The 72089-nt window shown below is 25.1% G+C and overlaps 2 protein-coding genes across 3 annotated transcripts; both read right to left on the reverse strand.

The window, feature by feature from the left end:
* Positions 1 to 6215: 6215 nt before the first annotated feature.
* LOC145840561 (uncharacterized) lies at positions 6216 to 22348 on the reverse strand. Its single transcript, XM_082947861.1, has 11 exons — positions 22230 to 22348; positions 21186 to 21289; positions 20056 to 20253; positions 18814 to 18925; positions 17938 to 18152; positions 16689 to 16825; positions 15374 to 15445; positions 14626 to 14772; positions 14308 to 14409; positions 12138 to 12357; positions 6216 to 7897 (listed from the first exon to the last, which is right to left on the reverse strand). The coding sequence occupies exons 1-11, from the start codon at positions 22285 to 22287 to the stop codon at positions 7817 to 7819; spliced, it is 1446 nt and encodes a 481-aa protein (XP_082803987.1). The 5' UTR covers positions 22288 to 22348; the 3' UTR covers positions 6216 to 7816.
* A 23463-nt stretch (positions 22349 to 45811) lies between these two features.
* Positions 45812 to 60415, reverse strand: LOC145840486 (E3 ubiquitin-protein ligase TRIM62-like). 2 transcript variants are annotated; one of them, XM_082947761.1, is made up of 12 exons: positions 60069 to 60415; positions 58410 to 58538; positions 56910 to 57008; positions 56166 to 56323; positions 53817 to 53947; positions 53170 to 53329; positions 51498 to 51619; positions 48878 to 48982; positions 48504 to 48579; positions 47995 to 48130; positions 47375 to 47477; positions 45812 to 46906 (listed from the first exon to the last, which is right to left on the reverse strand). In XM_082947761.1, exons 1-12 carry the CDS (start codon positions 60381 to 60383, stop codon positions 46743 to 46745), a joined length of 1698 nt encoding a protein of 565 aa, XP_082803887.1. In that variant the 5' UTR covers positions 60384 to 60415; the 3' UTR covers positions 45812 to 46742. The 2 variants fall into 2 exon arrangements, with proteins under 2 accessions (XP_082803887.1, XP_082803886.1); XM_082947760.1 differs by having other exon boundaries at positions 48504 to 48582.
* Positions 60416 to 72089: the final 11674 nt, after the last annotated feature.

Genomic DNA, 72089 nt, shown 5'->3' on the forward strand with positions numbered 1-72089 from the left:
AAAGTTATTTAGCTTTGGATGAAGCTCAGACATTTTGTAAAAACAATCACAACCAAGGCAGTCTTATAACTGAAGGAATAAATAATTTATCTCAAAGAAGGTAAAAATACTAAGCTAGTTGATTTAAATAAATAAAATACAAAACTTTATTAATCGTTTCTAATAATATATTTTATTGTTATATTAATAATCTAATTTAATATAAGCGTGTATTAGAAAAACTTAAACTTTACCATATAAAATTAGTTGTTGAAACATTTGAATTAAAGTATGTTTTAAAATGAAACCTCATTTAAAGTAACTTATAAAATTCTATTTATTAATCTCTAAATTTTACTTTCATTTTTTACTCTTTAAATATTTAATAGATGGCTCTAGAACAAGTGTTACTTAACTAACGTTTTTAACTTCAAGCCATATAAAAATGAGTAAATGCATAAAAATATTATTTCAAAGCCAGATAGTCGAATGTTTTTTTAATAAACTTTCAGAGAGATGTGTAAAAACTTGAACTCATTGAATGGGACGCATATTGGTTACAAAAAAGAAAATTCAGTGTGGAAAAAATATGACGGTTCAGAAGTTTCAGACCAATTTGACTTTGATTGGATCAATTTAGCTTTTAATGGAGTTCCTTATGGATCAGTGGGAGATCGCATGTCTTTGGAATGTTTCAGAGATGTACCTACATATTTCGGACAAATATTTGATTCTTCTCTCAATTCGACTTTTATTTGTCAATATGTTTAGTTACAAGCTTCAAAAGCGTATGATATTTATTGTTTTTACTTTGTCGTTATACCGTATTTTGATAAAGTTTTAATAGAAACTGCTATGTTTACTTAAGTTTTAAACTTTATTCTTTATATAGTTTTTTTTTTATAATTATAAACACATCAAAAAGACCTTTAATTTCCTTAAAAAACAATTTAATCAAAAGAAAAAGTTTTTTTTTCTCTATATTTACAACCTTATCCAGAGTTCAAAATAAACTAGCGACAAAAGTTAAAGTGAAGTTCTTGACTTATTAATTTGAACAACTTTAGTTGTCAATTGTTTTTGTTGGTAAAAGATTATTGGTAAAACAAAAAACATTTCCCTTTTTATAATTACTTAAATACAAAGAGAAATTATCAAATAATTTAAGCCGCTTTTAGTATATACAATTTCAATTTGTTTTTAAAAATTATTTGTAGATGAATTAAATATAGAAAAGTTGTAGTTAATTGTAACCTTAAATGTTTAAATTAAAACAAATTTTGTGTTTTTTTGCTAATACTGTATAAAAAGGTAACTGTCTCTTCTTGTTTTTAATAAGTTTAAGTATATCTTAATGCGAAAAAACTTTTTGTTTATAAACTGCAACTAGTATTGATAGTATACTAAATTTAGTAAATAAAAAAAACGGTAAATAACTTTCTCAATAAACCTTTTTTCGATAAACTGTCGAAACAATTTATGAAAGGAAATTGATATATTTTGTACTGTAGCAACTTTTATTAAAATAAATTACAAAATTCATATAAAATGTATTTAGTTACTTTATACTATAAAATGAAGGTAATTTTAGTTTGGAGGTAGTCTGTCTTATTCAAGTTTGGACAATTTTGAAAACTGTAGTTTACAGGTAATGAAACTTGTCTCAATTCTTTTACAAAAACGAAAAACAACAGATACAAAGATTTTTCGTTTATTATCTAAACACTCTCAATGCTTGTTCAACTAGAATGCTTATTCAGATAAAATTAGGATATGGACCAACTTAAACATACATTTTACATTTTTATTTTAATAATTCAAACTCACATTACCAGCCCTCTGATACATACACTATAGTTTTAGATATTGGAACATAAGTGACCAGGAATTATACAGTAAGTTACACAAGACACACAACTTCAAAAATACTAAATATATTTCGAGCAATTCTCTTCAGTAGAGTACAATGCTAACAAATAATAAGATTTTACACATTTGAATAGTAACCAAGTAATCAAGTAATCATAAAGTGATCAAAAGGTCAATAAAAGACAAAAGCAATTAGTAACAGTTAAAATAGAATAAGTCCATTTACGTTATAACTGATCTACAGTAAAACTAAACATAAATAAAATGAAAACAATCTATATAAAATTTTACGAAAATAAAGAAACAGTATAGTCAAAATCTTTTTGCTTACATAAAACAGGTTTCCTTAACAAAATACAAATGGCTACTAATTTAATCAAATCGAAAAAATTACTACAAATTTTAACAATTTTAAATATATCTATATTATAAATGTTTGCACAAGTTGGATTATTAGTTAAATGTTCTGCAATAGATGTAGGTTTACATGCGTTTAAAACCTTGACCGGTATATCATCTTTTTTATCTGAAAGGCAAAAAATCCCTACACATTTTGGTATGTGTTCTTTTATTCTCTTCCTTAGATGTCTTGTTGTTAATCCAATATAACTTGCTGTACAACAGCAACTGTACTGGTAGATTACCATACTTTTATTTAATTTTGATACTGGATCCTTGCCAACTGATGTTAATAGTGGTTTAGAGGGAAAACAATTGTAGGGTTCGCTGCATAATAAGTATTTCTTATTTATTGTTTAATTTTCTTTTCCAACATCTCTGAGCTTTTATTAATGAATGGAATTTTTAAAGTAACTACACATTTTTCCGGTCCTATTGTCTTTATCTTATCCAAATTTTTTACATGTAAATGAATTGTTTTGTTAACTAACTCTTGTGGGTAACCGTTTTTGTTTAATAGTATTTTGATTTGTTTGATTTCACTTAGTAGCAACTCTGGCGAACAACTTTTGTGTGCCCGATGACACAAAGTTCTTTTTAAATTTACTTTTCTCTTTAAACTGCAGTTTGATTGAAAATTTAAATAACATCTTGTAAAAGTTTTCTTTCTGTACACTGAAGTTAAAAATCTATTATCTTTTTGTTAAAATTTTACGTCTAAAAATGCAAGTTCATCATTGTTTTCTTTTTCTGTTGTGAAGTTTATGGAATCATGAGCATTATTGAAAATACTAAATAAATTATTCATAATTTTCTCGCTTCTAAGTAGAAAAAACAATCATCCACATACCTCAGATGCAATAAATAACTTTTGAAAGCAGGAAGAATTTTTAATTCAATATGACCCATAAATATTTTTGCTAATGTTGGTCCCAAGGGGTATCCCAAGGCTATCCTGTCTTGTTGTGAATAAATTAAGAAATTAAAACTAAACTTGACGCCAGAACTTGCAAGTTTCAAAAGTTTTTAAAAATTCATTCTGCTAACTGTACATTCTGCCAATTATTACTTGTTAGCTTTGTACTGACGAGAATTGTTCGAAATATATTTAGAGTTTTTGAATTTGTGTGTCTTGTATAACTTATTTTATAACTATAGTTTTAATAGCTCAAAATAAATAATAAAACAATCACCAATAACCATTCAGCAATCACTTATAAACTTTCAAACAACAAACGATACTTTAATAATGTAAAACAAATGTACTAAAGGCTTTAAATTCAGCTTACCATAAGTATGACTTAGCTTAAAATGAGACTCTTTCTACTTAAAATTTTAAATGTTTTATAACAAAAAACTATAAGTAGCAAAAAAACGTATATCTGGTAAATAATACTTATTTTGACTATAGACACTAGTATAAGAAAGTTTTTAAATGCAACTCAATAAAAACTTTACTCTGCTAAACTAGCAATAGTAAAAGTAGAACAATAGCACATAACAACAAAAATAACATTATTATATATAATCTTAAGTGCTTCAAAGAACCCTAATTAGTATATAGTCAATGTTGAAAAAAGTTGGAAACTATTTTTCACTGAAAGATCAGATCAATAAACTCTACAGAAACTGCATTGTTTATAAGTTTCAATGTCCAGGTGACCTGGATACCCAATATATTGGAGAAACGGAGCGACAACTTTTCGTCAGAATTAAAGAACATATAAAGCCTACAAATAGTGCAGTATTTCCACATATAGAACAATGTAAAATATGTCAAAATCATGATTATATTTTTAATTGTTTTGAGGTAATTAAATAATGTAAAAACAGAAGTATTTTACTTGCAGTAGAGGCTATTACGATTAAAAAAATTAAACTTAGACTTAATCATCAACTAGGTCCTTATAAAAGATCTAGAATAAGACTTGACCTTTTTAAATAGTCCATTTTAGTTCTAATTATCTATTTTAGTTTTTATGATTAAATTTATTAGTTTTATATTGATTTTTTCTTTAGTTTACTCGTATTTTGTTTGATTAAATAACATTTGTTAGTATTTATTTTGTTTTGAAAAGAAAGTTAGTCAAATTTTGAAAGCACTGCTCAATGAACTGTTTAAATGAAAAAAAAAAATGTTGTTGGCAAAGAATTGGTACATATAATCAATATCTTCTTGCATATTCCATCGACGTAGCTACTATTGAGTCTCAAATTGAAATCATAGTTTATATCAGATCTGCATTGGATCTACCGGAAAAAATTCAAAGCATCAGAATCATTTCGTTCGTAATTTAAAGTAGGATGTAATTCACTGAAATTTTGATGTAAAAGATAAAATGTTTATAATGTGCAACTTACCATACAAGAGCAAAGTTTGTAACAAGAACTTTGGAAAAGTGCAATTTGGAAAAAAAAAAAAATATAAAGCTGTAAGTATGAAAACCGAAATGTGAAGATTTTTAAAGATCATAAATACAAAATGTTTAATTTCAAGTTAACTCAGGAACTAGTTAACATTTATTCTTAATAATTTTGATGTTATTATATTAATTCGTTTTATTTGTAATATTAAACTTTTCATAGAAAAGCTTACAAAAAAAAATTTACACATTAGTTGTCCCTTTTTTAAAACTAACAACAATTTTTTTTTATATTTTGTGAACAATAACATACTTTATTAAAGACTGTATGTTTGTGCACTATTTTTCAAAATGTTTGTTTTTATTGCGTCATATGCTTTTTTACGTTATAATCATTTTGACCAATTGTTTTTGGACTTTAAACAAAGTGTTCACTAATTGCTAAACATTTTAAAAAGTTCTTTGATTTTTTAAAAATAAACGAAAGCTCGATCTAAACGTGATTAATGCAAATATAACACTATTATTTCTTAGAAAAAGATACTTTTAACTAAACCAGAACAGCTTATATATTTGTCAAGAAAACTCTAAGTTTGCTATAACTCGGTAAGAACAGGGGTGAAAACTTATCTTTAAATAGTAAGGTACGCATTTTAGGTAAGGTACGCATTTTAGGTAAGGTACGCATTTTATGTAAGGTACGCATTTTATGTAAGGTACGCATTTTAGGTAAGGTACGCATTTTATGTAAGGTACGCATTTTATGTAAGGTACGCATTCTATGTTAGGTACGGATTCTATGTTAGGTACGCATTTTATGTTAGGTACGCATTCTATGTTAGGTACGCATTCTATGTTAGGTACGGATTCTATGTTAGGTACGCATTTTACGTTAGGTTACTTTTGCTTGGTTTCAAGTGTACAATCGATGTCTCTACTTTTAATTGTAAAAAAAAGAGTTTGTCTAAAAATATATTTTTTTACTGTGTACCTTTAAAAATGTTTCAAGTGATAGATATCAGTATTATGCTACAGTTACTTCTAATAACTCTTAAGATTTAACATATCTAAAAAAAAAGTAATATATTAAGAAGATAAAAATATCTTAGCTTTTTGTTTAATAAACGTAAATAAATTAAATTTAATGAATTTTTTAAGTAAAATTTTACTTTATTTTTGAATTTTATAGGTTTGATTCATAAAATAACACTTATATCTTTATCAATTATTTCTACAAACCTTGAAAATAACAATTTGCTTTAAATTTTAGTAAACATTGGTTTGTTCAAAAAATTACTAAACACTTTTTATTTAAATTCTATTTAAAGCAAGTTTGTTTGTAAAAATTCAACAAAATAAAAATTACAAACTAAATAAAAGAAACAAACAGTAGAAACTAAAAAGCTGTAGCACTATGGATATAACAAAACAAAAGATTTTTTTTAATAATTATAATATAGTTATTGGTCAGGAAATAAAATGTGCAACTAAAATGATTATTTACATCAGAAAACAACTTAAAACTGTTTTAACAATAATATTTAAATAAATCGTACCGTAATGTTTAAATTAATAACTTGATTTACAATGCTACTACATGTTTTAACTATAAAATACACATTCTAAACTAATTAATACCATGTATTAATATCAGGCAACAAAAAAATTAAATTTTTCATCATATGATTATTTACAGAATGAAAGGTCATTTATAAAGCAAGAATATTTCTTAAAACTTTTAAGAATGATAAAATTCAAATCTAAATCAAACACACTAAAATTAATAATCATGATTATTTACAAAAAGAAGACAGCACCAGATATATATATATATTAAAAAAATTAAATTCAAACATTATAAACTGTCAAAGATGATTATTTACAAAAATAAAAAGATATTAGCACAAAAAAATATATGAAACATTTTATTTTATAACGCATTTTGCAATAACTGTTTTTTTACTTAAAATGCTGAAATATTTGGTATATTTTTTGCAATAAAACTCAAGAGTATATTTCTTAATTAACAAATATTTTGTTTAAATACAGGGTTGCCAAACGAATTTGAGAATTTTCTTCCAGACTTTATGAATTTCTTAAAGTTTTTCAAAACTACAAATATTGGGTCTATTTTTAGTATAAAATTAGCTTTAAGGTAAAAACTGTCTTAAGTAGTAAAACAGCATTGAAAAAATATTGTAAAGCTACTCTAAATGTGTTTTTAAATAAAAAAATTTAATAACAACATTAGAATAACTTCTATATGACAGATTTTTGTGGCAAATTTAAATTTCAATTCTTTACATTTAAAAATTGTTTAAATTTTCACGGTTTAGTGTTTTTTGTTTAAAATTCCAGATTTTTTTCAAATTTTCTCAAAATCCAGGTTTTTTTTTGCCTAAATTGTCAAATTCTAGGTTTTTCCAAGAAACCAGGTATTTTGGTAGCCCTGTAAATACTATTGTAATAGGATCTTAATGGTAAAAGGCTATTGTTTGTCCTAAAAAGGGATTGAAATCGAAAAGAACTATAATATCAGATTATCAACGGAGTCAATTTTTTAAAACTTATTAGTAAATATACAAACGACTAAAATTAGTAAATTTTAATTCAAAACGTAATGTAAAGTATAAATTTCAAACAATTGTTTTTGATGGTATTTAATAATTTTAACTTGCTGATTTAATTTCATTTTAATTTAAAAATACAAGCATTTTTGAAGAAAGCAAACTTATGTTTACTTTTAATAAGCAGCGCTAAATTATTTAGAGAATTTAATTAGGCACAAAACTTACAATCAAAACAATAACTTAATGTACTTGAAATTTTAGTTAGAAAATAACATATTCCAAATAATCAATTATAATTCTTTTTGTTAAAATTAAAGCTAATAAAGTCAAAAGCTTTTAGTACATAATCAACAAATAATTTATATTGTTAATTATTTTAGCAATTTGTGCTAACTAATTTTACATTTAGTCAATTTAGTTAACTTGATAAAAGTTTAGTAGAAGTGACCCGACGAAACCTTTGAAATATTTAATATTCTAAAATTAATTTTGTCTGAAACTTATAAAATACTTCAGATTAATTTTCTGACTATTCCCGAATATTCTGCAGTAACTTTCACTTGAAATAAGCATTAAATATTCGTGATCACTCAAGCATGACGATGAACTGGCACACCCTTGGCAACCGTGACGTCATCAAACCACGAAGGACGCCATGTGGTTGCTGGGTGGTTGGTTGCCAGGTGATTCGGGTTTGGGTTCTTCTTTTTCAGGTATCTGTGAAATATTAAGCTGTAGTGATGCCAAGTTGGTAAAGTAATAATAAAGCTACACCATATATAATATATAATTAACTCTGACAAATGATTGTAGCAAGTAAATGGTTTTACTTTGTATAGATTGACTTCTTATTCAGTAGTTAATTGTATTGGGTAAACTATATTTGACTTTGACATTTGAACAGGTTATATAGATATTGGAAATTTTCGAATATTTAAAAATTCTACAGAAAAAAATTTAGCACAGTTGAAGATGCAAAACTACAAAACAACATACATCTTAAATTAAAAAAAAAAAAAACATTTTAAATGTCATTTTCACAATTGCTCACAAAAAAAAAAACTCACAGTCATTGAAAAATTTTTAAAATACAAACTATTTTTTACTCAACCAAATATAGTTTTTACTGTTTCTAATTTTATTTTTAACTACATAATGAGCTTTTTAAATTTCTACTTTAATCTAGCAGTTTTTAAAACTTACTTTACTATTAAAGTAAATAAAAATTTCATAATAAACACGCTTAGATTTTTTAGAGTCTCTGCTCTGAGAAAAAAAAATGTTATACTTATATTTATTGGGCATTATATAAACTGACTTTTTTTATGTCTGAAAAATTACTTTTTATAACTACGTGTAAAGATTATGTGCTTTTTGTAAAAATAATAGAAAAATCAACTGGTTTTGATTTTTTTTAACAAACAGTTAATTTGTTATTTACAGTTATTTATGTAATATGAAAAAGCACTCTGAACTTTTTAATAGAAGAAGTAATCAAATTGTCATGAACAATATAACAGTTGTATTTAATATAACAGTTGTATTTCTGTACACTAATATAATGATCTAAATGCAAAACATACACAGGAAAAAATAAAACAAACTTTAACAGACGTTCATCGAAGTAAGTCAATAAATTTCTATTGTGTTTCATTAAAGCATTAAAACTTCACTATTTATTATATTTTGAAAGCATAAATATTCGAATAAAAAATTTAGCTTAAATCAAATACACATTTGATTTGTAAAAACTACAATGAAAGAAAAATATTCCAAATATAAAATTTTTCTCTCAAAGTTTTTGTTGACTTAGCAGTAAAAACATTAAAAATTCATTAAAACATGAAAAGTTTTACGTATATGAGTTGCATAAGTTGTAAATAAGTATGTATGTGTCTTGTTTAAATAAAATTATTACTTTCAACTGTGTTTAGTATATTTTTACGTAAAAAAAAACTTTTTAAAGTGAATTTTAAAATCTTATTCTTTATTAACGTTTAGACTGTAAATTTTTAATGTGTAATACTTAAGGTCCTTTAGTTTAAAATAATTAGTATAAAATAAAAACAGTTATTAGTTTTATTTTAGCATAAATATTTTAGGTTTGTTTCTCAATATTTATATGTTAACAAGTTTTTGATAATAATAACTAGATCACAAAAAAAACTTTTAAAAATGTACAAAGCAAAAGTTAGCAAACAAATAATAAAAGTTTAAAAGTTTTTCTTTCTATTATATATTGACTAAGGCTGAAAAAAACAAAGATCATAAGATTTTCTGAATGTATTTCAATACACCAATAAAATTTTAAGAGATAATAAAACTAGAATTCTTCATCAAACTTGAATTCCAAAGCTAATAAAAGTATTCTATTTCAAGTTCAAAACCGATTTAATAAAGTTTTCCAAATTAAAAAATCTAAGACAAATTTAAAGTTGTTGTTAAATAATTTAATATTTGAAGTTACAATTGTAAACACGTTTTTATAGTTTTTTCTTCCAATTAAGTCCAAACCAAACATTTTTTATCTATAAACTGAAGAAATATTTTTTAATAAATAAATAGTTAAATAAAAACAAATTATAAAGTGATCTTCCTTTATTGTACCTGATTATTTTGTTTTTATTTTATATCCCAGTGAACTTGTTTCACTAGGATCTTTTGTTAAAAAACACTAAAATTTATATTTAGAATAGTTGATTTTAATTGAAGTATTTAATTTTTTGATACAGCATGCTAAGTTTTTAAATGAAGTATTACTTTCGATCAATTTTACATTTTATAACATTACTGAATTAAATTTATTTAGTATATAGTCTTCTAACTTCAAAATTTACAAATTACTATAAAAAAAATTAAAACATAGTATTTTGTTTACTAGATATTATTCTTGCATTAAAAAAATATACATCGGTTTTTTTTAATTTTACCTTCAACTAGTTTTGTTAAATAGCAAAAACTAATCTGTTCTGTTTTCCATTTTAAAAAACGTTGCAAAATCTACAATCAAGAGAGTTATATACAAAAAAAATTTCAGCAACTTATTATAAAACCTGCTAAGTTATAAGGTATTTATTATTAAACTACTACGTGTTGAGGCATATAAGTTTACTGCAATTGCAGAACCATATGTATCAAAATTTTTAATAAAAATCAAATATAAAACTATACATGCTTTGAAAATAATATAAAATATACAATAGTTATACTTGATAATAATTACAATAAACTTTCAAACTTTCAACATAGGTAAATACAACAATGGTTGAAGTTACAAATGAAAACAATGAACTGATACGGTTGAATGATTATCAACAATCGCCAAGATAAATCCAACTTATCTCTGTAAGTACTTCCATATGATCTATTTACAGAAGTTTTTTAATGTTTTTTTAATGTATATTTCAAGAGAGGTGTGCAAATTAATTATTTTATTTACAACCCGGTTTCGTTGACGGAAAAATTGCGACTTTTTCAAGTAAAATAAAATAGTAAACTGCATATAACAATGTTAGTTATCTATAGTGTTATTTAAAAACTTATTTATGCGTGAAAATCTAAACAGAAACTAAAGTTTTACACATTCGAAAACTCAAGCTTGTCAGAGTATAATTAGGTAAAAAATTGCACACCTCTATTTAAATAAGCTCTTTACATTCCAGTAAATTGAGCAATTTTTTTTAAGGCAAATAACTATATAATGTTTATTTCAAAAATAAACTTCTAGATAAACTACAATTACAAACAAGTTTACAGTTGCAAAACTAGTTGAATAGATTTTTTTAATCATTTACAATTAAATATTTAGCATTGATTTACGTAATTCATAATTTTATAAAAAACTTAATTCTAGTTGATATTACTGAAAGTAAAATCAAAACTTCTTTTAAAAAATTCTGATGCTGTTTGACATTTCAAAAAGCTTTAGTAAAAATTTAAAACATTTGCATAATGATCAAGATACCAAACAAACTAATTTAAAGATAATTAAGTGAAAAGTATTTAAAATATTGCTTTGCTTGTACAGCATATGAATTTTGTAAAACTAGCTTGAATTAATTATTCATTACATCCACTTACTTAACAAAAGGTATAACATGATTTGAAACTTTTAAATTTTTATATAAACTTCCAGTAATTTTTAAACTAGTCCATTAATGCTTTATAACTTCCATGCTTTATATTCTCTGAAGACTAAAAGTAATTGAACTTAATTTAAATAGTTGAACTGAATGATTAGAATTTTAAAAAATTCAATTAAAGTTTTGAAAAACATTAAAAATTAGCTAAATTCTGTTTGTTTCCAACTAAATAATAATGTGCACCAGATGTTTTATGAATGTTTGGTGCTTTAAAACAAACGCATATATTGTCTGTAGTAGCAACTAGAAAACCAGTCAGCTGGTCTTTTTAAATGCTTAAACAATATACTTTTAAATACAATTCATTTCTATAATATCGCAAAAAATACCAATTATTAAATAAATTTATACTGCCCTAATCAAAAGCTCTATGCCCCCAGCAAATATTCCCCGTTCTCAAAAGGAATAACGATATGTAAGGTAAAAACTATTTTAGTTTGTCTCAAACTTCCGTAACACAAACGAATCATTTCTAAGTAATCATTGAAATACACTCTAACATCAGCTGTTAGACGATTGTGGCAAGTTTAGATATTAAGGGGCCAAACATACAAATGGACAAGTAACTAGGGGCGATTTTGAAAATGAGTTTGGGAGCCTCTAGTTTACATGATCTCTATACAAACGCATTTATCAAAAGTTGATACTAGATTAAATTATTTCCTTCATCAACAGGGCTTTATGGCGTCACAACGAAACTTGTTCAATTCTTCCAAATTTTCACTGCTCTTTTTAAAAATTATCTAATACTACGATTTTGAAAATAAATACTTTAAATAATTGCCCTCGCTAAAAACTTTTATGACGTCACAAACCTTTTCCTCCCTCTTCTTCCGGCTTCTCCTGCTCGAGTCCTCCTCGCTTCGTTTCCTCCTCCTCCTGTTTGATTCTTCTGAACTCCTCCCGCCGTCGGAGGAACCCCTGTTGCTACGGTGGTCCCTGTTGCTACGGGAACCCGTGTTGCTACGCACATCCCTGCTCAACTCCTTGTCCCTCGAAGATTTGTTGTTGGAACTCCTGGAAGATTTTTCAGACCTGAAAATGAACATATTCTTTAATTTTAACTATTTTTGGTAAACTGAAAATAATTAATATTAAAGAATAAATATTACAATAAATCTACTTAAAACTTATGATATCGTTTTAGTTTTTGTAAATAAAAGTTAAATAGTTTTTTTACGTCTTTTCAACTTCAACAATGTGGATAAAAATTTATTTTATTTTTTTGTTGATTAATTTGGTAAATTATAAGTGATAATTAAAATTACAAAGTTTTTATATCATCTTTAAATCTTCCTAAATATAACAAAACTAGTAAATTTAACGACTAAAAAATTTAAAAAAAGTGTTTTTTTTTTCTTGCAAACATAAGTTTTACCCTTTTGATCAAAAGTTAATTGTAAACTAAAAGTATTTTAATTTAAATTTTGTAGAGCTTTATGGTATTTAAAATTATCACGACGTTTAAAACTTTTAAATTTAAATACAAGTTTAACATTAAAGTTTACACAACTTTACCGAATTAAAACTTGAACACATAATAATGATATATAAAAAAAATGAATATTTTTACAGGTTTAAACTTTAAGCAAGCAATTTAAGTAAATATTAAATTCAACTTCAAAAAATTACAATCAAAATGTAGTATGGTGAATTTTTAGCACTGAAAAACTATATTTGATATTTAAATGTTCATCACAAAAGTACATTATTTAAAAAATAGCATAATGCCAAAATAAATACGAAAACTTTTAATTAAAAAAGGTAAAAATTCTTTTAAATAATGTAAAAGTTAAATGTACAAACGATGAATTATATCAGTTTGAAGCAACAAAAGCAAATAATTACTGTAAAACTGACAAAATACAAATAATCGGTTTTGTAAAACAAACATTTTACTAATTCCAATGCGTCAAAAACAAATGTTTAATTTGTGCTTATTTAAACTTTATCAATTATCATAAACTAATAATTATAAAACAGAACGACTACAAACTTATCAAAATGGTTCAAATAAATTACTGTTAAGTGCATAAAGTATTGTCAAAAACAAAAAAAAACTCAAGCCTTAATTAAAATGAACAATTAATATAAGTGTTCATTATTTTAACTAATATCTAAAACAAAACATTTTTATTACAAAAAAAGTAAAAAAAAAATCAAAAATAGCTTTCTTAGAAAAAAGGTTTTAAACTTAGTATTGCATATGTATGATGTAAACAATGTTTTATTACAAATCAATTATTAACAAAAGTTAAACCAAGTTTAAAATTAAAACTTATGAACCTGATTTCAAGAAACTATTTGTATCAAATTTTGGTTTTCATACTGCTAACAGTTTTAACCTTTTTTTAAATTTAATGCACTAAGTAGGATTTATCAAACCATTAAACATTTTTGATAATGACTTTCGTAAAACTAAATGACTTATAAGAGTGTTGAGAGCTTTCATTACATTAAGTCAACTATCTAACATTACAAATATATAAAAGTGAGGTTACAACTTGAACTAAGTTTAAGATAATAATAAATTGAATGTCGTTTAACTATATTTTAGAACTAAAAAGTAATTCATAAGATCTTTTTTATTCATAAACTTGTACCAAAATAATTTTGATATAACACTTTTTAGATAAAGAGTTTTGATCTGGCACAACTTAACTCTGTTTAGTTTATTTTTTCTGTCGCTTATTGAAGCTAGATTATCTTTGGTAAACAGCGGAGAAAAAATAATATCATTTCTTACTACAATGAAACTTTGATTGATTGAAACTTTATTTTGTAAGCTGTGAAAAAACTAATCAGTATTACTCATTATCCAAGTATAATGATCCCTTAATAAAATAATAGTTTAAAATGTTCATATTAGCTATTATTTCATTGCGAAATACACTTATAGTTAGATATCTTAAACTTTTTTTTTGTAAATATGTACAATAAAACTTAATGTTTCATAGCTTAATAAATTGTACAAAACAATCAAACCTCGGGTAATTTTTTTCACTGGGGTATTTGTCACTTTTCCTACTTGACTTCGCAACAGAATAATTATCACTCCTATATCCGGATGACTCTCTGACTGTGTGTCTGAACAATAAATATGAACATTTTCATGTGTATATTCAAGCATGTAACTTATAAACTAATTAGTAACTTTCATATAATATAACTAGTCTGAATTCTATTTATAAAAACAAAGCAAACCAACAACACAAAACATTTTTTTTTTGAAAAATCCTCTTTCAAAGTAGAACTAATTCCAATTAAATATTTATTAATTTCCAGATATCTAAAAAAACAAACATTTCGCTTTCGACTCGTGACGTAACAATTGATGACGGAGGTTTCGTGACGCTGTCTTTTGTGACGTCATTCTTTGTGACGTCATCTCCATCTTGAACCTGATTGGTTCCGTCAACCTCGTCGTCACGGCTCGCTAGTTTGCTGATCCTGAAATTCAAAAAGTAATTAAGATATTTATCAACAAGCAATTTTATTAAGATATTTATGTAAATGGACGTTGGGAATGTATCTATGGAAAGCAGAGCATTTCAGTTTACCAAAAAACTATTTGCTAATTCTGAGATGAATGAAAAAGTTATGTTTTTACAATAATTAATAACAGTTATGAATTAGAATTGTTAGTTTTTTGATTCTGAAATGGAAAAAAACAAGTTATGTTTACTTCACTGCATTAAAACATATTTTCTAGTTTGCTCACTTTGAAAAAATAATTGAAATATTGCGAAAATAGAAATAGTAAATAGTAAAATGAAACAGATTCCATGAAGTGCATCAGTTTATTTCTAAGAAATTCATTTGTGTTAATCAAAATTTTGTTTATTAAAACTTAAAGAAAATCTATAACACATTTACTACTTTAACCGTAAATTATCTAAAAAATATGGTGTACAAATGATAGTATATTTTCAAATTGCAGGTTTATTAATAAAGCATGGTTGAAAACAGTCCAACATTCTTTTATTTATTAGGTTGTTACAAACATTCAATTTATATTCAATCTTTACAAAATTAATTATAAAAAACAAACTTTTCTTTTATTGACGTGCTTTTTTCCCTTATAGCATTCGCACTTGTATTTTTCGCTTCCCAAAACCAATATCTATATAAAATTAAAGATTGCATTACTTATTATATTTTTGTAAAATGTTTTGTTATTATTTTAATTAATTTTTAAAAACAGTGTTTTTTGCACTAAAATCAAAAAAACAGTATTGAAAACAGGGAACATCAGTATTACATAGCATTAAGATTAATAAAAAACAAAAATGAAAAAAACTGTCTCAATCCTTGAAACAAAAAAAAGAACACACTATTTGAATAAACAAAATAAAGTATTTAACAAAAGAAAAATTTATATTTAAGTATTTTTGTTGTAAGAATTAAGATATTTTTTATCAATGGCGTTTTTAAGTATTTTTCATTACTCATACTATTACAAGCTGTCCGATTTTTCTCAAATAAGGCAGACTACTGAAATATACTGTTCATTCTGATTCTTGTTAGTAATTATTTATTTACAGGCACTAAATTCTTTAAAAAGATGTAAAGACATATTTAATTAAATCTTTCGGGTTTTGTTAGTAATAATTTACAGGCATTAGACTTTTTTTTAGTTATAAACAAACTACTCAATTAAACGTACCATATTCTGGTATGTAAACATATACAGGCATTAGAAGTCTTTATACATTTAATCCGTTATTAAAAGTTTATTTGCTTCAACAAATCTTATCAAATATACCTGATTTTTGTAAGTAAATATATACAGGCATTATAACACTTTATGTTATAAAATCCTTATGCAGTTAAATCTACCTGATTCTGGTAGGTAAATATATACAGACACAAAAACTTTTTTATGTTTTTAAACAGTTATTACTAGTTCACTTAATTAATCATACCTTAATCTAGTAAGTAAGTTTATACAGTCACTATAACACTTTACACTTTTAAACATTTATTAATAGTTTATTTATATATACCTGATTCTGGTATACTAATCTAATTAAGTATACTGTAATCTAGTAAGTAAATATATACAAGCATTAAAACACTTTATTTATTAAATACTTATTTAATCTAATATACCTTATTCTAGTAAGTAAATGTATACAGAAATAAAACCTTTTTATATTTTTAAAGGAATCGTTAATAGTTTATTTAATTTAATCTACCTGATTCTGGTAAGTAAATACATACAGACACAAAAACTTTTTATGTTTTTTAAACAGTTATCACTAGTTCACTTAATTAAATTTACCTGACTGGTAAGTGAGTTTATATGTACAGGTATTCACACATTATATATCATAAAATACTTATTCAGTTAAATATTTTGTTACCTGATTCTGGTAAGTAAACCAGCTTTAGGCTCAGGATCGACACCACCTCTGCTCATATCTCTCTTGAACCTCTTGTAAGTTTTGTATGATGATATTAGAGCTGTTAATTGCACTATAAGAACTAGTACCAGCATTATCTGTTAAAATTGTTTATTAAATATCTCTTGTAAGTTTTGTATGAACTTATAAGCGCTGTTAATTGCACTATAAGAACTAGTACCAGTATTATCTGTTAAATTGTTTATTAAATATCTCTTGTAAGTTTTGTATGAACTTATAAGCGCTGTTAATTGCACTATAAGAACTAGTACCAGTATTATCTGTTAAATTGTTTATTAAATATCTCTTGTAAGTTTTGTATGAACTTATAAGTGCTGTTAATTGCACTATTAGAACTAGTACCAGTATTATCTGTTAAATTGTTTATTAAATATCTCTTGTAAGTTTTGTATGAACTTATAAGCGCTGTTAATTGCACTATAAGAACTAGTACCAGTATTATCTGTTTATAAAATTTATAACTTGTTTCATAAGAAGCTACCAAAGCTATAGCTTTAATACTAGTACAACCATTATTTGTGGAAATATAATGTTTATTAATATTTAAATTCTTGTAAGTTTTGTATTAACACTGGAACTAATACTGTCTAAATATATTAAAAATAAACAAAAACTATTTTTATCTTGAGGCAAAACATTCAATTTATTTTACTTCACAAAAAAAGTGAAAGATTAATTGGCAAAAAAAAAGATTATTAACCAAAACAACATTAAAAATTCTAAATAATTTTTGAGATATAGCCGGTCAAAGTCGGAGGTAACAATAGGATCCTTATGGGAGGCGCAAACTAAAACGGCAAATAACTAGAAATCACTAAAAATCTATCTTCTCCTACGATTTTTGAGATAACTACCTCAAATTTTTAGGAAATGTTCCTTGGTATATTTAGAAAATTCTGTCGCAAGGAATTTTCTAAATAAATATATAGAGAAGATAGATTTTTAGTGATTTATAGTTATTTGCCGTTTTAGTTTTAGTAGTTAGTTTGCGCCTCCAATAAGGATCCTATTGTTGCCTCCGACTTTGACCGGCTATATCTCAAATTTATTTTGAATTTTTAAAATCTGTAAAAAGCATCTTGTAGCTTAGTAAAAACTATAAAAAATATGATCAAAAACCAAAAAAGCGTGTTCACCTCCCCCCCCTATGCCCTTAAAACTAGCAAATACATCATTTACAAAAACTCACAGATGCAAATATGTGATTGGCCAGGTAAGGGTTGTTCACCCCAAACATGACTTGCACCAGGGACTCGCAGAACCTCGGGTCGATCCCGCAGTTCTGGGTTATCAGTGCGGGGTTGCTGCCAAAACCCCCTCCACCAAAACCCCCTCCCAGCCCACTGATGCCCACCGCTCCAATTCCACCGAAGCCCAGCCCGTACTGGCGGACGTAGTCACCGGCTGTTTTGAGTTAAGGGATTTTTATTTAAGTAATGTACAAAAATTAATGTAATATGAAAAATGCCATCGGATTTGTTGATAAAGTCTTTTTAGTTTTAGTTTGTTTCTTTTAAATTGTAATGTGTTCTACTTAAATAGCTTTTTCGTTTTGAAATTGTTTAGGGAACCGTAAAAATTTTTAAAGTAGTAGAGTAACTGGCGGACGTAGTCACCGGCTGTTTTGTGTTAGGGGATTTTTATTTGAAAAAGGTATGATTTGAAATTTGCCCTTTTTGTTAAATTTGGATTTTGATTTTTGATAAAAACTTTTTTAGTTTTAGTTTGTTTCTTTTAAGTTGGGTTATTTTCTACTTTAATAGATTTTTGTTTTGAAAGTTTTTAGGGAATCATAAAAATTGTTAATGTAGTAGAGTATTTAAACATCTTAGTTGTTTAAAAGTTCAAACTTTTTATACGTAATTAACACAATTAATTTAAAGAAAAAACTAATATAATTTTATGCATGGTTGAAAAACCTCACTTCTATTAAGATTGTTTAAAAAATCTAAGGAATATTAATAAACATTCAATTTTTCTTATAAAGGTTCTAGATTTTATAAAATATCAAAGTTCTTTCATATTTTTACATAAAAAAAACTAAAACAATGAAAATAAAACAAACGTTTTCCAACTCCTTCAGGTGCATTGAACAGATCCCATCTCCAAACGTTAGTAAATTCAACAATTGCACCGAAAAACATGACAACAAATATTACTATGTTGAAAATTAGTTCCTGTCAAAAATTAATATATTAATATTTTACAAAACCAACTATTGCCCCAAAAAACATAACAATAAATATTACTATGTTGAATATCAGTTCCTAAAAAAAATAAATAAACTAATATTTTACAAAATTTAACTATTTCACCAAAAATCATGATAATAAAAATAAGTATATTGGTTATCAGATCCTGTTAATAATAATTATATTAATATTTCACAAAAATTCAATCATTGACTAAAAAACTAGCAACAAATATTATTATGTTCAATATCAGTTACTGTCTACAATAAATACATTAATGTTTTACCAAATTCAACTATTTCCCCAAAAAAAACAGTAAATATTATTATGTTTAATATCAGTTACTGTTTATAATAACTGTATAAACATAATACAAAATTTAACTATTGCCCCAAAAAACATGACATTGAATATTATTATATTGAATAATAGGTCCAGTTAATGATAATTTTACAAATTATTAGATATTTAATATTGTTTTACAAAATTTAACTATTGCACCGAAAAATAAGAAAAAAAATAACACTATTATGTTTAGTATCAGTTCCTGTTAATAATAAATGTAATAATATTTTTAAAGTTCAACTTTTACACCAAAAAATATGAGAATAAATATTACTATGTGGAACAGTAGTTCATGTAAAAGAAATGATATAACTGTAACCATTGTACCATTTAAAGAGATAAAGGTTGTAAAAGTTTTTGAAAAATAAAAGTTTTACCGCTTTAATAATATGCTTTAAGGTTAAAAATAAAGGGACATTAACAAAAATTTAACTACTACTACATTTGTCATTATCAGTTATAGCTTAATGCATGTTAAAAATAGGATATGCATACAACAAGTAAGCATTACAGAAGTTAAACCAACAGATATCAATAAAAAATTATATTATATTAATACTTCTGAAAATGTATCTACACATAGGTTAACCTAGTTGTTATGTTTTTTTTTAAACGGTCAAATGAAAATATTAATAGGTGTCTACTTGGTGTCTAATTTAGTAAAATCATAAAAATTTAAGTACTGCAAGTTTTTACTAAAACTAAAAACATATACAAAACAATTACAAATTGCTAAAGAGATTTATTATAATAAAATAAAACAAACAAACCTTTTTGGGCCACGCAACATGCGCCTTCTCCAGGTGAAACCCCCCAACAAAAAAGATCAGGGCAGCAATCACCACCAGCCAACACACAATGGAGCACATCATGACGATGTGGAAGGGCCACACTTGGTAGTCAAGCACAAACACAGGGTACATGTAGGGTGACGCTCCTATGATGGCAAACACAAGCATGTCAAAAAACTGTGAAGAATAATGTAATTGCGTTATTTAAAAAGTTTTTAATAATAATTTATTTTTATTGTTTTGCCCATAGATATTTTTATTTTCCCACATTTTGAATTTATGAGAAAATAAGTGCATTTTTTGGCACAGGGGTTAAATTGAAACAATTTTCATTTTTATATTAAAAAACAACCAAGCACATCATGACAGTGTAAAAGAGCCACATAAAACAACTACAAGTACATGTAGGCATGATGCTACTATTATGGCAAAAACCAATATGTCATAAAACAGTGGAAAAAATATTCATAGTTGTTTATAAATCTAGGATGCATTAGTTATTAAAAGTTAGTAAAGTTTTCTATGTTTTTTTTGCAACTTTTTAAGCCTACTACCAATAAATACATTTCTTTTCCCAGTTTTAAAACTAAGGAAAGATAAAAAATAAGTTATTTTGAACTTCTAAGAAAAAAAAAGTGTTGTAAAATGTTATAGTTTTTATTTCTGGTTTTAATTCCTTTTACCAATAGGTGCACTTGTTTACCAAGTTTTAAAAATTTGAAGAGAGAAATCCTCCAAACAAAAGATATTTTTTTTAACACAACTTGATTAAAAATTAAAAGTTTATTAAAGCGTAATTAACATAAAAATGTAGTTAAAATCAGCAAATTATAAAACTTGGAGAGAATTAATAATATAAATAGAATTAAAGAGTAACTCAAATTCAGTTAGTTTTTTTAGAAATATTAAAAAAGTTCAAAATTTTAAAAACAGTATAAATAATAACTTCAATACTAACAATTAGCAGTTTATCAAATATTACTTAGTCAGATTTCCATCAAGCTATATAAACTAAGTTATTTTTATATCAATTGATATAAGAATAACAGATTTAAAGTACATTATGCATCAACTCAATAACAATTTACAATTTTATAAACTAAACTAACAATGAAGAGTATTTTGCATATTCCTTGCACAGATTTTAAGTAAGTTGAATAAGGATTGCAACATCCTTTCATTCTCCTCTGTTCCACAGATCTATAAGGCTGATCTGTTGAAGTGAAACAAAACAATGTTTTTGAAAACAAACTTTGATTTAAACTGGCATTTATTTATAAAACTAATTTTAATTTTAAATTATTATATATAGACCATTTTTCTATCTCAAACTTGTCTCAAAAGTATAAAAACCAGGAAAAACAATTGCATCAAAGGGCAAAGAACTTTTAAACAATAAAAACTCAACTTATTTGAAAATTTAATCAAAAGTTTAAAAAATGGGTAGCATAGAGCTTTAACGAAGAGTGGGTAGCTTTTTTAGTCAGCAGTTCAGACTTACCATAAAATATTTTTTCATGCTAGAATTTTTGAAAAATGTCTTAGTAGGCTACTAAAATTTAGAAAACTGTAGTGTAAAATTTTCAATTTTTTATTTTAAAGGATAAAAGTTAAACAAATAATAATTTTATAAACACCACTTTGTAGTGATTACAAAACTAAAAGGTGTAATATATATTTATGTAATATTAATTTATTTATTTTTAATAAACTGTTTATTGTTAAATAAATTAAATTTTGAATAATAGGTAAGATATAGGTAAGATATTTTTGTTGGCAGGCCTGATCAAGTCTACAAATTGTACTTTTCCCAGCCCTATTTTACTAAGCGGTCATTATTAGGTTACAAATTTAACAATAGTAAATATTTTATTAAGATAATATAGAAAACAAAACAAAACATTACAAAATTCCTGTAGTTTTAACTACTAACAAATTATATGACTTTGATTTCCTAAACAACTACAAAAGCAAGAAAATTGTAATAAGTACTTATGTAACAACATTATTTAAGTCAATGCAATAATACAGTTCAGTTTAGTTGTAAGGCACTAAATGTTACTTAAAAACTGTTTTAATGTATTTCTTAAAACTCAATCTTAACTATTATTTTTAAACTAAAAAAATAAATACAAATATATATCAAAACAAACCTCTTGTAACTCTGTAACCAGGAACATTGTAATCATCATACCTAGTTTTTCTAGGCATTTTCAGTATTTTTAATAGGTTTTCAGGTTTTTAATAGGCTTGTTTTTAATCAAGTATATCTGTTAATTTTTTATTTTTTGTTTATAAAATAAAAACAACTTTAAACTTTTAACAGCAAACTCTTACAAAAAATATTTATTTGATATTTAAAATATGTAAATAATTTTAAAGAGTTTGCCGAAAATTACAAGTTTTTAACATTGTAGCTATTACATCAAATTTTAAATTTTTTAATTTAACCTTAAATTTTGAACCTAAAACATGGAAAAATCTGGTATTTTAAACAACTTTCTATGAAAAGTAATAAAATTTAGATTATTTAATAAATAACATCACATTAAATATATATATATATTTTACAAGACACATCAAACAAGCATTACAGTACCTATTTAGTAATTCTATACCATCTAAAAAATGTCTTATTTTATACTAATTGTTTCACTTAAAAAAACTTTAACCTAGAAGTGAATCAAAAAATTGAAATAATTAAGTTATTGGCTACCCTGTTTTGAAATTTAGCCAAGGACAATACTTATACTTTGATGGAAAACATTCTCCATAATTTTTGTTTAAAACTCAATACCCTCCTATATTTGTCCTTTTATAAAATTTAAGATTTTTTAAAATTTCTCAGTTAAGCAACGACCCTGCGTAAAGCATAAATTTGAAGTACTTCTATTTGTTTAGTTTGTATGTATTTTTAAGGTAAGAGAAACATCAGTCTAACTCATCTCTTTACAAAAACTAATGTTTTATGCTTTGAGTTTTTCTACATGCTTAAGTTTGTTTATTGATTTATTGAGTTAGTGTTTCATTATTGCACACATATTGAGTATTTTTAGACTATTCTAATATATTATACTAAATTACTACTTGAATTTGGATAATTTATAAAGTTTATTTTTTGTTGTTAATTAACTAGCCAAGATTTATTAAACTTATTTTCAGGGAATACTTTAAAGTTTTATATTTTAAGTTAAATTAGTTTGTTTTTAAACTGTAGTAGCTGTAATTGGGTTCAATGAAGTAGGATTTAGTAGCAGTTGTTACATAGTTAAATTATTTGTTTAATTTTTAGTTGAAGCTTCAGTGAAACTTGCTAGGAGATTTAAGCTTCAGGATTTTTCCTTTTTTTTGATGGGTATATATTTCAACCTTGTAACATGGAATCAAAGGTAATTGCTTCAAATATTTAAATTTTGATTACTTGTTTTTGTTTATCTCTACTTATCTAAATGTAAAGATGGTAAGTCAAAGACACATGCACAGCTGACTTTCAATTGGAAATACAAAAAAATATTATTTGAAAGTTTTTTATTTGAGAATAAGTGATCAGAAAGCCTTGGACTATACTTACAAAGTTCAAGTCAAATTTAATAACAATTTAAATCATTTCAGTTGGACTTATTTAAATAATTTTTGCTAAAAGAAAGTTTTGATAATAATCATACTAAAAAATTAATTCTAAATAAAACAAAACATAAATAAGTAACTTTTAGATTCCATTTATCACAGTTTTAAAAATTTTTTTAATTTTTTTGTATTTGATAAACTATTTTAATTTCAATAATTTCACAAAAATTTATTCCATCAGATATAAATATGACAATGTATAATTATTTTGTGTAACTGCTATAGTTTTAGATATAATAACATTAAGCTTAATAGGCTTAGAATATATTCATTTTTGATTTTTAAGTAAAGTATGCTGAGATGTTGTGTTAATTCAATAAATATAATTATCTAGCATATAATATGAAAGCTACTTTGATGTTTAAATTTTGCAAGAAATAATTGCAATTGGCTTGTTTGTTTCTACCCTCAGGCGTTTAAACAAACAAAATGTTTACTCATTTGCAATTAGTTTTTAAATTATGACACAAGTAGCGCTAAGTATATGTAAACTATTAAATTTAAATTTTTTTTGGTTTACTATAGAATATTTAAAAATATATATCATAAGTAACATTTACTTACATGTGTTGTCGCCTTAATAAAAAAAAATACATCAAGTAATATTATACTAAACAAAAGTATAAAAAACAAACTTAAACAGTTTTAATAACTTAATTCAAACTAAAATTCTGATGGAAAAAAAAATGTTTGTTTCTACGAAAATCCTTCTGATTTTCTAACTTCTCAATAAAGTTTAGCATTCAACTAAAGTTTTACTACATTTCGATGATAACAATCACAAAATAAGAATTATTTTAGAAAAACTTACTAAAAATGTGGTTATTTATAGTGATAATAGTCTAAATCAGGGTTTCCTAAACTTTTTTTCAAAAGGTTTCTCTAAAAAGTTACTAAGCTATAGCCTCTTCAAACAAGATTTTTTGAAAGACTTTTATAAAAATCGCCAAAGAATTTTTTTTTGTCTTCAATTATAGAATATCCAGTGTAAGTTTCCAATTATGACATTGTGGCTTCTGCTGTCCCTTTTACAGCCTAAAATTCCTAAAAAAATAGTTGCTAATTTAAGTTTTAAAACTATTATTTATTTTTTGCTTTTTTTGTCAACTTTAGATTATCTATTGTAAATTTTAAATTACGACCTTATGGCTCCCCTGTGGGCTGTGGCCCTCTACTGCTCATATATAAGTTGTCAACCGTTTTTGTTTAATTATTGAAAACTTGAAATTAAAATTATTAAAGTGTTGATTTACTTGAAACATTTTGAAACATAGTTGGACACTTGTTTGTTTTTGATATAAACTTTTTGGCAGCTTTAAAATAAAAAAATGAAAACGAGCTTTATGTTGGGTAGAAAGGAATTTATACTATTTAATTGATTCATCTTTATATATTTAAACAAATGCTCATAAAAATGTCATTTTATATTGACGGTATTTACATTGAGTTATCTCAACAAAAACTATTTATAAATTAATTTACATTGAGTTATTTCAACTAAAACTATTTATAGATTAATTCACGAGTAAAAGTTGTAAAAAGTTATTCAATTTTATTTAAGCTCGTTGAATTTCGGTTACAACAAAATCTTAAAAACGCAAGCAATGATAAATTGGCACCTGCTATATAATTACGCACTTAGGTCTTAACATGTAAAGTTAACAAACTTATGTTCTTTTATTAGAAGCGAATTTAGTTTTGTATTCAGCGTTCACAACTTAATATCAGGCAGCACTAAGATAAATTATTTTAAAATTCAACATAGTAAGTTTCAAAAACTTTATTAATGAAATTTTTAAACTTTTAAAAAGATTACTGTAGAAAGAGTTTACGCCAAAGTTTAAAACTAACTGAAAAACTTTTTAGCACTAAAATTTTAAAGCTTGTAAATTAATTATTCACAACAAAAATTATTACTTTGCAACAAAGAAATAAAGTATGTTCTCAACAAAATTTTAATGTTTAATCTAACCAAAATTTTTTCTTGTTGTTAACATCTTTATTATAAAATATAGGTGAAGAATGTTAAACTTGTTTTATAAATTCGACAAATATACTGAAATAGTTTTTTGTTGTTAAAAATTTCAACGCACAAGAAAATTGTTTTAAAAAAACCCATAGAAATGAGATTTCTAATTTTTTTAAAAACAAAAAAAAAACAGATTAAGGGATTTTTCGTTTTATTAAAATATTTTTAACTCTGCTTTTTTAATAATATGTACTTTATCTTTTAAAAGTTCTTCGGCTAATTTCAATATAGTTGTATTTTAGCTGTGGTAAAAACAGATTTAAAACTTAAACATTTAAATACATTGTTTACTAAAAAGAACTAATGTATTTAACTATTTTAAAAATGTTGATACAAAAATATGATAGTTAATGAATTTAAAATGTTAAATAAAAGCTAAAGTTCAGGAGAATAGTTGTTTTATTCTTTTTTTAAAGTTCTAAGCTAAAAAATCAGTTAGGAAAAACTTCATTTTTTAAGTGAAATTTTTTAGCTATTATATATAAATTTTATTATAAACTCTTTTAATTTTACAAACAAAGTGTTAAAATAATGAAGTACTTTGTAAATTAAAACTAATGTAGTTTAGCATTATAATTAAGTTATTGCAACAAAAGCACTAAAGATTAGCTAATGAAATTTAATTAATTGTAAAATAAAATAAAAAAAATTTTATAATTTGTTACTATAGCTTTCTAGTTACGATAGAGATAATACAGCTGTAATTAATGATTTTCTAAATTTTACCATGCCTGATATCAACTTTTCATAATAAAAACAACAGATTCAGAGATCTTTCGTTTTATTAAAACATTTTAAATGCTGTTTATTAAAATAGAATGTACTTTATCCTTAACTTTTTTTTAATATGATTTATACTTTGTCAATATAATTGTTGCATAGCTGTGGTAGAAACAGCTTTCAAATGTAGACACTTAGATATAATTAAATTTATTTTTATTTAACTGACGTGTTAGAATATATATATCTACGAGTTCGCATTTTTTAGCTGGTTATTTATTGTAACGTCACTAGACGCTTCAAACAAAATCTAAAAAAAATCTTGTTGCTTGTCAAGTCTAAAAATAACACGCTCTACTAAACTTAAAAGGTATTTTTTATAAATTATTTTTGACAGCTTTTTTTTAATTACTCTAAATTTTCAAATACTACCGCACGTAATATTTTTGTACTTAAAGCTTTAACTTTAATACGTTTTAATCTTCTATACGGTTTATAAAAGTGAAGAAACAGTGAAGTTAATAAATGCTTTTTTGAAAGATTTTTCTTTCAGAAAATCCATGAAAGTGTTATATATATAGTGAACTAATTATTATACCATCACATTAGTTTGGAATTTTTTTTTTAATTTTAAAGTACATCCTAGAGTTAAATAAAAACAGAACATAACCAGTTGTTTAAAGCTTTTAGAGCTTTAAAACTATCACATAAAAGTTGTATTTAGAGCAGCGTAGGCGGTTTTTCATTGTACTCAGTGGCATTCAGCTCTTGAAAAAATGATGAATCTTAGCTGTATCAGTCTTGATTATTATAAGAGCTTCTTCTCTCACTGTGTACTCTGCTACATGTTAAACACCAGTAAAGTGACCGTACCAGCCTTACAGAGATTGTTATTTATGTTTTTGTTTTCCATGTGGTTGGCTTACATAAAAAATCTGTAAATAATTTAGTATTAAATCTTTTAAATAATAAGTTCAGTGACATTCAGGCAGTTCTTGCGACAACAATTCAGTTGTATCAGTTTATAATTTTTTAGGGCTAATTTAGGAAACCGTAGCTTTTTCAAAGTTGCGATTTTTTCTAGAAAAATGATTTGCGGGCCGCATTTATTTAAAATAATCGTGTTAATCATTACAAAAATACCATTTTAAAGAGTAAAATTGGAAAAAAAAAGCTATAGTTAAGTTTTAGCAGTTATTAAAATTAAGAGCCTAGTTTTAAATTTTCACGACATATTTATCATAGATTAAAGAAACATGTTTTTAGCTAATAATTATTTCGTGCCCATCATTTGGCCCTCAAGTTTGCTTTTACTAAAATGTTATCCATTTTATAAGTTGTTAATAAAAACTTTCAAATTATTGTTATACTTGTAAATTTATAATTTTGCGCGCAAAAATTTGTAGTTGGTTAATTTATTATACAAACTTGCGAATCTTTAGTCTTCTTTTGTATTTACGTCATTAGAAGCTTGAAAAATCAGAATAATTAAGTTTCAAACTAAAAACGAGCGTTTCAGAGTGTAAACTTGAAAAAATAAATTACTGTACTTAAAATTGAAAGGTAAAATTTAACAAAAACATATTAAAGTTTAATTTAAGCCATTGATCAGATGCCTTTTATAAGTTGGAAGCCAATTAAAAAAATTGTTGCTAGCGGGCCGAAACTAGTTGAAGTTACTGTATTAGTCATTAGATAGAAAAAATTAAAAGATGGTTTGAAAAATCTACAAATTATTTCAAACTAGTTTAGTTCAAAAAGCTTTCAGAAAAAAGTCCGTCTTCAGTGAATTTATGATAAATTAATAATACTGAAACACAACCATGCAACTCAGTAAATAATAGTGAAAAAACATACATTGTGACGTAGTAATTCAAAACTGTGTATAAAACCAAATTATTGATGCAGAAGAAAAATCACAAATAAAAAATTGACTGTGTCCTGGACTGATTTAAGAATTTTATATAAATCTTTTCTGTATTAGTCATTATAAGAATTATATTTCAAGCCTAAAGTTTAATAAAATATGCAGTAAGAAAACGGTAGTAATCACTTACTATTTAACTTAACTAATTGTATGTTTTTACCACATACTTTTTATCGATTTTAAAGAGTACGTTTTTAAATGAAATTTACACCTTAGGCCGCATTTAGCCAGTCCTTGGTTTAAATAAATTAAAATTTGTTATAAAAAAATAGTATATAGACATTTTTAACTTGAATATTAAATATAAAACTTAAAAGGTATACGGAGCTCGAAAAGATTCTAGGTTAAAAATAAAAAAAAAAGTTGACTTTTACGAATAGGTATCTTTTTGTTGGTTGTATACTTCTAGTACCTAGTCGTTTAAATGCAAGTGAATTTAAAGTGCCTTGAGTTAATGTAAGCAGATCTAAGATAAAACTAGCTGTTATACAAATATATTTTAAGTTTTTAGTTATATTTATAAGCCTAAAAACCATAGAACACATTTTTTACAAAGTGTGAACTTTCATATGTAGTTTATAAACTTTAAACAGTTACAAAACCGTTTTAACTAATATTAAACAAGTAAGTCAATGCTAAGTTTGAAAATAAAATGTTGCGCTAAAAACTTGTTTGTTTGTTAAACCTTAAACAAATAACATTATTTTTTGTATGTTATTATTTTGACAGTAAACAATTTATTTCATGTTTAAAAAGATGTATATTTAAATACTTTTAAAATACATAGGAGTAGGACAACATTTTTAGTCTATAAAACAAGTATTGTAACAAAACTTATTTGGTTTATTTTTCATGTAATACGATTTTTACTTCAATTTTAAGCTGTAAATGAAAAACACAGAACAATGACTACATCTAAAAATTATTTTTGTTTAGTTTTTGATATAATTAGTTGGTTGGTGAGCAATACTATTTAGGATAAATCCTCATTGTTGCTTTAAATATCTTAAACTAACTCTGTATAACTAAACTTTTACAGCTCAACTACTTTATTGTTGCCATATTATAACTTTAAAAATTGCTAAAAGCACATTGAAACAGTTTAATATTGAATTTAAAGTCTGCTTAAGTTTTCCTCGATCGAACGATAAAAATTTTGGCCAAACTAAGCTCACAAATTAAGAAAAGCCATCAATGGATTTTTACAAAAATTCCCGCCAACCAATGGTTTTTACTAAAGTTCAAACTTCGCACTTCTGAAGATTTGTTAATTTTTGCTTACAGACAAGCTATGGTCCTAGAAAAGGCGTTAAATAGTGTCAAAATGGTGTTCGACTCGATAACCGAAAAGTTGTTCGTGCATCAGACCTTAAGACCAAATATTTTGAGCGTTTCTTATTGTTCAATATACTAATTTAGATTATCTTTAAAATTGTCAACCCGTTTTCGTATATAAAAAGTAAGGTAATAAACAACTTTGCATGAGTTTGAAATTTCAAATACCATTTACAAATTTACTTAGTACTACTAATATAAAAAAAAATATCAAAATATGAAAAAATATTACTAACTTTACTGAAACAGTTCTTATAAAGTATGTTAAAACAAACTAAATTTGGAGAACTTTTACGGAGTCTAAAAGTAAAACTTTTCAAGTTTGCATTTTTATCACCTAATAATGTACTTAAGTTTTATTATTAAAAAAAAACTCTTAGATCAGTAATTTTTTTCTGAGTTTCTAAGAATTCTGAAACCAAATGTGATTTCAATTTTGTCTATTTTTATTCAAAAATATTTTGTTATTTAAACAATTTGTCATAAATCACACCTGCCTTATCCAACAAATAATTGATACGAACTAATACATAAAAATAAAATGTTAAAAGTACTTGCTACTATGGAAATTTGAAATCTGTTATGTTTTTTTTTGTAATCTCAGATTTGTGTTTTCAGTTATTTTATTCCATCTGCAAGTTGATATTTTTTCCAAATAAAATTCTTCTTCAGTTCTATTACAATTAAATGCTTAACTGTCAAAAACTGATCACTAAGCTCAATTTATTATTTTCAAACGCAACGTAGCTGATTAAATTTTGTGTTAGCTAGATTGCAGAAAACTTGTTATGCAAATTTCTGAAACTAAAAAAAACAAACGGTCATGTCCTGTTTGGCGAAAGGGCAAATCGCATTTTAGTCAAGATAAATATTCTTTTTTGACTCAATAACATATTGTCTTAAAATGATAAGTAACGCTCTATGAGGACGAGTAGTAAAATGTTAACTTGAAAACCAGAAGTTAAATAAAATGTAAAGAATTCCCGCGTCATGAAAAATGATATAAACACTGATTTTTTATAACACAAGTGACATAATCAAAAAATTCTTTTCTCAATATTGATACGTCTTGGTGGTCAAGGCTAAAAATGATAAAAATGCTTTACTACTTTCCTGATGTGATAGGCCTTTTTATGAAAGTACAGGAATATTTCTTTGCTGTCAAGAATACACTTTTAAGTGTGTGGAAACTGTATCTTTTTTACTGTCTTGAACTACAAAAAAAAAGCGCTCAAAACGTTTGGTCCTCCGACCTGGTGAACGGAAACAAACTTTTCGTTTATCGAATGTCTGTTGTCAACAAACGTACTACCACGTTTTGTAAACATACTCACAGCAAAACGTTTGAAATTAAATTACGTTTCTGGTTTCTATTGCGAACTTTATTAGCTTTTAATATTGTGACAACGTAAAATACGCATTTGTCCCGCAGTTTAAAAACCTTAAATTTTTTTGACTTTATTTGTTAATGAGCTGTATTAAATACAACTTTTAAATTGACAATTTGGTATACTATATTGTCAGATGAATTTCTAAATGACTTGTAAAACATATGGTATCTACAAGTTTATATGGCTGAAATATTTTTTATATTACGTCACTATAAGCTTTAGAGTGCAGAACGATTTGAAATTTTCAACCAGAAGTGAGCAATGACCAATTTAATGTATACTACTGCTAATTTTATTACTAAATATTATTACCAATTATACTCTTAGTTTTTATCAGAGAAAATAGGGTAATACATGGGTCGGCGAAATATTGTAAGTAACGGGCCATTTTTGAAACAAAAAGTTGAACCGATTGTATGAAAGAGTCTTCCGCAGGCAGAACTTATTTAAAACTGTTGAAGTAGCCAGTAAAAGTTCTATTTGAAACTAAAAAATTTTATTAATAATGCAATAGTAAAGCCTTAGTTATAGCTAATTAACATTGTAAGTTTTCAAAACAAACTTTTTTTTATTGATTTTAAAAGATGTTTTTGTTTGAAAAAATGTTTCTAATACCTAACCATTTAATTTGAAATCAATTGTTAGAAACTTTTTAATATTTTATAAGCTGCTAAAAATTAAAGGAGAATTTTTCAAAAACATACTTTCATATAATCTAAAACTTTTTTATGTAGTTTATAAATATTAAGCTGCTGCGAAACCACATTAACTAATAGTAAGCAAAAAAGTCAATGCCAAGTGTAAAAATAAAACTTTGTGTAAAAATTTTGTTTGTTTAAACTTAAACGATTTACTTTTTCACTTATATGTGATTGTTTTTAACTAATAAAATCTTTTTAGTTTTCAAAAATACATATTTTCACATTGAATCTAAATGGGTATGGTAGAATATAAAGTTAAGAAATGAGCTTTGCTTGAAGTGTTTAATTTGCATTTTTTTACTGTTATTTTCCTTTTTTTCACACTACTTTTGTTTTGGTTTCAAGGAAAAAAAAAGATGAATTTAGTCAAATATAAGCTGACAAATTGGGACGTGCCAACAATGGATTTTTACGAAAATTCCCGCCAAGTCAGGGTCGTCACGTAAATTTCGCACTTTCTGAAGTTTTGTTCGTATTTGCGCACAGATTAGTAGTTATTATCTCAATTCATAAAGTTCAAAGCACTTAAGTTCAAAATTCTATAACTTATATACAGGTTTAAGTTCGCTTTTGAGTTTGAAAAGTATTTTCTCTGCTTAAGAAAAATAAAAATTGTATCTTTTTATCTTTTTTCCTGTCAAGACGATAGTTGTTTTTGTCAACTCTGTGTGGTACTTTACAAATAAATCCTTAAATCAATAAAATGAACGAAAAAAAAGGTTTCTGATCCTTCCAAGTTATTTTTGTGCTTCTTTTTAGTCTTTTTTATTCATTTTTTGGATTATATCTACGAGTTGGTCGTTTTTACAAGTTTATTTTTATACGAAAATTTTTGTTACTGATAGGAATGTTATTATTAACTATGACTTATAACTAATAATACTTTATCTAAAAAGAGTATGTAGTGCTTTAAAATCTTGATTAGTTTGTGAAGTATTTTCATTATTTGTTAACAAATTTTAAAATTTTAATCGACTCTAAAAATCACCCCTGTCAAAGATTTGATTAAAGTGTTTTAAATAATGTGAGTTATTTTATTGCATGAAAACATTGGGTGAGTTAGACAATATAAACCTCCATTATTTTAAAATGTTTTCTTATCACTAAACTTCTTGTTAGAAACAATTTTTTTTTGGTTGATAATATTTGTTTGTAGTTCTGGATTGTAGTTTGTAATATTGTCCTGGACATGACATTAAGCTGTTCTAGTGTACGACTCAATAAAAAAAGTTTCTTTTTGTACACTAGATCCTTCGACCAAACTTTTTGAGCGTGTTTTATTTTTCGTTTAACAAACAATAGTATTCTGGGTAATATTTTGTATTTTTAGAATAAAAAAGAAACGTTATAATATTGTAACTATTTTTTTTTTGCTTTACATAAACATGTTTAAAATATGCCTGGGTAAAAATTGGTTAATCTTAGCTTAAACTAAGTACTTTTAAATGTCAACAAATTTAACACTGATAGTATACTTATGTTTTTGTAACTTAGAAATTATCTATAAATACAACTGTAAGCTGCACTTTGCAAGATTGCGTGTGTATTGCTAAAGGTGTAATTTCTTATATATTACCTTAAATAATTTTTTTTTTCTCCAGTTTTAAGAAATAAACTTTAGTTCTACTGCCTTAAATTGTACTCTACAAAATTGTTAGTACAACTTGCGATAAAAAAACGTTTTAAACAAATAATTTAGATAATTTTAAGTTTTTACCTATTTAAAATTTAAAGTTATTTTTAAAACATAAATAGAAATAGCAACTATTATAAAATTTTGTAATACTTTAAAATAGTAACTTTTGTGAATTCAAACTACTATCAAAATGTTTCGAACAAAATAGAAGTAGCCATTATTGAAAAGTTATGTTATATTTTGAAAAAGCAACTTTTTTGAATTCTAACTACTATCAAAATTCTTCCAAGATTTTAAAGTAACACACGTACGTCAATATGATTTAAAAGTATTGATTTTTCAGCGCAACGAAAATAATTGTAGCATAAATTGTTTTCTTTTTAAAAACATACTCAAAGTCATAAAAACAGATTTATAATTTTATTTTTGTGAGAATTTCAAAAAAAAAAGTATATTTATTAAAGACAAACAAATCTACTATTTTAAGTATTTAAATATACTGATAATTTGGTTTAAAATGATTATAAAGTTCGTTAAACTTAAGTTTTGATAAAATTCAAAACAAAGCGCTAAAATCATTTATAATAATTTTATGACGTTTTAATGTGTTTTGTCATTATGACGTAACAACTTGTATTGTCATTGTCATCATTCTGTACTCAAATATAACAAATGCACAGCGTGGCCTTTCTTGTGCAGAATATACAACCCTAAGGCACTTAAACTTTCATTGAGATTATCTTCAAAAATATCAATAATTTTTTTGTAGAAAAAGAGGTAGGAAAAGTTTACAAATGAACTTAAACCAAATCAGCTCTAATAAAATAAATGATCCCAAACTTAACTTTGAAGTGTTTTACTACATCCTAAAAGTAAAATTTACCACCCTTGTATATATATATTCGACTATATTTTATTAAAACTTAAAAACTTTTTTCAATTTAATTAATGTTCTTTTTAAAAACTCTTTGATAAACTTTTAATCAAATGCTATTTTATTGTAAACTTAGTTTTATAGCCACAGTTTATCTTTAAACTATTGGCTTTTTATATCAAACCAGCACTGTGCAATAAATAAAAAGTATCAACTGTTACGTAAAGTTTTTAAACATAAAAACAAATTGTAAATATTTTTTGTAACAATCAACAAATTTGTTGTTTATCGTTTAATTAGCTTACATGTATCATTTTTTTTAATCATTGATATTTTTGAAGAAAAAAAACAACCAAAAAAATTTAATACTTTTTTTTACAAAGTTTTTCTTCAAAGTTTGGGTATTTTCCTTTATAAGCCTATCTTTTTTGTAGAAGTAATAATGTTATTTACAATATTTAAAATAAAATTTGATTCATGAACAGTAAATGCAAGTAATTTAGACAATATTCTACTTTTCTACTGTCATGTTTTTTAAACAAAAATCATTTAAAATTACAGAAATCTTTTATTTCACGATTTATATTTAACTATACTATAATTAAAAAAAATTATTACGATTGCTGTAACAAACAAAAAATTTTAGTTATAGTATTGTTAAAAAAATATAGTAATTCGTTTACAAAAAAACGTGTTGTTCAGTTGTGTGAAAAAATAAAAACCACTTCAGCAAAATAAACATCGATTATTATGATAAGATATAAGTTTTCTTATCAATAACTTGAGAAAGTTTTTTTATCTAATCTAAAATTTGAATTTCAACCTTAATCTTTATTACTTACGAATTAAAAAATACTAAGTTTGAAAAATCATGATGTGTTTGCTTGAATTTCTTAATTGTTTAAATTTTAAATAAACATTACAATTTTAAGATTTTTTAAAATAAAACAGTAAACTTAATGCAATATCAAAATAAAAATTTAAGGCAAAATTTACACAAAAGGGTTATGTAAAGTAAAAAAAAAGTTTATATAAAGTTTATCAAATTGAATTGTAAGCAAAGTTTACCCAAACGCAACAACTCTTAAATGTTCGGAAAAATAAAATTACTAAAATAGAACAGCAAATAAACAAAGTGCACTAATTTATTGGATTAAAAATTAAAAAGGTTATCATTAAACTATATTTTATTTACTTTATGACGATAAGAACTTTAAATGACGCAATTAAGATAATTTTGAAATTGTTGTGAAACACTTTGGTTACTTTTCTATGTTTGATGTGTGTATGATGATAATTCAATCAAGACTAAGCTTGTATATGTCTTAACTTTACAAGTTTTTTGTTGGTTTTGTGTCAATCTTAAACCTTTTATGTCTTAGTATAAACAAGCAAAGTAATAAATACGTTCATTGAAAATATCTAATACAATTGTAAATAAATAAACTTATACTTTAGTATATAAAATTGTCGTTAATACAACATTTTTTTCTGCATTAATTGCTTTAAAATAAATAAATAAATAACAGGTTTTACAAACTCCATTAAGTATTGTAGATGCAAAAAATTATTTTGTTTCAAAGTCAGAAATTCACAAAATTGTTTTTGATAGGTAAATGATATAGACTAAAGTGAAAATTAAAAGTTATTTAGGCACGTAAATGAAATAAATAGAAGTTTCAGAACTTCATCGTTTTTAGGTTTTAAGAGCTTAAACTACTGTCAGGAACAAGGGTTCTGTACTTCTGTATCACTTGGAAATGTGATACCCATCAAAGTCAAAACAACTTTTATCAAACTACTTTATCTTACACTTGTATTTGTAAATATTTGTAACAATAAAACTAAGAAAGGACTTTTAAGATTTGAGTTTTTTTTTCTTACCAAATATATTTTATGAAGAATCTAGGTACTTGAGTGGGTTTTGAAACATTTGAAGTAAAAATTCTACGATAATCTTTTTAGATTAAAATTTCATTAACTTATGTTCTGGTTTATTCGTTATGTCATAACTACAGTCAGTTATTTTTTATTTTATGCAGTACAACTGTTTTACTATCAGCAAAAAAAACTGTAGCAAGTCGTTTTTTGCTTTGTTTCGACTTGATCTTTATAAAGTACTAAAGATAATTTTGGGCCAAACTAAGCTGGCAAATGTGTCTAAAATAAACTTTTACATTAACTCCAGTTACCTCAAGGACTTTACGTGAATTAATACTTATTTTAAACGCACACAACTTTGCAGTTTTTTAAGTTTGCTTGCGGATATAAATAAGACTTATTATTTAAACAAAATCTTGATACTTTTACCTACTATAATTTAACCATCTATTTTCATTAGGCATACCATTGTATTTTGTAAAATTTCAAAGAAAGCTGAAATCGATCTAAACTTTAAAAATTGAGTTCATCTTTGTCGTCAGAATAGAAAAATGAGTTCATACAAACTTAAACATATAATAACGTCAGAATACGACTTGTCATTGTTCCAACTTTTTTTTTTTTTTGCAAAAACATTTTTTTTATCTTACTACACACAGTGTTGATAAGTTTTTATGCAAAATATACAATCCCAAACCACTCTATTAACTCAGGATTATATAAGTATCTGGTTTCTTTACGCCCGGAATGAAATAAGTACCTTTGTTTAACTTTTGTTATTTAGACCAATTAAAATAACTATGGCGAAAATGGATTTTTAAGAGTATTTGCACCAATTAAAAGAAGGAAATTTTTAACATATATAAGCTTTTACGCAATTTAAGATTTTCTAATTGCTTTGGTAAAAATGTTTTTACTTAAAAATAAATCTTTATCGTTTATAGAAGATGAAAAAAAGATAAAAAAAAACGTTATGTAACGTTTAAAAAATTTTAATTTTTGTTATTGTTGTAACTGTTAAACAAAATAGTTGCTACTACCTAATAGTTATCGCTTACAACGAAATATATTATTTTTTTTCGTTTCTAAGTTTCAGTTATTCAACATGATAACGTAAATAAAAATATTTTGTAGATTTAAGATGTAAAAAAATGTCCTAATTTTATATAGCATCATTGATATTTTTCATTGGTTATTTATCAGTTGATAACTCTATACAATATAATTTAGAGTTTATAAAACTTTTTTTATTTTTGTATGAATATACTAGTAGTTTAATTTACTCTCTATTGTAACCTCTAAATCCATTTATTTGTTACTAAAAACAATCGAACACAGTAAAACCTAAATAAATGCCTCTGTAAAATTTATTATACTTTAAAAAAACAGTAGTGCTATAAAATATTTATACTTATCCTTTGTTTGTAATATCGTTCCTTAATGAAAAAAGGTTCTATTTTTCATAAACTTTGGCTATGCATTAGTTCTTTACAGGTCACGTTGTTTATATTTAGAAAATAAAGCAATGGTTTGTAGCTAACAATAAAAAGTGATTTGAATCAAATGTTTACTCTTAGCTCAAATAAAAAAATCATTTAAACAAATTATTAAAAAAATTAAAATAATTAATTGACGTTATAAGACTTGAGGTCGTAAAACAAGTTAATTACTACCAAATCAAACAAAAATTAAAGTTTTACTTAAATTAAGTAAGTCAGATTTTAATTACGTTTGAGTCTGATGTTTGTTTGCTTAAAGAAATAAAGTTGTCCTTCAACTATTACTTTGTATTAGCAAATAATTTGAAAATATAAGAAATACTACTACTTATACTAAAATATAAGAAAACATTTTATTTCGATAGTTTTAACAAACAACAAAGTCTTAATTGTTAAAGTAAAATGAATATCTGATAATTCATTTACTAAAAATCTAGGCTGTAGTTGTGTGAAAAAATAAAAACCACTTCAGCAAAATAAACATCGATTATTGTGATAAAAATTTAAACTTTCTTATCAATAACTTGAGAAAGTTTCTTTATCTAATCTAAAATTTGAATTTTGACCTTAATCTTTATTACTTACGTATTAAAAAATATTTAGTTTGAAAAATCATGACAAAAAGTTTGCTAAAATTTCCTAACTGTTTAAGTTTTAACGACTATAGTTTTAAGATTTGCAAAATAAAAACAGCATTTTTATCAGAATAAACATTTAAGGCAAAATTAACACAAAAGGGTTATGTAAAGTATAAAAATATTTTTACAAAGTTTATTTAGTTAAAAGCAAAGTTCACCCAAACGCATCAATAAAAAATCAACAACTCTTAAATTTTCGAAAAACAAAATTCCTAAAATAGAACAGCAAATAAACAGAGGGCACGAATTTATTGGATTAAAGATCAAACAGGTTATCATTAAATTGTATTTTATTTACTTTATGACGATAAGAACTTTGAATGACGCATTTAACAGAATTTTGAAATTGTTGTGAAGCGATTTTGTTTACTTTTTGTGTTTAATGTGTGTACAATGGTATTTCAATCAAGAATAAGCTTGTTAATTGTCTCAACTTTAAAAGTTTTTTGTTGGTTTTGTGTCAATCTTAAACCTTTTATGTCTTCGGTTTGTATAAATAAGCAATGTAATTACTACGATCATTAAATAAATTTTACAAAATTGTACATCGGTTTATTTTTATATAAGTACATAACCTTGTATTTAGTGCAAAATTTAATTGTTGCACTTTGTACTATTAAGTATATAAATTATTTTCGTATGTTGAAAAATGTATCAATTTTTTAGATATAAAACCAAATTTTAAAATTGCTGAAAAAATGTTTTATCTATAAATAATTTTGTAAAGCATTTTACCAAAGGCTTTTATAGCAAATATTTATAAATGAAATAAACTTTTATTTCAGAAGTGTAGTATTTGCAGTTTTAAGATTATAGACAAGCTTCTGGATTTAGGACTGCAAAATAATACGTTTTTAGTTGCAAATGTGTGATATTAAGAAAAAAAAAAATAATTTTCTTATCTTTTAACTTGTCATTGTAAAAATTTCTAATAAACAAACTTAGATTGGATTTTTTATTACTTGTTCATATCATTTTACCCACAAAAATTAGGTCGGGAATCTTTTTTGAAATACTACAATTTAAAATATAAACATAGTCTGTAAAATAACATTTCACGTTTAAATTAACTTGTAATATAGCCTTTATAAAAATAAAGCAGACAAAATTTGGCGTGCTTTATTTGTGCAGCATATGATAAACAGGTTTTTACAAAAATTTCTTTAGGTTATTTTTTAATTAAAGTGAAAAAAACATTGCTAAATTTCAAAAGTTTGCTTAAACGACTGAGTCACTTCTGTTTCAGCTGAAATTAAAAAGTTAAAAACTTATACTGTTTTTTTTTTCTTTTTCAACGACTTCTCCCCTGTTTTGTTAGGAGGCTTAACGTAAAATGTTATTTATTTCGGTAAACTTTCGATCAAAGTTGAAAACTCGTTTCAAAACTGAGTTCGTGCAAACTTAGAATACATGCAACGTCAGAATACAGCTTGTCAAGTTTTTGCACGAAATTTTGTTCAACTGTGCACTTAGTTTTATGCAAAAATACGCAACTTTATTTGATTTTATTAAATTAAGATACTATCCGTAAAAGTCTTTGGCTTTAAAAAGACTAGAGAAATACCTGGAGAAATTCAAAAAGCCTGGAAGTTTTTTTTATCGTTTTTACGTTAAATGTATTTAGTTCACAAAAATTTAAATCGTTCGGCGAAAACTGATTTTTAAGATTTAAACTTGATTTAATTGCATCAGTTTTATTTTTGTAATTTGCCTAATGTCCCTTAACTGATAAATTTGGTTTTATTGCAAAAATAGTTGAAGACAACAAAATTTAGATAACTGCTGTTGTAATTATTTTTTGCTCATCTTAAAAACTAAAAATTAAGTTTTATAAAAATAAAACCAAGCATAAAAATAAGTTAAATTAAGCTATTTAGTTAGAAAAATTAAGTATATGTAACAATAACAACGGTGTGAAAAAAGTAAAATTGATTAGTAAAGCGAACAAACATTCTTGAGGTAAATATTTTTTTAAGCTTGAATATTTTTTTTTGTAGTTGTGTTAGCCTGGCCATGGGCTGAAGTTTGACTTAGAGAGTTTTCAAAGCTACTTTTACTTAAATGTTAATTTAATAATTTGCTATGTTAAAAAAACGTTTAAAAGTTAACTTAGTGTTAAATAAATGTAGTTGAAAAAGAAGAATAAATTTAAAATTTATATACATACAAATTAACTATGTTAGTAGTCATGAGAAAATTTTTTTATTTTAACTTAGTAATTTTAAACTGTATAAACTGTCACCTCCCTTAAGAAAAATTTCTATGTTATATACGATTTTAATTAATTTTTTTTTTTTTTGTAATATGTTTTCTTATAGTAATAACTTTTTTTTAAATAAATAGTTTCCATTTGTACAAATTTTTTGCTATGTACTAGTTCTTTATACATTCCGTTTTTTTATTTCAAAAATAAAAAACGACTACATATAGAAATACGAACAATAAAAAATTGTCTTCAATAAAATCTTTACTCTCAGCTCGAAATAAGTAAGGTATTTAGATAATATATTAAGAAACACAAAATAAATAACTGATGTTGTAAGACTTAGGTCGTAAAACAAGTTTATTACTATCTAATCACACAAAAATTTAAGTTTTAATTAGATTAGGTAAGCTCGTAAGATTTTAATTATGTTTTAAGTCTGACATTTGTTTGTTTTAAACTGAAAAAAAGACATCCTTCAACTGTTACATTAGTATTAGCAAATAATTTAAAAATAAAAAGTGTGTGTTTTAGATATTTAAATTATTGTTAAAACCTTTGCGAATTTTGTAATTTTGAATTTAGAAACTATAAAGGTATTTTCATAAGATGCTTGTCGCCAAGTTTGCTTAATTATCAAAATTTGAAGTTTTGAGACAAAACCCTAAAAGGTATGAAACAATAAATATAATTAAAAATGATTTAAGCTCAGTTCATGTAAATACATTTTTATATTTAATAGCCGCAATTTTGACTTATAACTACATTTTATACTAGTGTGGAAAAAAAGATGTAAAACAACTAAAAATCTTAAAAAAAACTACTAATTAAATATTTGAAATGTTCAACTGTAAAAGATGATTTTTTAAACGAAGACAATAGATCTTATTAAAGATAACGTTTGTAAGTTTTACCAAAAGTTCAACTAACTAGCTAAGCTAAAAACGAAAAGCTTTTTGTGCTAGACACAAAAGTCTTTTTTATATTTCAAATAATATACTACTAATTGTCTGAAGAATAATTTAAAATAAAAAATCTTAACTTTAGCTTAAGTGTAATTCATTTATTATATCTATTTTTCAGTAAAAAGTTATTTTATGCCAAACAAACATTGCCATGCCAAAATTGCTTTCAAAAAGGCAGTGAATTTGTTACAGAAAAAACTACAACTTTGCAAAATTTCAGCGTTGCTGAAGTTTGGATAAGGATTAGTGGTTTATTATTTCGTCTGAAGTCTCAAAGCTAAGAACATTTTTTTTCTACGTTTTTTTATTTTAAATGTTTTATTCTAAAAAACATTAAACATGTGTGTTAAATAGCTAAAAATTTGGCTTAAAATTTCTAAATAAAATTTCAAAAATATTACATTTACTTTATGACGCAATAATACGTTTTGGCATTGTCACTAATATTCGCTCCCCCAAAACATAATGTTGTTCTTTGCAAGCAGTGTGGTCTTTATTGTGCAACGTACACAAAACCAACACCACTTATATTTCATTGAGATTATCTTTAAAAATAAATCTAACTAACCACTTGTAAAAGAAATTAAGTTTGTAATTTTAATACAACAAAAAAAAGGTCAACTTTTGAAATTTGGTTTTAATTTAAGTTTAAGTTTAGTTTTATTGTTGTATTTTTACTATAAAAGCTGACAATAATCGACAAGCCAACAATAGATTTTTATTTTATTTGTATAAAATTCCCACCAACTCAGCAATGTCACGTAATTTTGCAACTTTTAAAATCATAAAAGTTTTGCAAGCTTGCAATACTTTAATATTTGCATGCCGATTAAAAGTTTTCTTTTAAATAACTACTTTGATAAACTTCAAAGTGTAAACCGAAATCTACTATGTTCTCATTATGACGCAATAATACTTTTTTTCATTGTCACCATTATTCACTCCCCTAAAACATAATAAATGTTGTTATTTGCAAGCAGTGTGGTCTTTATTTTGTAGAATACACGAAACCTACACCACTTAAACTATCATTGAGATAATATTTTTAAGCTTAAAGTTATTCAAAATCTGAGAAATCTTTAATTTTGTTTAATATCTTTAACCAGGGGTGCGCAGCCTTTTCTAAGTAACGGGAACATTTTCCTAAAAGAATATGAGGGCAGTGTTCTATGGGAAGACCAGGCTGCAGTTTTTTAAATATATCATTTTAGTTATCAATAAAATAATTATAATTTAATTCAAATGTAATATAAACACTAGTCATTACTAGTCATAGAGTCAAAAATTCGTTTTTAAGTTTTACCAGAAATTTTTTATTACATTTTGAAAAAAGTATGTTTTAACCAAAAAATACACCAAAGGCCGCAGAGTTTTGCTTTGAGGGCCGAAGTAGGCCGGAAGGTCGCAGTTTACTGACCCCTGAAATATACAGGTGTATGTGCAAAATTTTTTATTTAAAATTTTTTATTTGGTCAATGACGATGATAGTTTTTGTGATGCAGTTATTTTTGTCGTTATGAAATTTATTTATTTACTTTTCACTTCTGCAGCTTTTGTAAACGTACAGCTATAACATTAACATAAATATAATGATATAGACATTGTTTATTTAATAACATTATTGTTTTTTTTAGTATAACTAATAAATTAAAGTATTTATCATAATTACTATTTCTGCTAAGACTTTTTTGATAAAAAAATTAATACTTTTAACTTGAGAAAGTACTTACTAAAGTAAAGTTCTTATTGCTCCAATTGGCTTTACATTTGCATTTAGAAATAAAGGGTACAACTATTTTAAAACTAATTAGAAATATGCCTGAGAGTCAATTTAAAATAGGTAAAATATAAATTAAAAAAAAATAGGAATAACATAGTCTTGGTTATTGTTTAAAAAAAAGTTTGTTCAATAACTTTATAAAAACTTCATTCATATTGACCGAAACTTTTTGTTTTGATTTAATATAAAAATTCAAGGTTTGTCAAAAAAAGCTTAAACGTACATGAAATTGTAAATTGTTTTCTGTATAAATTAAAATAAAGTTAATGGTGAAACCATTGGCTTTTGAATAAATGAAAACAGACCTATTGATTATTTGTAGTTTTTGATAATTAATCTAACAATCGTTATATATTAGTTTATTTTAGTTATACAACGCTAAAAAGAATGTTCAAGATTTATGTAGAACCTGCGAAAATTGAAAAAAACTACAGCTTGGCAAGGTTAGAAAAAATAATCTTATAAATTTATTTTATCAAAAGCTTATCACCAAGTTTGCTTAGCTATCAAGATTTATGCGAAAACACTTAAGTAGCAATTTTCTTCAAACTTTATTTATATGTTATTAAATTTAGTCGAAGGTTTGTTTAGTTTTACAGTTTTTTTTTCATTGTTTTATCTACGTTTAAATATTGTATTATTTTAGTTCAATTGACCAAAAGTAGTAAAACTTGTAATCAAAATTAAAGAATATTCTTTTAGTAGTTTTTAGTTTATACGTTTAAAATTTTTCTAAAATTCACTGATTGTTTTAAGATTAAAAGCAATTTATTCCTATTGAAAAATCAAAATAATAAAAATCACACTACTTACCAAAAATAAAACATTATGTTGTTGATAACCATGTAAGTTTTCAAGTTATTTTATACTAATTTATCTTATGTTTTATTTGTTCCTATTGTCTATTTTATAGCAGTAAAAAAATTATTAAAGAAAAAAGATCATCCAAAAAATAATAAAATGATAAAAACTGTATTTGAGAAACTTATTCACAAAAGCCTTTTCAAAATTTAACCTTCAAGATTATTTGTGTTTGAGTTATTTAACAGTAAATCCACAAAAGTTAGTCCACCAGACAAAGCAATTAAATCCGGAAAACTTGTAAAAATTATATAATCAGAGATACATATTGAAAAAAAAGGACTTGTAAAATATGTTTCTTTTACAAAATCTCCAGCCTATTCAGAGTGTCACGTAATTTTCTTACAAATACACAAAACTTTGCCGCTTAACTTTGCTCACGGATTAGTGACTTTTTATTTGGATAAAAGTTTATAGCTTTGATGTTTTTACCCCATAAAGTTTAGGCGAAATTTTTTAATAGTTTAAATTTTATATGTTTCTCTGTGTGATAAAATTTCGATCAAAACTGAAATCTTACTAAATATCAAAGCCAAAAACTGAGTTCTCATTTTATTTGTATTATGACGTCAGAATACGACTTGTCATTGTTACAAGTTTTTGTGCAAAAATTTTTAATTTGCACACTGTGCGTTCGGTTTTGTGCAAAATATACAATTCGTTTATTCCAGAGATTATCTAAATAAATTTTGTGGTTTTCAAACATTTAAAAGTAAGAAAAAGTTCAAGTAGTATCTAAATTTTTACTTTAAACACTTAAAATTAAATTATTTTCTTCTTAGTATTAACTCAACAAGAAACTTTAAAAAATATTTTCAAACCTTAACCCAAAATTAATTAAAGGTGAACCTACCAAGAAATTAAATTTAATAATAAATAAATTAAGGCCTACCATCAAATTTAGCAAACTATTTTTGCCCGCGATGTGCTTTTTAATTAAAAAAATTATGCTATAGAAGCAAGTTCAGTCTTACTTTTAATAATACTTTACAAGTATTACGTCTCATTGACTATAAGTAAACGGTTTTGCTTGTGTTATGTTTATTATATTACACATTTGCTTTTACTATAAAGCAAAACTTTACAATAAAATTTGATCACGCAAAAGTTTTTAAATAAGTTTAAACCATTACCAATAAAGATTACGAGCTGCCGACTTGAACAAGCTGGTATTTGTATTTTTATATTTTATTTTTTTTACAACGAAAACAGTTTGTGTTTTTTAAGAAAAAGGTGTTTAGCTAGTTAATACAAATATTAAACTTATCAATTAGAAAGACAAACAAAATATTTTTATCTTTTTTATTGTCATGAAAAAATTCGATAAAGTTTATTTTTAAAAGACAGTATACTCATTCTTATAAAAACTTAAAGCAAGTTTGCTTAGAAATTAAATATTTTTTGGTATGCTTTAAACCTTATAAGATTGATTTTTTGTTGCAAAAACGTTTATATAGCACTAAAGCTGTAATAATGATAAAAAAGAATTTTAATAAAATTCTAAATACATGTTTTATAATGTTAAGTATACTGTATAAACATTAAAATTGAAAACTTTTATTTGAAAATAAAAATGCTTGTTTATTATTTAGTTACTTATTTTTTGAAAAAATAAAAAATAAAAAGACTAGAATACATTCTAATTTCATTAATTTAAACTAAGAGTTAACTTTATTAACTTTAAATAAAACTAAAGTAAATGGAACAAAAATTAAACATAAGTAAGTAAAATTAAAACAAATTCAAAACATAATAACTTCCATTAAAAGTGGTCTTTCTAGGATAGAATAAATAAAAATTGTTGGTTTTTATTAATTGCTAATAAAATGCAAACAGTTTTATGTAATAGAAACAATGGTTGTTAGATTCAGTTTCAGCAAACAAGCTATTGAAACGACGCTTTGCAAACTGCTGTACATTAAAATGTTTATTTAAAACTCTTTGGACGTACAGCTTGTACGTAAAAATTGCATTTAAATAAAATCTTAGAATAATTTTCGTGTCAAAAATCTTAATTGATCAACAAACTAATTAAAATAATATGAATCTTGTTTCTATGTATTATGAAATAATGATAATTGGATCAGATAAAGCTTTTTTTTTTCTTTTGCTTTTTTTATTGCATTTAATATGAATAAATTTAAATAAACATATAAAACAGACAAACAGTAAGTAATTGTATAAAACAGTCAAGCATTATTCTGTTAGTTAAAAAAAATACAAACAGAGCACTCATGGCTGGAAATCAAAAACGAGAGAATCGAATAAACGAGAGAGTTTAAAAAAGAGAGATAGTGGTTTCGGACCTGAACGAGATGAAATACGAGAGAGAACCTCTGACAAGCTTTATGTGGCGGGAACTTCACAGTACTTTGGCCCGAGTTTTGAAACCAAATTAAATTTTGTTTTCAAAGAAGAGCCGTTATTTTTTAAGCTTCTTTAAATCTAGCGGTGATAGATTTTACACTTTTTTGGTCACAAATCATCAAAACTGGACGCAAGACAATTAAAGAATAAGCATAGAATCTACAACCTCTTAAAGAAAGCACAAGCTATGCCAACTTTGCTTTGCATCAAACATTCAACGTTCGAACAATTCTTATCTTTTCACGAAATCAGGCACGTCAAGGCCAGTGTTCAGCGTCAGTTTCTTTCCGTGGTAGAACGGGTTGACGGCCGCGCACACCGCCCGCTGGAACCCGTGTTTCACCTGACACACGTGCAAGGTTTGCTGTTGGTCCGGGTCCACGAATGAGATGAACCCTACAACATACATTTTTTTATTTAGTATTTAATACTGTCTTGTTTCGAAAGAATTTATTGAATATCATCACAATTGTGAGTATAAAAACGTAAAAAGATTAATCGGGGTTTAATAAAACCATTCTAGAATGTGCATCTTAGATTTAAAGAACAACTAAGGAACTTTAAAAAAAAATATATAAATGGTTTAAACTAGTTTTCGATATTGATACAAAATTTTGAATTATAAGTTGTTTTATAACTTTAAGGAGGGACAAGTTAAATGAAGATTTTAAAGTTCGTTAATTGAAATAATTTTAATAAAATTTATGAAGAAAATACAGGTAATTTAATTAAAAACATATTTTGATACTAGTAGTTAAGACGTCAATTAAAATATTTTTGTTAAGATTTCTAAAAGAAGATATATCGATTTTAAACAACAAATTATTAGAAATTTCAGATGTAATCTACTTTGAGTTATCTCACCTCTTTCATAATTGATGTAAATTCCAACAGTTTTCAAACAGCAAATGTTGTTCTTGTTTTTATATTTCGGATGAACATCAGTTGATTCGCCTGCGTGGCGGACCTATTAAGAATATTGCTTTTAACAATTTTGAAAAGGTCGAGACATAAAATCAGAACAACAAAATAGTAATTGAAATACTTTTTCTGAATTTACATAGATGATGTACATTTTTAAACTCAAAATAAACTTTAAATAGTATACTTTAAGTTTTCTTAATATGTTTTTGTTTTTGTAATTCGACAATCGATAAATTAAGTTATCAAGTTAGATTAAGGGTTATCTTTGTAGTTTAGAAATTAACTTAATTTAGTTATAGGAAAGTATAGGAAAACTTTTTAGGTAAACTTTCTGTAAAACAATCCTTAACAGCTTATTTAAAAGACTTCATTGAAAAAATTCTTCAGGGGTTAAAACAAAACATTCAAGTTTAAAGTGAAGAAAGATATGAGTACTAAAGAAAATTTCATATCTAAATAACAATAGTAACTAGTTCAGAGCAGTTTTGATAAATATAATTTATTTTATTAATGAACAATACATGCATTAAAGTTTTATAAAGTTTGACTAAACCACCCACCTTGTAGTTACTGTCGCCGTTGTAATGGAGTATCCATGACGACTTGTTGCTACCCAACCACGAGTTCCTTGCTACGTCATAATAGGCCACCCCAACTGCCCACCCGTCGTCATTCACGCCCACCTCGAAGTAGTGTCTGTTGTCATGGTAATATAAAATATTGGTATTTAATAAAAAAGTAATAACCTGTTTGAAATATATATATAATTGAGTTTCAGACTTAGATGTGCAACTTATTATAATGTTAAAATTTTTTATTTAGTTTGAAAACATAAATAGTTATTTTTTTTACATTTCAATTTTTCGATAACTTTTAGAACTTTTAACTGTGCGTTAAAACTTAAACATAAAAACATTATTTTTCTATTCAAAACAAATAGCGATTGCAAAAGTATAATTTAACTTTCAAAAAAAGCGTGTTATAACAAAATTGTTAAAGTTTAATTGATAATATTTAACTTAGTTTTAATTTATTTTAACTTTAAACTATTTATATTAAAAATACAAACCTTCCAAAGTGAAAAGCCACATTTCCTAAAACGTTCAGCGCAAAAGAGAACCTGGTAGACGAGTGTGGCGAGGTACCTGCTATAAATGAAATTAATTATTTAAAAAACAGTTTAAGATACATGTTGTGGTTTTATAATTTGAGCTTTAGGTACAAGAAAAAACATACGATACTTTCAAAAATGTTTACCATTAACTACAGTAAAACACATTTAGAAAGTTTTAAAAGTCTTTGCTGTAGATGATTTTAGCTCAATGAAATTTGTTGAAGATTTAATTTTAATTAGCTTAGAAAGTACCTTAAAATACTGCTGATACAACAACAACTAAATAACTGTTATAGCTTATTGTAGCTTGTTATTATTAACGTGCTCACCTTTCGTAGCATTTTTTTCACCACCGAATCGGACGGTGGCGCTGTCATCGGAGAGTTCAAGTTTGGAGTGAGCCGAGGCGGCGTCGAAAACGAACACTTGCGGCGCTAAAGAGAAGAAACATGTTTTAGAACTAGTTTGTTTAAAGTTGTTTAAATTTTGCTTTCAACTTTAGGTTTATACTGTTTCAGTTTTTTTTTTCTTTTTGCAGTTTAATCAACTGAAAAAGTAACTTTTAAGTAAAATAGTTTTGGTAGATACATATCTAAATACAAAAAGTTTTTTAAAGTTAAAGAAAGGATAATAAAATTGAAAATAACTACACAGGTAACTAGTTTGTAAAAAAGCTAAAAAAAAAAAAAAACTGACTATTGTTCGTATTATTATAATTAGTTTTAACACAATAAGTTTCATTTTAATTGACAGAACTATAACGGTGTAAGTTTACAGTTTTAAGACCAATTGCAAAGTATCATAAAATTTATACACATTTTTTAATTAATTTATAATAAATCACTGACGAAAAATAAAACTACACTTATTTACATTATAAATGTACTAAACGTCTTTTTAAAAACACATCAATGTAATTTATAAGCTATTGCGTACGATAAAAAAAAGGTTTTATACTGAAAACAAAAATTTTGGTCTAAACTTTTTATTTTAGTAAAAATTTATTTAATCATCTAGCATAATGCTTGTCCTACTTTTGCATTAACCACAGGAGAGTTGATAAAAGTTTCCTGTAAGTATTAAAAGAAACTTTATATAAGTTTCCTGTAAATCTTACACAACATACTTAAGTATAAACCTGATCAATACTTACAAGAATTTTTATAACTTTACAATATATTTCTTTAAAACGAGTGTTTTTTAGTTACTTAAATTAAAAGCTAATTTATAACTAAATTCGTGTTAGTTTCCTAAAAATAACAAACTAGTAGAAACTTGATCAACACTTACAAGAATTTAGATATAAAAAACTTAATAATGAAAGAAAGACTTTTATATATTTGCTTAAGCGTAGGATGTATTTCAAATCTCTTTTTGGAAAAGCTGTCAGCAGTAGTTACTAATTAAAATAAAAAGTAAACAAGTTTATTAATAAAAATTTTTTTTGAGCAACTGTTTTTCGGAAATGTTATTTTGAAACTGTCATTTAAGCTTTATTTCAAGCTTTTAACTATTTTAAACTTTTTTTTTATTTGTTCAAGCTTTATTTTAAGAATTTTGAAGTCCAGCGACGAATTTTCGCTCAACTTAGATTTGAATATTTGCAGATAAACACTTTGACTTGTCTATTTTATTTTAGGAAGTACTAAAAAGTCATTTAATTTTTTCTGCAGAACTTTTATTTTATTCTGTGCTAAGTTAAAATATTTTCAGACAAATTTTTCAAACAGTTTTATTTTGTTTAAGGAAGTAGTAAAAAGTTTTAAAACTTTCTGCAAAATATTTATTTTGTTCTGCACTTGAACTTATCTCAGTAGAGAAGATTTAAACTTATCGATCTTTCTTCTCGTTATAATTTATGCATGAATCTCTTTGTGACCACTCTTCTTTTTGTTAAACTAAAATGACATTTAAAGATTATCTTAATTGATTTATTTAATTGATTTTCCTTCTCTTTTTTACTTTTTGAACTTTCGAATAAAATTTCAAAAGTAGTTCAGCATTGTCATTAGATAAACGGTTTACCGTACAACTTTGAATTTTTTTTCATCGTTTTTGTATATATTCATCTTAATTTATTTAAAAACATTGGTTTTGTTACCAATGGTGGTTTAAGCAAAAAAAAAACAGTTTTTGAACAAAACTCTCAAGTTATTTAATTTTTGATAAATTATAACTTTTATAAGGCTACTTTATAAAACAATGTTGTGTTTTTCGATCAAATATACAAAACGCATAGAGCTGCAGAAGTAAATAAAAATGTTTTCTATAAAGCAGCTGAAAATAAATACATTGCAATCATAAACAATTAACTGATGAACTCAGTAAAGCACAATTGCTGATTTAGAAAGCACCGATCACGCTTGGTACTGGATATCATACGTAAATAATACAATTAATTTAAACTTAAATGTTTGTCATATGCTTGCGTAGGCTTTTGAAAATTCATTTAAACCACAACAAATCTTTGTTTAGAAAATGTGTTTGGATTTTTGGTTTTAAGTGATGCAATATTGTTGTTATAAAAACAAAAGGTAAAACTTGTGTCTCTCATTGACAGAGTTACGTAAAACGGAAGTTTTAGAGAAAACCTCAGTTATTAGCACATCAACAAATAACAAATGCAGTCAGTGGTCAAATACTGACAAACTAGTTATTGATACACTTGTATTCGATGAGAGATCCTAAGTTTAAATTGTGTCAAAAATACATTTTTCTTTTGTTTTGCAGGCTTTTAAAGTTAAAAAAACTCGACAAAATCCAATCGATAGTTTTGTTCGATTGTTTAAACTTAATGCGTTTTTGAAAAAATTAAATTTTCTATAGGTCAAGACGAATCAAAAACATTTTAATAAAACCAAGCCTAGTACTATGTATCAAAGTTATAAATAAAGTTGCCAATACCAGATCTTATAACAAGTTTCAAAAATTTATGAAAAATAAACAAACCAGGTCTTGTGGTGAAAATAGCTGCCTCGCTCCAAAAATTTTCCTGTTCGATTTGCACTGTTACGTCACAGTTGCTCGGAAGGTTAGATATTAGTTCGCACGAACCCAACACTTGTTTTGACCTATAAATGAATATATATATATATATTAACAATAATTTAATATTTTAATAATAATTTTTGTAATTTAATATTTTAATTTAATAATATTTTAAACATAATTATGCTACAAAAAACTCTAATTGTAAGAAATTTTCAAGTTTTGTTATCTATTTTGTATACGTAGCAAAAAGTCTTCAATATTTTGACGACTCTTAGTGAAAAACTTCTGCTATGAATATCTGGTAAAAGTGAAATCTTTATTGCTTTTATACGGTTTAAGAAATATCGAAATAAAATATTTTTTCAACAGAAAATTTTTACAATTTTTAATACTGTTTTACCAAAAAATTGTATTTAACTAAAAAGATCGTTTTGAATGTCAACGTTATGTCGTTTTATCTAATCTTCTAAATGTAAACTAAAAGTGATAAAAAGGATAAGATAATGTCTTAAAATATTCTTAAATATTTTCTTAAATAAAGTATAAGAGTTTTAAAGTTTTAGTGAAATAATGTTATGTATTTTAAACTGAAGTACTGTTCTAGACAAACAAACAAGAAACCTTACTATAGTATAAACATACATACCATCGTTGTTTTAAACAAAGTAAGTAAAAAACGTTCAAGTTTTAAACTCGGCTATTTTTGGCCGACATGCGCAAATCAGAGTATTTTTACGAAATCGATTTCTTGCGAACAAAACAAAATAAAATTTTCACATGTTTCTGCGTGTTTTAAATCAATAAAAGTATTGTTTCACACTGCTGTATTGATGTGTTGGGGATGGTTTTCGTTTTTGAACATGTTTCATTAGTTTTTGATGCAGAAAATATGTTAAATTTGCATATTTGAGTCTTAAATCCTAGGAAAATTATCTTAAAATTTCTTTTAAAATAAATAATGGTAACAACTAAAGTAGGTTAATGATAATATATAAAAGAACTAACTCCTACGCTGGCTTCTTTTTTAATAAATGCTATTTAAGTTGTTAAGTATACTGATACATTTAAAAAATAAAACGCTTTACTTGACAGTTAAATTTAGAACGAACTTTTTTTTTTAAAACCTATAAATTGAACTTAACAATTATTTTTTAATTCTAGACGATTCATATCTAGTTAAAATATCACATAATAATATTTTTTGCTTCAAAATGGTTGACCACTAGCTTAAAAAAATCCAATTATTTGTACACATTTTTTTAGCTTGTTACTAACTTCATAAAATTTTATTACCATGTTTACATTTCTGTTAAATTCTTCAAAACTTCAATAAACAACAAAACTCTTAAAAGTTATATATAAACATTTAAAACATTATAGAATTTTTACTTACATATTAACAGTTCTGAAACTCTAAACTCCAGTGATAATAATATTAATATAATAATAATAAATAAATATAATAAATTTATAATATAAATAATAACAACAGTTATAATAACAATGTTAAAAATAAAAAAAAAAAAAAAAATAATAATAATAATAATAATAATAATAATGATAATAATAATAATAATAATAATAATAATAATAATAATAAAAATAATAAAAACTAAATATTCCAACTTACATATTAACGATTCTGTTTTGTTGCTCAAAACTCCAGTGAACCACAAAATCCTCCTCAACTTTCCCTCCGACCCACCTGACCAATATCGAGTTCTTGGTGACGTCAGACAAGGTTTTGCTCGCTTCTATCGTTATTTTCTCAATATGTTCAGTTTGTCGGGCTGTGAAAAATATAAATGTTTGTTTCTTTTTCTGAAGTTAAAAAAAAAACATAACAACATTTTAATATCATTGGATAAAGTTTTGATCTATTGTAAAGCCTAATTTAGTGAAACTTTTAGGTTTTCGAGATTTTAGCGATAAACAAAAAAGTGTGTATTAAAAGCACCGAGTAAACAAAATCTTTATTGTATTAGTATTGTTTATTAAGAAAGAAAAAATAAAAGCGCTCAAAACACTTGGTTATGGGATCTGATGCACAAAAAACCTTTCGGTTATCCAGTCGTACACCACTTGGATACAGTTTAACGTCTTGTCCAGGAAAACATTTGTAATAAATGCAGCTGGTATCTATTTCAAGTCTTAGTCTTATATTAAAAGCTGATAAAATATTTGCAAGTAGTTTTTATGTCATAAATATTTAAAAAACACCATTTATTGTTGACCTACCAAACTTACGAAAAATATTAAATTTAGTTCAGTAACAACCTGTGTTGTTGGTAAAGTCAAGTTCTTTTATCAGTTTTTCCAGTTGTGTCATGTCTAAGGTTCTTGACAAAACTTTTACGTCTTTCAATGCATTAGTTGAATCTTGTTCTAGTTGTCTTATTTCCATCAGTCTGTAAAGTTAATTTAATTATTATAATGTTTCTATATTTTGTAATTTTCATACAGTACATTGGTTAAATTACTTTAGTTCTTTAATGGTTTTTCTTAAAGTTAAAATTTTGCTTTCTTAGTTTTTAACAAAATGCAATAGTAACAAGTTTATTTTCATTCATACCTTTAAAATGTGCATATCAAAATAATTAAGAAAATTTAAATGTAAACATTAATAATTTTATATAATTTGCGAAACATAATGTATTTACCTCAACTCTATGCTGCTTTTAAAAACATTATGTAAGAGCTGAAAAACTGTTACGAAAAAAAAACATATGGTATTAAGTTGCAAACAAGACTGAAATTTAAATAACATTTTTCATGTAGACAAAATTAATAGTTTTATGTCATAATTAATCTACATAAACTTTAAAAGTGCGTATATGTTTTTATGTATTAATTGGTTGCATAATCATCCTATTGTAGGTTAAAAGTTGATAAATTACAGCGAAGTCTAACAAACAACATATGGTATAACGGTGGAAACTTTCAAGACAACAAGAAATATTGATTTCTAAAGTAAACTTTCAGCGTTCTTATCAAACGACTGATAAATTGTCAGATAAACTTAAAAAATACCTGTAGCCTAGATTTCTTTTGTTAAGTTTCAATCTTTGAAAAATTCGCACAAAATTTTAATCAAGAAGGTGTATAAAAATAAAAAGAATTTTTAGTAGAAATTGTTTTTAAAAATTATCAATTTGCGTTTCAAAATTTCAACTAAACATTAAATGACTTTATAAAACTACCTAATCGTATACACAATAGTGAAAGGCTTTTACGAAAATAGTTAAATAAGTTTATAAAAATTATAAATATAAATAATATACTTTATAACAATAAATAGTAGTAGTTCGATTTAACATTTTCAACAAAAAACACTTATTGTTTATGTGTAAAAAAATTAATTTAATCTTTTCAAAAGTCTTAGGCTACTTTAAAGTATTGTTGAATTTATAAATAGAGCACTAAAAGTTAATAAAATTAAACAATTTCATATTCAGATACTACAAAATGCTTTTAGTTTGATAATAGAACTTTAGTTTTATAACACTTTAAATAAAACAGTATTACCCTAGTTGCAGCTAAAAATTTACTTGAATAATTAATACAAAAGTAAATAATTTATTCAAATTAGCTTGATGGCGTACAATTTATTTAAGTTTAATTTATCATACATATTTGATGATTATCTTATAGATAATTTTTTTCTCGAAAAATTAATAATATATTTACTGTTATCATTTTACCTTATGAAAAACTTTAAAACTATATTAAAGATTTAAAGTGAAATATTTAATATAGCTATCAAATATATTAGTCTGATTTCATAGAAAAAGTAAAGGTATAAAGTATTAGAAACAACTATTATTCTAGTGTATTAAACTTTATTTTAATAAAACAATAAAGGCAAATTTTTGATTGAACATAAGAAGACTTTATGTATGGGTATTACTATTCTGTTTGTTTTTGAAACTATGAAAGTAGAACAAGCTTTGATTTAACAACTTGTGTTTCAAAACAAAAAAATAACAAAATATTCTAAAGCTGTATTTAACTACGTTTTAAAAGCTTATGTTATATTTTTCAATATTCCTTACAACAAGTTATCAAAGTTACTATAATAAAATATAAAATTAATCTCTTATTAGAAAAAATGTTTTAGAAGGTACACATTTATTGTTTATATAATCACCAAATTGACGTGTATTTAGTTTTTGCAATTACAGCTGTAATAAATCATGTCAGGTTTTTAAACTTAGATCGACGTGAACCTATTTTAACGAATTTGATGCAAAACTTAACTCAATAACAGAAAGGTTTTTTGTACACCAGGACCTAGGACTAATTATTTGAGCTCATTTTTGTCGTTTAATAAACAATAGCTATATGTTTAAAATCCGCTAGACGAATAAGAAATTTCTATCATAGTGGCATTTATATTTGTTATGATAAAATGCTTGCTCACCTGTTTTTTAGCTCCCTAACAGCTTGTTTCTTCATATTCTCAGACAAATGCTTATATAAATATATATGAATATATTCCTTTACATTATATACATATATACATATATGTATAATATATACAATATTCTTTAACATTCTCACATGTATGCTTATATATATATATATATTATAATAAATATGCATATTTATTTTTTTTTGAATACTCACCTGTTCTTGAGCTCCCTGACAGCTTGTTCCTTCATGTTCTCGCTGGAATGCTGCCTGAGGTTCCTGGCAAAAGACAGAGTTCCTGAGACCTGCTTCAGGGAACACTTGACGATGTTCAGTGCGTTCCTGGCTTTGTTCTGTTCGTCCTCGTGCTGTCTCTGTCGATAAAAAAAAATTTAAGATACAATAGTACATGCTTCATGATAAAATTTTATTTAATGGTTGTTACTTAGCTGACACTGTTTCTCCTAAAAGGATCTTTTGAGAGCTTTTTAGGTAACAGTTAAGTTTTCTAACTTTTGTTATTTAAACGTTGAATAAAGTTTTGATAGTTTAGCTTTTATGTATGGAGCACTTTAACTCATACAGTTTTTTAACTATATAAGCTTCTCAAATAATAATAGCAAATAAGCTCTTCAGTCAACCAATACTTAAAATTACTTGTGACGCGTTCAAAACTACATAACAGTTAGTTGGAACAGATAGCAAATGATTAAGTAAAACATACGACTAGAGATTGCATTTGGAAGAAAATTAAAGTTCAAACCACAAGTAAAAATTTTTGATAAAGATTACAGTTCTCTTTAAAAACGTCATTATGAAAATACAAACTTTTAAATGGCTTTTTAAAGTTAATGAGTGTCCAAACAAACTTGATTGACTCACGGAAGTTAATGAATTAATTTCAAATTCAAATGTTAAGTGATTGATTTAAAAATTTCCAAACAAACGAACTCAAGTAACCTTGATGCCGTCTTTTAATTTTGATTGGCGGTTGAAGAGAAAACCACTCAGGCGTGAAATGTCAGCTGATAAACGTCCCTCATCCTCGATTGAATTTTGCTGAAAAATAAATTAGTTTTTTTCATATAAAACTTACACAATTGTTTGATAAACGATTAAAAATATTATTGGTCCTAGGACTTGGTGAACAAAAAATCTTTGGGGTATTGAGTCGCACACCAATTGGGCAAAGTTTAGCGTCTTGTGTTAGACATCATGCTCAACACAAGTAGACACATTTAAAAGTCTAAAGCAAGAGAAAAAAAAAGCATAGCAAGGGTCACATCTTTAGTACATTTTGATAGTGAACTGTCAGTTCAGCACAACTCATTTGTTGATAATATAAATTAGTTTATTTTTATTGATGTTTGCTTTTGTTGAAGTTACGTACCAACAAAAATTGATTGTTTTTTTTTCTACTTACATACCCATAGAAATCAAAAAACAGAAACTAAGACTAGCTCAACTTAAATTCTGAATTAGCATGGAGGTAAAAATGTGACGTTAATCCAATAATGGCCAAGAATTTCACTTACAATCGACCCGAGTAAATCAATAACGTTACAGTTGCTAGTTTCTACAGCAGCTTTAATTAGAATTTCTTGTGATTTTAACTCAGTTTTTTTTAGTTTATAGAAAAAAAAAAGAATTGAACGGTAAAAAAGTAGACAGATATATTACTGAAACCATATATATTGAATGTTTTGTTAAAAAAAAACGTAAAATTGTGGCGTTCGTACTGATAATGATTTTTTTGTTCTCTCATTTTTGTTTATAAATCAATACATTTGTCGCCACATTTTACTGCTTTTCCTATTTACAATTCACGTTGCTTTTCAGTCACCCTTTTCTATTTGTTTACGTCTGCTGAAAAGTTTTTCTTTTAAAATTTATATCCATACGAAAACTTGAAACTTCTAAAAATTTTTAGACTCTGAACTATCTAAGTTGTACTGTTTGTTTGTAAACTTAACCCTTTTTATAACATTTCAAAACCGTTCAACTAATATTCTCTATTATCATTAATACCAGATCTATTATAGCAAATATTTTATGTTAGTTTACGTCTGCTGAAATTTTCAATTCACTTTTTTACTTCGATGGAAGCAATTGAATTTTTTATATCAAAATGATGTACTTAGACCCTTTGGTTTTAGACCAAACCCTTTTTAATACCTTTGAACGAATTTTATGGCTCTTTGATAGCATTTAAATGCCTGTATATTTTTAAAACCGTTGCTCTATCAGTACTTTAATTTTTTACTAAACTTTATATTAAATACTTTTAATAAACAAATACAATACGTACCTCGTTTTGGTGACAATGTTTTTAAAGCTTTTAACTATTTTTAAGGCTCTTTTTGAGCATATTAATAACTTAGACTTTTATCTAACGTCGCAAAAGAAGTTTTATTTAAAAGTCAGTCAATTTGATACGATCAAAAAATTTACAATACGAACCTCGTTCTGGTTGACGATGTTCTGCACATTTTTGTAATCTCCCTGACACTGCACCAGTTTGTCCTCCAAAACCGCAATCTGGTCAGCGATGTACTCCCTGAAAACACCAACCACTTGTACGAAGAACTCCTGTGGAAAACAGTTTGTAAATAAAAAATGTGTAATAACTTTTACAAAAAAATTCCTGTTTAAAGTGATTTGTTATAATATACAATACTTTTACAGAGAATTTCTGTGTAAAAAAGACTGTCAAAAATATGTGCAAAATTAGTGCAACTACTTATTGCCCAGAATACTTTGTAAAAAAAAAATTCACAAATAACTTTTGCAAAGTTATAAGTTAAGCTTGCTTTAATATTATAAATTTAATTAATAGAACCGCAACTTAAAAAAAAAATTATCAAAAGTTTTCTTTTTAATTTAATTATTTTTTACCAATGGATATATTTGTAAAAAACATAGAAGTATAGCTAACATATTTTTAAATGCTCTTTAACTTATATTGCAGTGATTTAAAAATTTTCAAAGAAAAACAGAGCCTTTAAATGACAAGTTAGTTCTCTAAATGATAAATGTTTTTACTTTGAAGTTAATGTAACCTGAATTTTACAGCTATTTTAGTATTTAAAGTTTTTGAAATATGTATCTAGATATATTGTAAAAATATACAACGTTTTAGGCTTTTGTTTTTATTTAAAAATATTATTTAAACATTTATAGGCTCAGACCAACAAATCTTACAATGTTGAGTTATCTGTTGTGTTTGCTTTTTCAGAAATTTAGTTTCCTGAGTATAGGAAAACATAAGTTCAAAAACTTACGGTTAAAGTTACAATTACAAAAACAATTTTTTTATTGCTGCAATCAGAAATTCAGCAAACATAAAACCGTTTAATGTCTGCAAACAATAACACGAAAATAAAAAATATGACAAATTTGTAAGTTGCTGGGGTTTAAACATTAACATTGAAACCCCATTTATTTGGTTTGTGACGCTGATTGCTGTTTGGTGACGCATTTCGCTTTTGTTGCGAACTTGTTTGCTTATACAAGTTGAGCGCATGTAATAAGATCGCTCAAACAACAATAATTCTTTTGTCTCAGCTTTACCGGTCATGTGTGTTGCTACTACGATGATTAATCAGTCAATGAAATATCTAAAAACGTTAAGTTTCCTTTTCTTTTAAGACGTACAGAAAGAAAATTTATTTTCGGATATTGTATCTTGTGTTTGCTTTAAATGAATCACCACAACATTTCTCATGATTTAACTTGTCAATGTTATCTATTTGAGGAGAATTTTCTTCTGAACAAAAGTTGAAAAATACTTAGGTTTACACAATCTTTAATAGCATTTACCATTGTATTTAAAAAAGTTCTTAGTAAAATGAAAACAATTTGAGATTGTAAATATACTTGATAACCTATTTATGTATTACACATGTCCATATACAATCTGTTATTTCATTTTTTAGCATTTCATTTCCCTACTTAGGATAAGAAATAATACATTTTTTCATTTTCATTCAAAAACTTGAATTGTACAGGTCTTCTTTTAAAAACCAATTAACTAGGAACTATTACCAAATGTGAAACTAGTAGTGTACATACTTTAAAACTGTATAAATCAACATTCATAGAATAAACATAAAAACTAACAATGTCGTTTTTTTCTTCATCCACCTTCACATCCCCGTTCACCCCAACGACCCCGTTCACATGGTTGCCATTGACAACGGGATGGGGGCACCCCGAATCAGAGGACGAGGAATCGTTTAGGTCCTCGTTGTTAGGGAGATCGCTACCAAGGAAGTTCTTCTGCAACTTTGGGGACAGCTTGGGGAGTTTTTCCCGGTAACAACCCGTTCTGCTCAGTGGGTTGCCATGGTTGCTAGGGAGCTTCAGGGAGGACCTTGATGACGTCACTGAGACTTCAGAAGGCGTTGTTACGTCATTTACTACGTCATCGGTCATGTTTGTGTTTGTTTATTTAAAAGTCAACAAGCTAATCTAAAGTTTTTATAACTTTTATTAATTTGTAAAGTTTAATTTACCTATAAATTGAAAATACTTAAAAGAATTTTAAAATGATCACAACAAACATTTATTGGATTTTAGATGTTTTTTTTTAGTTTTACGACCTTATAAGATTGTAAAACTATTTTTATTGCTAATAAAAAAAAAAAGTATATACAAACTTCAATGCCAAGTCCAAAAATAAAATTTAGTTTAGTATTTGTTTGCTCTCAATTTTGGTAAATAGAATAAGTGATTTGTTTGTTATTTTTTAATAGCAAACATATAATAAAAACATTCGATATTATCAAGTGTAAAGGTCGTTATTTATCAAAAAAAGATAAACTTGAAATATAACTTACTGTAATGGTTTATAAAAATATGGCCTGTTTAATCAGGATTTTTTAAAAATTTTTCTCAAAAATGCCAGATTTATATTGGAAAGTCTTCAACAAAACAACATAAACAAGTTAGTATTTATAAATAGATGTTGTACCACCTTTACAAATGCTAAAAACGCTGTATAATAGTTTCAAGTTCAAGTTTAAATAATTATTTTGTTTTAAAACGATAAATATAGGCCAAACTAAGCTGTCAAATTGGGACGTTCCAACAATGGATTTTTACGAAAATTACCGCCAAGTCAGGGTCGTCACGTAAGTTTCGCACTTTCTGAAGTTTTGTTGTTATTTGCGCACGGATTAGCAGATATGCTATGAAAGTGAAATGCCTTCAACAGTGAAATGTTTTTTTTTCACTATACAAGTGAAAAAAGCTGAGTTTATGAACAGCTCTATTACTCAAATATTACATGCTAGCATCCTTATTATGAATCATAACTTCACAGTAATAACTAGATGCGTAAAAAATTGTTATCATAGTTTAAGATGAATTTTATACATGACCTGAACTTAAAAGCTAAGTGCCGATTGAATTACGATCGCCTTATGACGTGATAATGCGTTTTGTCATTGTCACTATTCTGTCCTCCCCTCGCATATAACAAAAGTTCTTGTTTGTGTGGTCTTTTTGGTGCAAAATATACAATCCTATGGCACTTTAACTATCTTTTAGATTACTTTTCAAATTGTCAATAAATACGTGGTTTCAACAGCCTGTATTTGCTTTTGTAAAAAAAACCGTTTTGAGTTATTAAACAGTTCCACCTGTTACCAACTTAATTAATGCTAAGAAAAAAGCCTCCTTCCTTTGATTAAAAGTTATTTTTGTGATAAAAAGTTATTCATTTATAATTCTTTTTTATTTTTTTGATAAAAAAAGTTTTGCTACACCAACACTTGAATGACCTGAACTTCAAAGCCGAACGCTCAATCTATGACGTAATAATACGTTTTGTCATTGTCGTTACTTTCTGTCAACCCCCTTAAACACAAAAAAAGTTGTTGTAACAATTTGCACGCAGTGTGGTCTTTCTTGTGCACAAAACACAATCCATAAGCACTTTTTTTATCTGATTACTTTCAAAATTCTCAATAATAATGTGGTTTTTCATCGTCTGGCGTGAGTTTGGTTAGAATAAAAGTTTTATGTGCAAAAAAGTGTTTTGAGAAAAATAATTAACCACTGAATATAGAGTTATGAATACGTTACATTTATTTTTGTGCTCAAGGTGTTTTTGGTTTTCAACATTAATCTTAAATTACAAAGTCTATACTTAGATTTTTTTTTGAAAACTTAAAATAAAAAAAAGGATTTACAATAAAGTTAGGACGGTGTTTATTTATGTAAAAATTTCATTGCCTTTAAATGGTATATAAGTCCTAAAGCTTCATGAAGTTAATAAAATATATTTTAAAGAAATGAATAGTATAAAAATTTAAAAAGTATAAACAAGAAATCAACACTTAAAGACAACATATGAGAATACATAAGATTAATTAAGCTTTAAAACTTATGAAAAAATGTTTGTATAAAATTTAGGCTAAAATTTTAGAAAAAGTTGTTACAGATTGTGTACATACTTTTTAATGAAAACTTCAACTTAACTATATTTTTATGGTGATTAAAGAATTTTTTTTTTGACTTTTTATGTTTTTCTATTATATAAACTGAAACACTGACATTATACAAAAAAAAAGTTCTTTATTAATGAAAAATTTACCAAGTCGTTTTTGATGGTTTCTATAATCCTAATAGTAGTTAAAAATAATTTAACTATTTTTATCTAAAAATATTTGCTCGACCAAGTATACTTTAAAACTGATCTAACGGAATTTTATCTGTCAAAAAAATTTAACACAGACTGTATAGGCGATAAAAAAAAACATCTAACAAAATAAACGCTTATTATGTAGAAAATAATTAGAAAACCATACAAATTTTATAAAAATAATCTTTAATCCTGTAAGTTAACTCAGTTTCAAACAAAACTGTTCAACTGAAATTGTATAAATATTTCAACACCATTCGTTGATCCCGGTAGTAAAGTAACGCTCGATAAATATTCATTTTGTCAGCACAGTGTAGCTTCTGCTAGAAACTTTTTTCTTTTGTTCTCTCACATTTGCTCTCTTGATTTATGTAGGCTAGATAGTGTAGTAATTTGGGAAAATTTTAGGTATATTTTTGTTAAAAAATGTGTTTAAACTATTTAAAATATAAACATTAAAGTTTTATTTTAGTATAGTTAGGTTAGTTGAAAACGAGTTTTTTTTTAAACATTAAAGCTTTCTTAAAAATAAATGGTTAAGTTTGGTACCGAACCCTAAGAAAAAAACTCAAATTTTTTAATACACACTAAGTTTATTAGTTAAAAAATAGTATTCATTAATTTAACATTTACTTAAACTAACAGTAAGTTAAAAATACGTGACTATAATTTAATAAGTATTTTTTTAAGTCAATTACAAACATCCTTATTTATATTTTATACAAAAAAGTTTTCAATAGCTTCCTTAAAACAACTTGTCTCATTTATTTAGTTTATTAAAGTTTAAATGTTTTGTAAACTCTAATTGTTTGTTAAATAAAAACTTTAAATATTTTATATTTGATAATAGTTATTTCAATTATATGAACATGAGCATTAAAATTAAAAATTAAAAATATTAAAATAAAATAGTTACAAACCTAAAATGTAAAAAGTACATTTCAACAACTTTGTAATAAAACTAAATAATATGATTTCGGTCAATAGTTGTTTATAAGTGCAACTATTGAAAATGTGTATATGGAACTTTACATTCTAAGTATAACTTCAAACGAACTTATGTGTAAACATCCGTACTATTTTAAAATATTTAACTTATTTGTTTAAGCAAACATAACCTAAACAACTCTGATTTATTTTTTATTAATTTACTTATATTTAGTCGTTTTCTTATCCGGTCAAATAACTTAAATACTTAATATAGTACTTATTTAAAAACGTTTAACTTATTTCTTTAAACGAATAAATTCTAAACAAATCTGATTTGTTTTTTATTTACTAATTTACTTATATTTAGCCGTTTGGATTTCCGGTCAGGTAATTTAAATACTTAATATAGTTTTTATTTTACTTTTTTCAGTCTATTGCGTACTTCTTTAAATAAATAAACTCTAAACAATTCCAATTTAACCTATTTTTCCGTTCTGTCAAGTATATTGGTTACTTATTCATATGCATGAAAAACTATATACTTCTCTACTCAGAGGATTTTTAGTACTTACTATTTTTCTATAACTTTTATACTAGCTACTATCAGAAGGTGTACAAAAAAAGAACTTCTATCAGATTTAGTATTTTTAAAGGTTAGAAACAAAACTTTTTTCCAATTTTTAATTAGATTTTATTTTAGCCTTTTAGCAAAAGCATATAGTCCAGCTCGTCAATATCAAAAAATAAAAAATAAAAGTTTGAAAATGACTCGTGTGCAAAACGATTAAATATAAGTTTTTTGAAAAGTATATTTACAACCTATTAATACAATTCTGAGTAAGTATTGCTCATTATAAATCTTTATTCCTTGACATTTTTTTAAACATTTTTTTCAGGTTTTAAGTAAGTAATAAGTTTTTGTTGATTTGGCGATCAGCGAATTACTTGAAATTTTTTACGTATTTAACTAAAAGCAAAATACTTTTAACATTAAAGTCACAATCAAATTATATATAAATTTTTTTAACTATTAACGTTTGACATAAGTAGCACTTCATATTTTTCCAAATTGAACATTTTGCAACAAGCAAAAAACAATTTATTTTACCTTTGAAAAGTTAATCTTTTTTTCTGACTACAAAAACTACAAAAACTACAAACCTACCTTTTTACGTAACGCTTAAAAAACTTATAATTTATAAAGATAATCTCAATGATAGCTTAAGTGGTGTTGGTTTTGTGTATATTGCACAAAAAAGACTACACTGCTTGCAAATAATAATATCTATTATATTTGAGGGGAGTGAGTATTGGTGACAATGACAAAACGTATTATTACGTCATTATGAGAACGAAGTGGGATTTCGGTTTAAACTTTGAAGTTTATCAAAGCAAATTTTTTCAGAAGAAACTTTGTAATTCGCACGCAAATATTAAAAATTTTGCAAACCTGCAATAATTTTATGGGTTTTTAAAATGTTGCGACTTTACGTGACATTGCTGATTTGGTGGGAATTTTGTACAAATAAAATAAATTCTATTGTTGCCTTGTAGATTAATGTCAGCTTTATTGTAAAATTACAACATAAAAACTAAACTTAAACTAAAATTAAAACCTACTTTGAAAAGTCAACCTTTTTTTTACCGCTCAATTGAAGTTGATTAAAGTAAATTTTTAAAAGAAATTTTTTTAATCTTTTTTTGATAAAACATTTGATCCGTACGCTAATGTTAAAAATGCTGCAAACCTGCAATACTTTTATGATTTAAAAAAAAATTGCAAAGTTAAGTTATTTTGCTGAGTTGGTGGGAATTTTATACAAATAAAATAAAAATCTTTTGTTTGCTTGTAGATTACTGTCAGATTTTATTGTAAAAATAGAACAATAAATTAAATTCACACATAAATCAAAACCTTAAATGTTTCTGTTGATTATTTTTGGGTAAAACTTTACATAGCTCTACAATATAAGAAGACTAATAGTTTAAAACACAAAAGTTATTAAATAAACGTTACTGACCATTAATATCTTTTAAAAGACGACTGAAAGACTAGTTATTGCTTTATTGTCAAAAATTAAAAAATAGAACAACATTTTCTGAATATGCTCGTTATAAAAGTGTATTTGCCAATAAGTCAATGTGTTTGTTATTAGTATTTTGCTCACTCTAACGTCTAACCTTACATTATGATCGTGTAAAAAACACAACATTAGTTTAAGCTATTTGACTTTAAAAATTTAATGCGTAAATTAAAATTTGTAATGATGACAAGGTTATATAAAATTGTCGGATTTGATAAATAATCTCGATAATAAAGTGGTTTCCATATGCAAAATAAAAATTTAAAACAAGTTATATGTTATACTTTCAGTATATATCATATGTTAAGTCAAAAAACAAGTTTAGCACTGTTTGTAATATCACGTAAAATAAAGCATTTTAAAGTAAGGAAATTATTTCACGACAATGTCAATGTTCTTTTAAACGCTTCATTTATATTTAACACTAAACTAAACAAAGAGATTTAAATAACATTATGTTTAGTTTTCAACCCACGAAGCTTTTGAACTTTGTTTATTTGCTGTTCTATTTTAAGAAGTTTTTCAGCAAAATATTAGACTCAAATTTTGATTGCTTTGTTTTGAAGTACTTTATTTTAAAACTAAGTTAGAAAAATTTATCATATAATTGTAAAACTTACATTAATAATCTGTATTTATAAAACAAAATTTGAAAAACACTGTGTTCAATGTTTTGAATCCTAAAATCAAAGTAACTTTACACAGATTTGTAGAAAAAAGTTAAAAAAATAAACTTTTTAGAGCACAGCTGAGATTTGTAGATTAAAGTCAATATTAAGTTTAAGATAGAAATACTTTATCACTTAGATAATAAAAAGATCAAGTTTTTTTTTCATAAAAATCAATGTGTATTTTGCTAAAGTAGTTATATTTATCACGTCATTGCAGAACATACTTGTTGTTGCAAATGAATTATTATTTTTTAGCTTTATCTAAATAAATTGTTAGGGTTTTTTAAACAATTTAAGATAAAATTTATACTATTGTACAATAATTCGGTATTAACAAATTGATAAAAAACAGGATTTTTGTTTTTCAAAAAAAAAAATTTTATTTTCAAACTAGAATAGTAGAAAGTTGCAACATAAACTATATTTGTCGCCTACTACTATTATTTAGACGAACTCGCTTCAAATTTTCAAAAACAAAGTTAAAATCAAAAGTTCCGATGGTATAAATAAAATAAAACTTTTCTGTTCTTCTTTAAAATATTAAGAAAAAACAAATGGAAAAAAATTCCATAACAACTTTTTGCTGTAGTATTTTCTAAAAAAATCAATACTTTAAAACTATTTTTTGTACGCGAACTAGCTGTAAACGTTATATATAGATTTCACATATTAGTAAACAGTACTTTCCAAAAAATACAAATTACTTATTTATATTAGTTGAACATAAATACATGTGAGATGTTACTGTGTATCTAAAATTTAACACATGATTTCTAATCGTAGGTTTTCCTTTCATTTCAACATTATTGTACTTTGTTTACAAGTAAAACAAAAGTACCAAAAACAATTTAAGCCTGAAAAATACTTATATAAAATTCTTAAAACCGTGTTAATTGATGCTTGCGATTTGAATAGTTAAAATGAATTCAAAATGTCAAAATCAAAAAGCAATAACATAAAAGTTGGTAAGATATATCACTTAGTGGTGAAGTATTTCTTAAAACGCTTTTTTGCACATGAAAGTTTTATTTCTGATAAACTTAAGCCGACGTTAAAAAACCACAAGTTATTAAGAAGTTAAAAGATAATTAACAAGGTAAGTGAAATTCTGTGTAATTATATATTTCGCTCAAAAGAACCACAGTGTATGCAAATTGTTATAATAAAATACTTTGTTGTTTTCTAGGCGCACTGCTAATACTAAGAACACAAAAAAAATCGTTTTATTACGTCATAGGTCGATGAAATTAACTTATGGTACTTCATTAAATAATCCTTTAAAATTTATATGAAAGCTGTAAATTAATTTTTAGCTCGGAATTAATTGAAAATAAGAAACTTTTTATACAAAGTTTTATCTGAAAAAAAACCTGCTAGTCTAAACACAAACTTGGACAAGTAGAAAAGTCTGTAATTGTTTTCCAAGTAGGTTCGACCATTAGTTGGTGCGAAATTATGTAAAAATACATGTTTGTCACAACAAAGGACGTAAACTAAACAAATTAGTCTTCTTTAATACTTCTCAATATAAAAATATATGATTTATGTATTAAGTTTAATGAGATCTTGCTCTTAGTTTTGTATAACTGAAAGTACTTTGAATGAATATGTTAATCAAAAGTACTTTTAATGGAAATCTAGGCGCTACAAGTTCGTTCTTTGTATAACAATACTTTAGCAAGACCTTTCTTTATATAATTACACTATTTATGCCCTAAAAATACAACTTATATAGAAAAAGCTTTGAATAACCAGATCGTGAGTTGAACAAACTTGTCAGCCTTTAATTTTTCTTTGATTGTATAATTTATGTTTCGAGTTTAAGTAGCTTGCTATTAGTTTAAGATAGCTAAAAGAACTTTAAGCAAGAATTAAAAACATATTTATAAAAACTTATTTGTTTTTAACTTTGTTACTAACTACTTTTTTATTTCTAATGAACTTCTTTTTACAATAAACAAACCTATAAAGGAAGGGATGGGAAAAGTTTTCAGTCGGCGCGCAAGATGTTGAAAGGTTTAGTCCTTTTACGAAGCATATCAATAATATTTATTGTACCAATCATTTTTTTGTTTTTTACTTAAAGTTTTATAAAATCTAATGTAATTTTCCAAAATTGTGTACGGGACTAGTTTTCTGGGATAAAATTTTCAGCTTACATATAAAACCAAAAAGTTTATCTATAAAAATATATAGTCGTTAAGTTTGTCAATGCCATATTATCAAAACACACAGTAATCTATTAAATTCCTTTAGTCATAAATGATGAATTCAGCATTATCGCAATAGTTTGTTTTACAAAGAAAAGAAAATTTTATTTTCAATTGAAAAATAAAAAGCAATAAAAGCAAAAATAAAACTTTACTTATTAATTTTAATCTCTCGACTTCAAAAAAAATTTTTCATTTTGTTCGGTTTTTATATTAAAACTAATATTTTAATTTTTTTAAATTTTATAGGTAGACACAAAACTTTATAAATATTTATTTAATAAGAACGCTCAATTTATTTTAGTTGAGAGGCTTTTAAAAGTTATAAGTATATGAAAATACGTCAATCAATTTTTACTCTTTAAAATAAACACTGGAAACTAAATTAATCAAAATATATGATTTATTTATCTAAGATGTTTTATTTATAAAATAAAATAACTAAAAAATAACTAAAATTTCTTTTAAATAACTTTATAAATATGGTTGTTCAAAGTAAAAGATGGTAATGAAAATTAAAAAATTTTGAAATTGGGCAAACTGCTTTAAAAAATATACTTTTACTTCCATGGAAACAAAGTAAACTTTTAATTTCAATTTAGCAAAACTGCAAAAACACAACATGAATTGAAATTACATACTTTAAAATGTACGTATATTGCTGACGTAATGTTTATGAACACAAGTGCTAGTTTTATTTGACGGTATATAATAAGTTGGGTATTGAATCTATACTGTGCTACTGAGCCATTACGCCACGATAAGGCTAATTTGTAGCAAGCTTATTAGCTTGTAAGCAATTTTAAGTTATGAATGTTAATACATTGTTACATATGCTGTTACAGGCAAAAGTTATATTTTCATTTGATTGTATTTATAAACAAGTGTTCATATAACTAAGTAAAGATTAATTTAACGAAAACTATTAACTTTAATACAATTCAAAGTCGCTATTTGTTCTGATATGTTCAGTAAACATAATTTTTGTGTACTAGTATACCTACGCAGATTAACAAATTACCAATCAAGTAGTAAAATTTATATCTATAAAGTAAATTTTTCATAGTTTAAAAGCAGTATTTTGTATGGTCCAACGGCAGTTTATTAATTTTAATACTTATATTATGTAAAGTTTGTGTCACTTATAAACATAAACTTTAATAGTTAGCTTTAAAATAGACTAACAATATTGTAATTGCTTATTACTTAAAATCTTAGCGTAAGGTTTTTAGTTAAATTTCTTTAAAACCTTAACGAAATTGTATTAATTCAAGATTGACTCTATCGGTTATCAAAATAAAAATTTCAGTAAAAACGATGCTGAATATGTGTTCAATAAATTTTTTTTTTCCTTCTCGGTTCTCTGATTACAGCTACACACTAAAAAAAGTTTTATCAGTAATTCAAAATTTTACTTTAAAAATAAAACAAAATCAGTTTCATGTCTTGCATCAATATACAAAGTATAATTTCATATTAAGTTGTAGAATCAACATTTAACAAATTTAATAAAACGTGAAGTAACAGTTTAATAACTTATCAGCTTAAACTATGGGTAAGCGAAGTTTTTAGTTGGCGAGCCAGACTTGGAAATGTTTAGCCAAAGCAAAGTTAACACAAATAAAATAATTTGTTCAACTGATTTCGACTAAGTACTAATTTTTTACTTTATCTTACTTTTTTTTACTATATATAGGTAAAGTTTAAAACCTCCAAAAATTGAACCTGATACTTTCTTTTTGGATTTTTCATTCAAAATAAAAAGAATCTAATGCAATTTTGCAAACTTGGTTTAGCGAGCCAAAACTAAATGCTCGCAGGCCGCACTTTTATTTTTTGGGCCGGACTAAACTAAAACTTTTAAAACATTGGCGGGTCGTACGATGTCCACTTCTACTTTGATATAGCTTTTGCTTAGTAGTTATCTATAATAGCTAATAGTTTTTACCATTTATCTTAAAAAACGTAAATTGTTTGAATATTATATTGTTTGGTGCTGTAAAATATATTTATCAGTGTTTTTTAGGTTTTTATTTAGTAGTAATTCATTATTTTTCAGAAAATAACTAAAGTTTAGATAAAATTAAATAAGATTGCAAGACTTTTGTTACACTAAATCCTAGTTTTCCTTTTTTAGTTTTGTTAAGTAAGTTGAATCATGTTTTCTTGCTTTTACACAACTGAATATGCACATTAACCTTGAACTAAGTTTATTAATTTTCTATTGCTTTGAAATTTAAAAGCAGTTAATGTTATAAGGTTGCATACGAAACAAAAAAGTTTATTTGTAACAAAACTAAATTTAAAAGGTCTCCATAATACAACAAATAGTTGTTAATTTTTGAAAATTCAATTTAAACTAAAGACACACAATAACAACAATTGAAACAAATAGTTTACTTTTTCAAAAGAAATTTTTACATCTCTATTCTTTTTTAAATGTCTTAATAATATAATTTTGTATAAAATACTTTAATATTAAATTTATAATCAATTATAAATCAATTAGACAAAACTGTTTATCTGAAATACTTTAAAACTCTTTACATTTAAAAAAGAAAAAATTACGTTCTTTAATAAAATATACTTTAATAGTTTGCAGTGAATAATATATTTAGAGATTAAATAGTATTTGTTTAAACAAAAATAAGGTTAGTAGTACTTTTTTTATACACTATAATAAGATCCCTTAGGGGTGAAACATTGTTGCTTTAGTGTGAAAAAATGAATTTTATATATACACTATAATAGGTTATTTTTAAAAAAGCTTCTTAAGAAATTTATTTTTTAATTAGAAAATTTCTTCACTTATTCACCTAGAAAGTAAAATAATATAGTTTAAAACATGCTTTGCTAAAAAAATATCATGTCAGTTGATCGTTGTTTATAACTGCGAATATTGAAAATATGTTTATGGAACTTTACATTCTAACGATAGCTTGAAATGTCATTTATGTGTAAACATCCGTGCTAATTATAAAATATTCAACTTACTTCTTTAAACTAACTCCACCTAAATAACTTTGACTTAGATTTTTTTTTAACTTATTTATATTTAGTCGTTTGGATTTCTGGTCAGGTAAGTTAAATACTTAATATAGTACTTATTTTAGTTTTTCCAGTCTATTGCGTACTTCTTAAAAAAAACTTTAGATAATTCCGATTTAACTTATTTTTTGATGTTTGGTTTTGCGTTCTGGAAAGTTTATTTATTTCTTCAGTTTATTTGTATAAAAAATTTATTTACTTAAACAATTAGCGGATATTAGTGCTAAATATTTTCTTAAACTTCGGTGTTAGCTGTTATCACAAGGTGTACAGAATTTTTTTTTTTTTAAGTCAGAGACAAAATTTTCTTCCAATTATTATTTTTTTTCCTTTTAGCAGAACCCTTTAGCCCATATCAAGTATATTAACTTGAAAATGATTCTTGAACAAAAGAGAAAAGAGTAGTTTTTGTGAAACATGTCTGCTAGGTACTAATACAATTCTGATTAAACATTTTTATTGTTTATTGAACGATAATAAAAGCGCTCAAAAAGTTTGGTTAAGGACCTCGTCTAAAAACAACAGTTATCATTAATGATTACTCTTACATT

This window comes from Thalia democratica, chromosome 7 (assembly GCF_965202585.1).
Source record: "Thalia democratica chromosome 7, ktThaDemo2.hap1.1, whole genome shotgun sequence".
Classification (NCBI taxonomy): Eukaryota; Metazoa; Chordata; class Thaliacea; order Salpida; family Salpidae; genus Thalia; species Thalia democratica.

Bases quoted from the DNA above. Each gene is read 5' to 3' on its own strand.
- LOC145840561 (XM_082947861.1), bottom strand. From the start codon at position 22,287: ATGCCTAGAAAAACTAGGTATGATGATTACAATGTTCCTGGTTACAGA. The intron at 18,926-20,055 runs GTTTGTTTGTTT...AATTTTTGACAG, and splicing joins ATGTTGCGTGGCCCAAAAAG to GAACTAATTTTCAACATAGT. The intron at 15,446-16,688 runs GTAACAAAATAT...AATTTTATATAG, and splicing joins GGTTTACTTACCAGAATCAG to ATATTGGTTTTGGGAAGCGA.
- LOC145840486 (XM_082947760.1), bottom strand. From the start codon at position 60,383: ATGACCGATGACGTAGTAAATGACGTAACAACGCCTTCTGAAGTCTCA. The intron at 56,324-56,909 runs GTTACTTGAGTT...TTTTATCGACAG, and splicing joins AATTAAAAGACGGCATCAAG to AGACAGCACGAGGACGAACA. The intron at 48,131-48,503 runs GTTTGTATTTTT...CCATGACAACAG, and splicing joins GTGGCTTTTCACTTTGGAAG to ACACTACTTCGAGGTGGGCG.